General features: G+C 38.0%; 2 protein-coding genes and 1 long non-coding RNA gene across 3 annotated transcripts in view; 2 read left to right on the top strand and 1 right to left on the bottom strand.

Moving 5' to 3' along the window:
* The first annotated feature begins 2018 nt into the window (after positions 1–2018).
* Positions 2019–44806, top strand: il34 (interleukin 34). Its single transcript, XM_044125845.1, has 7 exons — positions 2019–2133; positions 30049–30152; positions 31525–31602; positions 31867–31944; positions 37822–37929; positions 40140–40323; positions 43519–44806. The coding sequence occupies exons 1-7, from the start codon at positions 2094–2096 to the stop codon at positions 43602–43604; spliced, it is 678 nt and encodes a 225-aa protein (XP_043981780.1). The 5' UTR covers positions 2019–2093; the 3' UTR covers positions 43605–44806.
* Positions 44807–52020: 7214 nt separating this feature from the next.
* Positions 52021–72089, top strand: part of lonp2 (lon peptidase 2, peroxisomal) — a 27355-nt gene continuing 7286 nt past the window's right edge. The window contains exons 1-9 of the mRNA XM_044125847.1: positions 52021–52349; positions 54686–54821; positions 56153–56266; positions 62340–62471; positions 62606–62728; positions 64012–64175; positions 65420–65514; positions 68071–68189; positions 70178–70317. Of these exons, the coding sequence (XP_043981782.1) occupies positions 52117–52349; positions 54686–54821; positions 56153–56266; positions 62340–62471; positions 62606–62728; positions 64012–64175; positions 65420–65514; positions 68071–68189; positions 70178–70317 (1256 nt within the window). The 5' untranslated portion in view covers positions 52021–52116. The remainder of the gene's footprint in view (positions 52350–54685; positions 54822–56152; positions 56267–62339; positions 62472–62605; positions 62729–64011; positions 64176–65419; positions 65515–68070; positions 68190–70177; positions 70318–72089) is intronic.
* LOC122836139 lies at positions 54815–58062 on the bottom strand. Its single transcript, XR_006371415.1, has 3 exons — positions 56776–58062; positions 55364–55473; positions 54815–54889 (listed from the first exon to the last, which is right to left on the bottom strand). It is a non-coding gene; the product is annotated as an uncharacterized LOC122836139 (long non-coding RNA).

Here is a 72089-nt window from a genome sequence, read left to right on the forward strand (position 1 = left end):
TTAAGTGTAATAAGGTATTTGCACTGGAAACTAGACCAAATATACTTGGTAAAATGTTGTTTGTGTAGTGAGTGTGATGAAACTGGATTCTGGGAAGCTCCTGGACCAGTTTGCCAAAATGTTTTGGGTCTCTGTCCTCCTGGGCCGTGAGGCTCTGTCCGATCCAATCAGCTCTCCTGGATATTTTTGTGAATCTGAGCAGGCCGGTTGTTGCTCTTTGCTCCTGAATTCATCCACCGTTTGGCTTCTGTCTCCGGTTTAAATTCTGAGCTGTAGCTCTGCTCCACCAGCCAGATTTATTATTATAAACATTTAGACACAAAAGGCTTTCCTGCACGTGCAGGATCTTCGTTTCCTGGTGTTAACATTACAGCCAGAGCCCATAGTTTGGCCTCTTTTAGGCAAAAAGTAGTTAAAATTAGATATGCATCAATTTGGGAACCGGAATGTAGTTTTGGAACATTTTTCTGAAAACTCTTGTTGGTGAAATACAGAAGCTGCTCCAAATATTCCTTTGGGATAATATAAAACAATTATTCTGTGATTACAATATTTTTGAGACACATGCAGCGCTAGCACTAATCAAGTCTTTAGAAGTGTTCGATATGGCGGAGGTGGGCAGAGTACGAAGTGTGCCAGTTAATGATTCCCCCTGGGCAACAATGTGACATGTGGAACAAAAGATAAGTTCCCCCTTACATCTTAATGTGTTTTAACCAAATAAATTAACTTTACCCACATGAATTTATATTTATTGCCCTTTCTAACCAAACGTTAAAATAATGAATTAAATATATTAGAGTTGCCTTGATGGCAGCTTCAGTTTTGGATACTGAAGTTGCTCCACTTTGTTGTGAAAATAAAAGGTTAGACAAGGATCCTGATCATGGTCGCAGGTTTTCTCCAGATCCAAAAAAACACATGTGAAGTAGACGACCCAAGTCTCATGACCCCAACAGCAGATCCACAAGGGTAAAGTTCCTGAAGACCGCTGATCCAGGGTAAACATTCCTCAGGAAGCTGAGAAGTGTGACCCTTTATAGTGAACACTCGCTTCTCATTCACCTTTATTAACGGGGACCTTTTATGCAAAATTCACATTTTGCACATTTTTGTTCTTCCATTTGGATTTCTACTGCTTCTGAAAACAGCCCAAGTTGTTAAAAAAAACCCGTAATATTTTGGAAATTAGTTTGTTTTTTTGTGTTTTGAAAATGAGCCGTTTCAAAACCTTCAGAATGTAACGTCACAAATCCTCAGGCACTGCCCGTTACCTAGCAACCCCAGCAGAGTTCCGCCCGTTTCCTAGCAACCCCAGCAGAGTTCCGCCCGTTTCCTAGCAACCCCAGCAGAGTTCCGCCCGTTTCCTAGCAACCCCAGCAGAGTTCCGCCCGTTACCTAGCAACCCCAGCAGAGTTCCGCCCGTTACCTAGCAACCCCAGCAGAGTTCCGCCCGTTACCTAGCAACCCCAGCAGAGTTCCGCCCGTTACCTAGCAACCCCAGCAGAGTTCCGCCCGTTACCTAGCAACCCCAGCAGAGTTCCGCCTGTTACCTAGCAACCCCAGCAGATTTCCACCCGTTACCTAGCAACCCATTATAATCTCCAGCATGTTTGGTCAGCTGGTTTTGCTGCTGTATTTGTTGTAACTTCATCATGTGATTAATTGATTGATTACTTTTCGCAAAAGGCTTAGACGTCGTCTCTATCTTTACGTACATTTGGTTTTGTTTCAGACCTGAATTTCCTTTTCTGCACTTGTGTATAAAAAAAAATCCAATAAACATTTTTGAGAACATTTCAAGTTTTAAATGAAAACATGTCAGGAAACTCACACAGCGCGTGTTTGTTCGCAGCTCAGTTTAGGACGTGGTCAGATTCCTGCAAACATTTGCTGGATTCTCCTCTCTTCTGCTTTCTCCTCCAGACTTTTGGCAGCAGAGTTTGGAGCTGTGAGCTGCCTCAGTCGGTCTGAGAGAGGCTCACCGGTGCCATGAAGAGCTGAGGCAGGCACGCCGCCCCATGTGCGTCCATCCGCAGACATCGCTGTCGTGTGTGTGCTGCGTTTGAAGCACCGTGGGAAAGCCGAACAGGATGGTGCAACCGTCGCTGTGCTTCCTGGGGGGCCTTTTGGGTAAGAGACGCACACCTCGCTTTTGCTGATGTTCAAGCTGATTCTCCATCTGAGCGCAATCTGCTGACGGCAGGAGGGCTCCCTGAAACATGTCAGTAATAAGTGAGGACTGTGTGATGGATTACCAGGGCTTCAGTTTACCACCTGCAGCTCAAAAATGTCTCAGTTCTGGAAGTTTTTAGTCTCATTTCGGGAACTTTTTGTTGCTGCAAAATAGCAAAACTGGACGAACCTTTTTCTGCTGAAGGTTCGTCCAATTTCCTGAATGTGATTGAAACGAAGGGTTTTTGATGGACAGTCGTTATTCACTTTAATTAATTCGTCCTTATGGAAATCCCAACAACAACACAGTTTGAGCAGATTTTACTCAAACAAGCCAGAATTTTACTGACGTTTGACTGCAGGGGAGAGTTTGGGGTTATTGGTGGACAAGTCAAGTCAGTCAGTATCTGACCTCTTATTTCTTTAATTCAGAAGAACAACTTTCTGGAATAGAGACTTAGGCCTCACCACCTGTCTAAACAAGTGACTGATATAGAAAATGTATCTGGATTGAAACATTTTGTAGATACAGGATTTAAAATCTGAGCCTCTGTGTTCATTAAAGTTGGAACAAAATCAGATGCAAATTGTCACACAAAACAAAATATCTGTGGTTAAACTTTACAACCATTTTAAAACTTTTATTTCCTGGATATAAAAAAGGTCTCAAACAGAGATGATCCTGTTGTCTAGTCGCTCTCTCTCCCCGGCTGAACCACTGGCCAGGGCTTGTTTGGTTTTTTGCTGTTGGTTTTTTTAGGCGAAATCTTTATCCTGCTGCTGGTTTGCAGAACCAGCTGTTTCTTTAGCTTGTTTTGTAGCATTTGTGTGAGATTTTGCTCACAGCAAAGCCAAATTGAGCCGAATATTCCTGATTACATTCTATGAGGTTAAATAATTAACCCATGTGGTTCTCTTGAGGCTTTGTTGACTGTTTTCTGCACGTAAACTAAAATTATTTGAGCAGCTTGACTGACAAAATCTTTCTTCTTGTTTAAATCCCCACATTGAATCCTTTAAATAATTAATCGTGTCACTCTTTCACTCGGCAGATATTTATTTTGTGCCTCAGTGGTATGAAACATGGAAGTACTTATGTGAAATTTACCATTTTACAAGAATAGCCGAGTCAGATCAGGTCATTCAAGAACAAATGCCAATATTTTTTTATTTTATTTTATTATTTTCTTTACATTTTTGTTGGTTTGTGCTTGTTTATGTCATTTAAGACCACTTCTGTGGAAGACAGGAAAACCCTGTAGGGACCAAACCTGGTCTTGATTTTTAGAGCAAAGGTGTGAGTTGAGTTCAGGTTAAGGCCAGAGTTAGGAATGTATCGGATCAGGTTGGGCACAAACGAATGAAATTCAATACAAATTCCTCATATGGTCTCAAATATAGATGTGTGTGTTTGTAATTTAAAGCAGCTGAGAGGTCGAGAGCTTTGTTGTGATTAAACAAGACCTCTGTGTGAAATGGAAATAAAACCAACCGATCAAGCGTGTTGCCGCGCTGTTAGAGGGAATCCGCAAAGGGAATAAATCAAAGTTTCTGATTTGATTGGAGAAAAAAGAGGTTTAGTATTCAGCCAAATATTAAAATGTGTCGACGGCGAGTCGGTTTTACAAGCCAACCTTGCCAACGTAACTCTGTGATACGTTGCGCTGCACACTGAATTAAAACAGAGTTTTAATAGATCATTAAAACTCTGTTTTAATAGATTGTGTTTCTATTAAAACACTGTTTTAATAGACTGTAAATTGTAAATAACTGCTAGATATGGACAACTTCAATTGTTATGGAGAAATGGGCAAATTTATTTACTCACAGGACATTTAAAGAGCTTCGTACAATTAAAATAGGCAAACATATCCAGGTGGAAACTTGAGACTTCGGCCTTAAAGGGTTAAAGATTTGGAATAAGTGCAAATAATTTCTATTCAGACAAAAGATGTCATTTTGCCAGATGGAGAGCAGAATCTCGGCCGGATTGTCCAGCAGAAACGACATTCAAACTTTAAACAATTTAATGAAAATTAAATTATTACCCGAATCATTTGGTGTTTTGATGCCTTGTACACAGTTTAATGTAGCGATTTGATATTTTCACACTGAATGTTCAGCTTAATGTGACGATACACACACACGCACACACACGCACACACACTACATATAGCTAATATAATATAAAGTAAATTGACTTAAAATATTTTTATTTTTTGCAGATTTACCTCCACATGTGCAGTTTAGACATAAAAATTAATTTTTTTAGAATTGCAACTAACGACTATTAATCATTGAATCTGATAATGACATTATCGCATCTGATTAAACTACTTCAGAAATTTTAAAAACACCCAAATTAACAAATAATTAAATTTCTTTCTTGGATAAGAATCTCTCCTGTAGTGAACGATCATCATTTGTAGCAAAAGATGAATCTTCTAACATCAACTTGTGAAATGTTCGTCCATTTTTGCTTTTCTAGCATCAATACAGAGTAGAGCTGATCGATTAATTGTTGGATTTCAAAAGGTGAAGACAGAAATGACTTATAAGTAACTTTTGAGTGAGATATTGGAGGTTGTTTTTAGTCAATAATTCCTTAATATTGATGAAAACGTTCTAGGAACACTGGAAATTATTTCACATATAACATGTGGAAAATGTCTCGTTATAATTGAAAATAATCTGCCAATGAAACAAACGTTTTCTTCTGCAGATTTAAGGAAGTATTGATTTAAAACAAGCTCCAATATCTTCCTGAAAAATTACTTGCAAGACAGTTTTGTTTAATTTACTGTGAACTAAGACATTTGCACCAGAAACTAAACCAGAATTACTTGTTAAGAGACAAGAGTTACATCTCAAACAAGCAGCCAGTGTGTAAAACAAAAATAAAAAATAAACGAAGCATTTTCCGTGAAGCAGAACCCGGCGATCAAACGGAGCGGTGATCCGTATCTGCTTCCTCAACGTGACAGCCCAGAGCAACGCCCTGATTGCTGAAGATGAAGCCCTCGTCTCTCTGTCCATCTCGCGGCTCCGGAGGGAATTGGTTTGTTTTCCTACATGGATCCAATGTTTTTGAGAAAAAGAAAACATGTTTTCAAAAAGACGGAGGTGCAGATTTCTGCAGAGCCTTTCCCCCCAGAGCTCCACGTTGGTCATTTATTTGAATATTTGTGGTGCTTGTTGGGCTCAAACCGCCGGTTCTGCCTGCTTTGGTCTGTGGTTACATGTAGAAATTATTTGGCTTTTATTTCCATGTTTTATTTTCAGACTTCTTGCGGTTTATAAATCATATTATTTTGATTATTTACAATTTCATGATTTTTTTAGTGGTTTAAATTGTGGTTGAGTTCATGTTCAACCTTCTTATTCTAGTTTCTTTCGGCTTTGATTTTTTTGTTGGTCCAGATTTTCCTCACCTGTCATCCTGTTTTTAAACATTTTTAATTTTAGCCACTCAGAGTGTAGAGGACCTGATATTTTCTTCATCTTGTCAGATTCTTGTCTCGGATACGTTCATTGTTTCTGTTTTGCAGAAAGTTTTTGAATTTAAATCTGGGCCTGTCTGTGTGGAGTTTGCGTGATTGGACCGACCTAACCGTCATATTAAATGAAACTGATGTCAAATGTTTGTACAGCAAAGCTTTTACTTTCATTTGTGCTGCTTTCATTTTAAAGATATTAATAAATGTTTCCAGAGGTCATCAACCGAGTCCTGCCTGCCACATTTTAAAAAATACACATTAAAAACAAAAAACAACATTTGGTATCAATCGACTTTTCCTACAAATATTTTAGCTCAATTTTTTGGCAACAGGTTAATGTTTTTATTGTCTGGTTTCAAAAACCTTCCAAGTGTAACATCACAAATCAGCCGGCAGTGCCTCGTTACCTAGCAACCCCAGCAGAGTTCCACCCGTCTCCTAGCAACACAAGCTGAGCTCCACCACATTTCGTCTGCTGGTTTGCTGTGTGCTCTGCACAATGGCTGCAAGAAAAGACCAGAGTTTTGTTGTGGACTTACCATCCAGAAACCACTTGCTGAATTTTTGTTGGTTGTGCAGGAGGTTCTACTATTGCTTTTCAAATTGTACAGTTGTATAATAGCGCATCTGTTTGCTGACATTTTCACATGTAAACGTTAAGTTGGGGGCATGACCAGCAGGACAAGACACCCTAAAACAGCAAACTGAGCAGACTAAAATCTCGTTATATAGGCATAATTTTGCATAAATAAAAATAAAAATGTAATGAACATCTTTTGTGCACCCCATAGTCTGATCCTAACCTGTTCATGAGAGACTAGTGGATCACCTTTAAAATAACAACCCTGTGTTGAGATTCACTACATGGTTACGCGAAACCCCAATCCTGCAGAAAACAGTTCATCCTCTTATTTACAGATTAAAAGAACGTATTATTTTTGACACTAACAGTTTGCCATACGGGCCTGCAACGACGTAGTTTCTGGTATTTTTTCTCCTTCAGCCATCTGAATGAGTGTGAAAGTTCACATTTAACGTTTGTAGCATCTAACCTCTGCGTTTGTATTTGGCGGTTGTTTGGAAAATGCTTGGACCGACTTCGTTTGTTTCTCTGCTCCAAGCTGATTGTGTGTTGGTGAAAACCAATCCGCTGCTGTCAGTTATTCCTCCTGACAGGAAGTTTTTCATGAATTTAACATCATATTTAACATCGCTGATGTGGAGTTTATGATTGGACCGACCTAACCGTCATATTAAATGAAACTGATGTCAAATGTTTTGACAGCAAAGCATCATTTTGCTGCTTTCATGTTAGATATTTAAATGTTTCCTGCGAGGTCATCAACTCGAGTCCTGCCTGCCACATGAAGGAAATTCCTGGTTGTCATGGTTTTCCTATCATATTTTGCTCAATTTTTTGGCAACAGGTTTTGCTATTGTCTGGTTTTACTTTTGTAAAGCTTTCATCTCCCCCCAACAAACATGTGAGTGTATTTGGAAAACCTGATGGAAGGAGAAGCATCACACGTGGTTTATATTTTTGAATCAGATGTTGGCTGTGACATCTGAACTGGGAATGCTTTTGCCCTGCCTAGTTGCAGTAAAATACCGGAGGTTTTAGGAGAAATTTAAATTTATAGTTTTTTTTGTTATTTTTATTCAATGCATAAAAAAATTCCTGAGTGCTGATGCACATTTATAGCTCAGCTATAAATGTCAACAAACGCCAATTTGATAATATCGTTCTATAAAGGCAGTGAGATGGACGACTTGCTTCTGAGAGGCATAAATAAAAACTTTCAGTTTCAGTGAAAATGCTTCTAAAAATGTGCATCAGTACCTGGAACGGACCGGCGCAGATCAGAGGGAAGCAAACCTGAAACAGCTGGAACGCCGAGTCCAATACCAGCGTTTTCTTCTGTTGGTCCAAGACTCGTAAAATACGAAGTGGATGAAATGTAACGAGATTTTCTGCCCAACATAGTGCAGCGGAAAAATAATAACATTTAAATCAGGCCTGCAGCTGACATTGGCAGAGTTGGGTAGTAACTAGTTACATTTACTTGAGTAACATTTTTTTATGTACTTTTAAGAGTATTTTTAACTACGCTGTACTTTCTAGTTTTACTTGAGTAATTTTATTTTGAAGTTTCTCTGCTCTTACTTGAGTAAAATTTCTGGATTTTCTACCCACTGAATGAAAAACAAACATGTTGCAGCCACAAATTCACCAGAAAGAGAGACACCTGCAGTTTTTGTTAGTGTAATATTGAAAGAAACTGATTTAGAACTATTTTAATTTGCCTGATTGTTATTTTTTGTTATTTATAAGAATTGTTGTCATTTTTGACCACAAAATACCAAAATTTCTGACGGTGTAATTTTTAAAATATTAAATGATTGATAATTTGATCAGTTACTCAGAACTTGAGTAGACTTTTTACCAAATACCTTTTTACCTGAGTACCTTCTTGGACGGATTCTTGTTTTGTGAACTTTTCCACATCGTCATGTTGCATCACCAACTTCTTTATTTTTTTTGGCCGTCTGAAGCCAGGGAGCGTGTCAGTTAAAACCCCGCTTCAAACCACGTGACTGACAACCAACGGCGCCTCCGTTGCATGGGTCACGTGACTGTTTCATTTTGCGTGTCGGTTTTCAAAATAAAAGCATGATGAGCTTCATGGGTTATTGTATTTGATCGTGATCAGAGGAGTATTTGTTTTCAGCAGAGGCAGAAATAAAAGGAACCTTTTATAGTTCATGTGTATTACTGAGTGATTTTGATGACGGCTCTCATCAAAATGTTACGTTTGTTACCGGTTTTCTCAATTGTAAAATCAGTCGATGACAAAAGAAAACAGCCAGTGTCAGTCAACATATACCAGGATTGACTACAAATAATTTTAATAACTAAAAAATATTAGTTAAATAGGATTTAATTGACTCTCCTGTTACTAAACCTGAGTTTGACAAAAACTCTGTGACACTATTGCATTTACTATTTTTTTAAATATGTCTGTCTGAACGACAAAGCTGCCACAGTTTGAACAGCAGATGTCACTAGTGAGAAATGAACCTTTGGGCAAAGCAACAGGCTGGGAAGCTTCATTGCTTCATTGCTTCATTTGGCCATCACCAGTTTCATGTATTAACTCGGTGCTTCTCAATTCCAGTCCTCAGGTCCCCCCTGCTCTGCATGTTTTAGATGTACCTTTACTCCAGAGCAGCTGATTCAAATGATTGCATGACCATCAAGTGCTGCAGAAGCCTGTTAATCACCTACAGATTCAATCCAGGTGTGTGGCAGAAGGGAAACGCCTAAAACATGCAGGGCAGGGGGGCCTGAGGACCGGAGTTGAGAAACACTGTAACACAAAGTAGCATGTAATTGTGAAGAGAAAGGAAAAAAATATATATTTATGGGTGTCAAAATAAAAAAAACGTATGCCTTGGTTTTGTATTTAGCTCCTTTATGTATTATCTAATAAGAAATGTGCTGCAGTGCAACAAATTGAGTCACCTAATTAGTAAATGGAGTCCATCTGTGGGTAATTTAATCGCAGCACAAAGACAGCAGTTCCTAAAAGGTCTGAGGTGTTTGAGGAGATTAGATCAGATAATGCTTCGAATTAAACCTGACTGTCCTTCCCAAAATGGTCCAAAGGAGAGCAGAGCTTCACCGTTGGCCATGTTCAAATCTCCACATCCCTGGTTTTACAAGCTGCTCTCGAGTGAAACATGGCTGAAAAATGGCAGGCGTTGGAAGAGTAAATCAATTCAATAGTCATCTGAATTTCTATGGTGAGCATCACTATTCAGCCCCTTAATAAGACCCACACCACCGGGAAGTACGATCCAGTGCCACCAATTGCAGTCATGTGATTAGTAAATGGAGACCAGCAGTTTGTAATTTGATCTCAGAATAAATCCAGCTGTTCTGTGAAGGAGTCAGAGGTTCGTTAGAGAACAAACAGCATGAAGAACGCAGCAGGAAGGTCAGGCAGAAAGCAGGGCTGGGTTCGAATCTGAAACAAAAACCTCAACCTTGAAAATGTTCTGAACATTTTCTGAACCGTAAACCCAAACCAGAACCAAACATGGAGAAGCAGCTTTCAGTTTTCTGGAACAAACTTCCAGAAAACGGCAAAACATACGAAACACTGAGTTCCTTTAAATCAGGCGCATCAAACTCATTTTCATTTTGGGCCACGTGAAAATCTGAATGTTCTTAAAGGGCCAGAATATATTGATTTAAAACTCATTAAACTGTTAAAGCATCAATAAGTAGCTGTGATTTTTTTATTTTTTATTTTTTTTATCAAAATCACAGATTTTGTGGTGCTAATTTAGAAATATTTGTGAGGAATATTTATTACATTTGCGCTATTTAAGTAACATTCATGATGATAAATGTGACTTTTTATTACTCACCGTATCGATCACGGACTTTAACTTGACACCAAGTAAGGTCAATTAAACTCAATTTTTTTCACCAACTTAGAGAAAAATCTGCAATAAAATCAGAAAAGGTTTGGAGGTTTGTTGGTTTTGTGTGAAATTTGCAGACTTGTGGACAAAATGGACGGACTTATTGATTTAATTTGGAGTTTAGAGGGCCACTTAGAAAGCTACGGCGGGCCAGATTTGGCCCCCGGGCCTTAAGTTTGACACGTGCTTTAAATGAAGGCTAAGAACTCCACCTGTTTAAAGCTGCCGTTGATTCCTAATAATAACAGTTGAAAAACTAGTAAACATTACAATCAATCAATACATTTCAGATATATGCTGGTCATTCTTCCATTTATTTTGGTTCAGAAGCAACAGGTGAGTTAAAAGAGCAACTTCTCCACAAAAGGTCGTTGCTATTAGTTGTTTCCTTTTTTCTGAGCTTAATTTATGTTGTCATGATCTTATGATGCTGCTGCCGCCTGCTGTTGCTGAACAAACGTATAAATCGATCCATAAACGGTGGCGTCCATTATTGATTCCTTAAACGAAGCGCTGCTGTGACATCATCTTTCTTCTCCTGCGTATCGACTCACTAGTATCGTTGCAGTTGGGTTTAATTTGTAGTATGAACAAGGCCCGTCACAATAATCAATAAATCAAATAATCGCACAATAAATTAAAACAAACTCAATAATTTCCATGTGCATGATTTATTATTTATCTCTTTTTTTCTCTCTATTTCTACCAAAAACTGGATGATGAAACTCTTCAGTTTGGCACTTTGGTCTCAACTTTCCCTTTTTATGAAGAATAATTTTGTTTACAAAGATTTCAGAACTCATTTTATTGATCGTTTTGTTTATTTATTTTGGATATTTAAAATGTCTTCCAGTTCCAGTGTTAAATGCTCATTAGAATGTAAAGTTTATTGTGAAAGGCCCAGTATGAACAACCACAAAGAAAAAAATCGGATTTCAGAAAAAAACAACAAAAAAAAAAAAACTGAATGAAGCATCAAGACCTGCCGTCCTAGTCAAAGTTCTCGAAGCCATTCTGCAAAAACCCTTGACTAAATACAAATATATGGCCAGAGCTACAGTGACCGAGTGATGTGATGGATATATGTTAGAATGGCCTAGTTAAAACCCAGACCTAAATCCAGCTGAGAATCATAAAATTTCAGTCTGTATAAAAGTTGTTTGTGGCATGAATTTTGTCTTCCTCCTCCATAAAACAACATTTCACTTTTCATATTTTTATTAGAAAAACTGGTAAAGTTTTATTTTTTTCATTCCAGTTGATTTTGTTTTGATATTTTCACGTAGAAATCACAAAAAATACATTTAACTTGAAGGTTTAAATACCTTATAGATTGAAAAATTCTGTTTTGTTTGAACTTAACGAGTCGCAGATCGGGCAGCAGGGGAATGGGGTCAAAGGTCGGTGCTTTGTAAAACAACTTTAATGCCTTCCTCTGTAAGAGCTGGAAGTGGAGCTCCATTGATCTCCATCTGGAAACAAAACTACAACAAAATGTAGCAGCAGCAACTAAATAAGTTTTGAAATGTTCCAGCTGGGACTTAAACCAACTGTTTAATTTTCCAACATGTTGACGGAATCATGAACGTCTCTTGTTTTTCACGTCTTTTTAACCTGAGTTGGCACGTAAACATTTAATCAGATCACAGAGGGTATTTTCGGTCAGTCGGAGGAGAACCGATAAATTTGACGTGTCGGAATGCTAAATATGCTGCTGTTTTCCAGCTGTGCGTGATTCTTTCATTGACTTAACAAAACAGTCTGGCTCTCTGGAACCCAGATCCAGCCGTCCTTTTGTCTTTAAACCATCCTGGTCAAAGTCCCTTGGTGCAAACTCAATCTACCCTCGCTCTATTTACGTATTTGGGGGTGGCGTTATCATGGCTCAAGCCTGGTTTGAGTCCCCTGAATGAGAATATTTAGGAAAAACTTGGTGATCCTGCGGCAGCCGCAGGGAAGCCATTCGTCACCTCAGGAATGTTTCAAGCAGGTCTCGTCCCTCCAATTGTTTTCGGGATTTAAGATGAGGATGACCCTGAAATTCCTCCGCTGAGGAATGCTGTGTCATGGTAACGCAGCAAACACAACGGGATGACTCAAGAGTTTTTGGAAATGTGGGAAAAAATAAATAAAATAAATAAATCCATCGAACTGATTGGTTTTAAATGAGATTCAGGCTCATTCGTACCACTTCTACTGGAATCCAAAATAAAATTACGCGTTTTATTTTTACAATTTCAACAAATCTCACACTGATTTATATAGGACGTCTTATAAAAAAATGTAACTTTTGTGCATGATTTTGTACTTCTATTTGGGTCTCAAATGAAAAACTCATCTGTCTTTTGGAAATAAGTTAATGTGTTTTGGTATTTCAAAAACCTCCCAATCATTTGATGGACTCTGTTCTGTTACCTAGCAACTCTGGCAGAGTTCCGCCCGTTACCGAGCAACCCACGCAGAACTCCAACACGCTTGGTCAGCTGGTTTTGCTGCTGCATAATGACTGCTGAAAAGGGCAATGCTTTTGTTGTCGACTTACCCACTTGCTACATTCTTGTTGGTTGTGCAGGAGGCTCCACTTCTGCTTTTTGAAGATGCACGGATGTAATAATTTCCCATCTGTTTGCAGCCATTTTCAAGTGCAAGTGTAAACATTGAGTTGGGAGGTGTGGCCAAAAGCAGCTTATTTGCATTTAAAGTGACAAGACACCCAGAAATGACAAAAAAGACTGAACTGAGCAGAATAAAATCTCAATTGCTAAGAATGATTACGTGTAATGAACATGTAGACGTATCTTAACCTGTGTAAGGAAGCATAATAATTCACCTTTAAATATTATTCTGAAGAATCATTAAACAAGCTACCTCATTTTGATGTTTTTTAAAGTTGAGTGTCAGTGTTAAAGCAGAGATCCCTGGTCTCAGGAAAACATTAACCTTTTCTTGTCTCCAATTATTGTTAATTAACCTCCTCTTTAACTGAATTAGCAGTAAAACGTTATGAAGAGGAATGTATTTTGGAAAGCATAAAGGTCCAGTGTTCGAAGCAGACCAGATTCAATCACCCAGATTTAATTTTTCTATCTTTAAGCAATCAGATTTATATTTTAACCAGATTATTGATGCATTTCCCGCAGCACCAGAGGTTAAAAATGATCAAATTAAAAAACACTAATCGTAAAAATGGTGTGAGGAGGGTAAAAAATAAACTGGAGAGAGCAGCTGCTGTTTGGCTGAGCTGCAGAACGGAAGGTCAACTGTGTGTTACCTCCTCTGAAGCTCCACTCATGGTCAAGTTCAACATTTAACAGTAACTTGGCAAATGCATGTTTTCAAAATATTGTGCCGTGGTTAGGCCTGTCACAATCGCAAATTTTGCTGAGCGATTAATTGTCTCAAAAAATTTTGCGATAGACGATAATATTGTTTGAAGACCTTTGTACACTGATTTAATGGAAATGACATAATGCATGTGATTTCCTACCAAAGATAGATACACTTTATTTTCAAAAGAACACTCAACACTGGAACTGATAAATTAACAAAAATAAAATGGATTCTCAGTTTCCATTAACAAAAATGTACTTGAATAAAAACACTAAAGTGTAAATAAATACTGGATTCAACCAAAAGAGTGCAGATTATAAAGTCTGTTTACCATACTGCCCTTCAGTAATCATTAGATTTAAATAGAGAAGATGGAACATCGATTACCTGATGCAATAGTTCACTACACGTTAGTTCACACCTACATTTTCCCCTTAAAACAATCTTAGAACTTTGATTGTTCTAAGATTGTGGCTTGTGATCATCCTGTAATGTGTTACGGTAGATCGTTGTGGCGCTCCGATCTAAATCCGGGGTAACCTGTTGAATGTGACAGGTAGCCAATCAGAAAGCCGGATTCTCCTCCGTACTTTCTGAGGGGAAATTACAGAGGGGAATCCCAAACAGCTGAAACGGCGCAACCCGAAGTCCAGCGGACATTGGAGATATGTGGAAACAACATTAACGGTTATAAAACATTTCCTGCGAAGAATATAGAAATGAGGAGGGGAGGAGTTGGAGCGAAATTGCTACGCAGTTGATGAACCCGGTAACTTTTCAGCTGTTCTTCGTTAACGTGACATAAAATAGGTTCTAATGATTTTTCATTCAGTCAGGACGTTACGCTGACACTAGAGCCACATGTACTGCAAGTAGATTGTAGTAAAGCATTGATTAATGCCTGGTTTTAAAATTAGTTAACTGGACTTGTAGCCATTATTTGGTGCCCATCGCTCGTGATGGTGCCCATCGCACCATCGCAAGACGATATTGATTAATTTAATAATTAATCAAAAATAATTATTAAATTACTAAATGGCACCCTCTGGTGCTTCACAGAAAACAACGGCCATGTTGTCATGGAAACAGCTAATAAACAAACTAACAAATTAGCAAACTATTAACAAACTGACAAACATAACTGACACATTAAATTATTGACATTTTTACCTGTAATGAGTGGTTGACAAAAACATCCAGTTAGCCTCCCTTACTGGTCCACCTGTCCTCTGTGTATCGCAACAACACTCCAATTGAGTCCCCGAACAAAATCACAAAAACAAGTCAGAGAAGAACCGGATTTGATGACTTACCACATCAGAGCGCAAAACAGTCTGTGTGGAATTTCCGGTTTCCCCTTTTATTTATAGGCAACCAGTATTTATAGGCAACTGCTTGGGGAGAAAGTGTAGGGGGCGCCAAACACCACTCATCACAAGGCAGTTATGAAATACATACAAAGATGTTTACCAAAACATATTTTAGCAAGAATTTCACTTGTATATCTAATATCCGTTACACTTGGACTAATTACCTCGTTCATTTGTGATTATACATCATTCACAACAATCAAATGGAACAAATAGATTTCATAAAATTTTAACAAACAAATGGCTTCTAACACGATAATTATGTGAAATTAAATTAATTATATCCCAACTTCAGAAGATTTGCCTTTACCTTAACAGAGCTCTTTGGTTCCTCCTATCAGTCTGTAGCTTCTCATATTGAGGTCAAAGTTCAGATCTACCATAACTGACTGACACCTGCTGGCCTCAGGTGTCAGTCAGGAGAAGGTGACTGAGAAACCAGTAACCTCCTCCCAGATGATGACATGAACTTGTTAGTTCCTCTGTCCATTCTAGTAGCTGATATATTGTGAAAATCCGGTAGAAATGATGCACTAACCAGTCATGTTTACATAGGAACAACGCGCCGCGAGGCTTTGTTTGAGAGATTTGCGGTCACGTGGGTCGGTTGTGGGCGGAGCTTGGTAAGGTCCGTGCAGCCTTCCTGGTTCGCTGATTCGGGTGTTCTGGAGCAGGGAATCATTTAAAACATGAAGGACAGCAGGTCCTGAGGCCCAGGATTGGAAACTACTGGTCTACTTTGTCTCCAATGTCTCCTCATTGTTGGAGATTCGGGCAGTAGGCTCACTGGCGCCTTCAAAGTTTCTCCTTCTACTTTTATTTTAACTAAATCAAATCCAGATATTTTGTGTTTGTTTAGATGAAGTTTTCAGCTGTCCATTTAAATTTTACAGTATTTTTTACTTTGATGAAAAGTTTATTGTTGTATGAAGTCAATCATGATGCCTGAAGACAGATGTCTGGTTGATTCTGCTTGGGGAGAAAGTGTCCCTGCACATAACAGGACAGATCCAGTCCTCCGTGACGCTCCTTCATCTGCCAGCCCCTCTGCGGTCAGGTTTGATCTTCTCCACGCAGCCCGGCCCGAGCAGACCTTTCCAGCGCTCAGATCATCTCTTTTCGCATTCACAAATGTGTCACATTTCAGCTCAGCGACTCACAGGCCAGGAAGCCTGTAATCTGCTTGTCGTGTGAGCGTGATTGTGAATGCGTTTGTCCGCTTCAGTTTGTTATCGCCGCGGTGCGCCAGAGGCCTTCTTTCAAAGTGTCTTCGTCTTGACGGATGCTGTAATGGGTTCCTGCTGCTCTGCAGCCATGTCATTATCGTCGGGAAGTGTTAACAAGACAGATGAAGACATCATCTGCAGACATGCATCGTTGCAAAACACTTTGGATTTAAGGCTTTGGCCTCCAGATCACTGTTTATATGACTCAGAAGACATTGTTAGCAGTCTGGAGGGAGGTTACACAATATTTATAATAAAACCGCAGAAAAACAACTTCTGTTTAAATCTGAACTTGCAAACTGAATGGGATCTTGCTGCTGATCGATGGATTGGGGTTTCAAGTCAGTCATGAAGGCGTTTCTCTGGACTGAAGGGTGTAAAACTCTCCTGACAGAAATTTTTAGGCTGTGTTTTTTTAAAGTGTTAACTTTTCTGACTCTTACAAAAAAGATTGTAGAAGAGGAGGGAAAAGACTTTGAACGTTGGGGCGTGCTGTGGTGGCGCAGTGGGTCAGCACGCCCCACGTTTGGAGGCCTTGGTCCTTGACGCGGACGTCACGGGTTCGACTCCCAGTCCCGACGACCTTTGCCTCATGTCTTCCTCGCCCTCCTTCCTGCCTGCCTACTGTTGCAAAAATACGAGCCACTAACGCTGCTAAAGCTCTTCTGAGAAAAAAAAAAAAGACTTTGAACGTTAAGTGGTGCTGATGGTTCCTATTAACATCTGCATGACTGGATGATACTGGGAGTTTCTCTCTGCAGCAAAAACATTTGTTTGCCAACAATTACAAGAACAGGAAAGTGAAGATTTAAGACGAAGAATTGTAGATTCCCACGTGCTTGGAAAATCTTTTGAATGTGTAACACTCACCATGTGTTTACAGTTAATAGGTTGCTGCTGGCCACGGCCCCCAACTCAACCTTTACACTTGCATGTGAAAATAGTTGCAAACAGATGCGCAATTTTACTAACATACAGCTTCAAAAAGCAGAAGTGAATCCTCCTGCACAACCAACAAGAATGTAGCAAGTGGTTTCTGGATGTTAAGTCAACAAGAAAAGACTTGTCTTTTCCAGCAGCTATTGCAGTAAAACCAGCTGACCAAACGTGCTGGAACTCGGGTTGCTAGGTAAAGGGCAGAACTTTGCTGGGGTTGCTAGGTAACATGCAGTGCCTGCTGATTGGTGATGTTACATTTGCAAAGGTTTTTGAAACCGACAAGCATTAAGGTATTTACAAAAAATGGCTTATTTGTTTTAAGAAGTACAAATATGTGCAAAATGTGAATTTAGCATAATGAAAAGGTTTTGAAAGTTTTATTACTTTATTTTTTAAATTATTATGTGAAACATAACCAATTTGCTTTGCTTTGTAGTTTTTTATTTATTACTTTTTGATTTAGATTTATTTCTCTGTTCATTGTGGGGACAAACAATGTAGCCCATGAGTGCAGATATCTGGCTTCTGCTGCGTTTATTTGTGTCTGCATGTGTAGCCTAATACATGCCTTGTGTGTGAGAGAGAGAAAATCCGTAATACATTAAAATCTGTTCTCCAAGTTTGTTTTTTTGCCATCACAGATGTATGTTTTAAAATTTTTCCTCCCTGGAAAAACAGAAACCCAGATAACCCAGTTTAATAACCCAAATCTCCTTGATGAGTTATCAGTGAACTTCTGACCCCGACTGTATGCTGAACAAATACAACCAGAGGGTTTCTGGTGTTTTTAACAGCTAAATGAGCAAAATGTCTTGAAATCCATGTTTTCCGAGGCAGTTTGACGGAGAATGTCGGCCTCACTCTCTGATTTCTGCTGCTAAGTCCATCAATGACCTGCTAAGAGACGGATGACTCCAACACACAGACACAGATGTCTCCAGGCAGAGTCGAACATATGGAAACTGTTTTTTTAAAAGAAAATTTACATTTGTGGGTTTCCCTACAGCTGAATATTAAGCAGTTTTTAAAATTAGTTTCAGAGAATGTAAAAAATGCAAGAGCTACAGGAGAAAGCTTTTGCTAAAAATGAGCTCTACTGGGGTGTAATTGCACAAATATTCACATCTCGCATTATCAGATGAGGTTCTTCATGAGAAAACATTACATCTGCAGATGAACGGCGAGGCTCTCTCTCAGTTTAAAGTTACTTGTAATTAAGTTTTCTCCTATTACAAGTCTAAAAAAATATTTGCACTAGAAACTAGAACAAAAATACTTGGTAAGATTTTGTGTTTTTGCAGTGTGGGAACTCATATCATCGGATCGGTAACTATGGTAACACAACAATAAAACAGAGATTATTATTTGTATGTATATAAAGTGAACTTGCTCTAAAATCTTAACTTAAATATTCTTTCCACCGTTTTCCCTTCAAAATATTTTTTGGCTGTGCTTATGATTTGGGCCGGCTCTGTACCAGCTGGAATTTGCTGACCAGGAGGTTTTGCTTTAGACGAGTGAGTGGGAGTTTACCGCTGCATTTTTATGTTGCTAGTGAATAAAAGCCGAACTCCTTCTGGAAGGTGGAAATATTTGACTTTCAATTTGGGCCTAATTAAAGACAACATTTGCAACAAAAACAGCAACTTAATTTCAGACTCTGCCTTGTAGAACAACATTTACTTTGACTCTGTTGACATTTATGCTGCATTCACATCAAACGCGACTGAAGCGTCAGATCTGTGTGGTTCAATGAACACATCATAAGACGGTCCACCTGGCTCTAATTGGTTGTTTCTGACCGGGAGTGGTCTGCAGGTGGCAGTAGGATCACACAGACTATCTGTCTCACCTTGTACTGTCACATAATAGTGACAGTTTTAATAAATATGTAGAAAGCATATTTATGAAAGTTACAGAGTGCAGCTTTAATCATTGATCAGTTTATCAATCATCAGCAGCACAATCCACTGCTTCTCTCTTACCTTTTTCTTGTATTTGTATCATAATGTTGTGAATAAAAGCTGCACTTCATGTGTTAGAGACTCTGTTTACCTCTGGTGAACTGACTGCATGGATAAAATCGGCCCTCTGGTTCTGCTGAGATGCTTGATGAAGGTAATCTTTCTGTGCTGGGCAGATGTTGCCCTCAGACAGATGAATTCTCTCCTTCATTTCTGACTTCGCTTCTCTTTATGCTGTTGACTTTAGTGTATGTTTTTCATCCCTGCTCCGTGATTCAGGCCTGTGCCATAGATCTCTGCAGATATTGAGTACTAATAAAGAGAAACTGATTTACTGTACATCATCCGTACCATCTTTTCTTTGAAATGGAGAATGATAAACGACGGTGTTACAGTCCTGTCAGAACTCCAGTGAGGTGGACTGGCCCCAGATTCATGTTTCACTGTATTTTCCTCTGACCTGAAAGAGGGAAAGTCTTTCCTTTCTGTGTAACGTGCTGGTGGAATACAAAACCGCTCAGCGGGGAGTAAAGTTTCCGCTTATTTTAGAATCGTTTTTGAAAACTTGCTGTCAGGTTAATATGAAAAAGGGGGGAACTTATTTTAATAAAGTTATTGAGAAGACGGAAAGCTAAAGGCTTTCATTAAAGGTCTGTTATTCTTTCTGATGGATGACATGGTGAGAAGAGAACATGGGTTGGGACACAAAGATGTTTGAATTGTCTCATATTTTAGATTAAAGAAGACTGGATCATTTTACAGACACCAAAAAACATTAAATTATTGCTAAAAACTGGAGGTGGGCAAAGAACCCAAAATGTATCATCAAGTAAGAGGAGCTCTACCTCAACATAGTTTTACTCAAGTAAAAGTAAAAAGTAGCCGTCCAAGAAATTACTCAAGTAAAAAAAGTAAAAAAGCATTTAGTAAAAAGTTTACTCAACTACTGAGTAACTAGTCAAATTATCAAACATTTGACATTTAAAATGACAAAATAAGATAAACCGAAATATAAAGTTAAGTGGAAATTTTGGTATTTTAATGACAAAAATGACAATAATTCACAAAAGTTACTACAAAAAAAATAAAAAAATAAAAAAATAAATCAGGCAAAATAAATGTTTCCAAATCAGTTTCTTTCAGTGAAAACTTTTCAAACTTTTTTTAACGTTATTTGTTACATTAAATAATAAATTAATAATAATAAAAATAAAACGTTTGAAACTTTATTCAAAACTGCAGGTGTGTGTCTGTCTGGTGAATTTTTTATTACAACATGATTCATTTTCATTCAGTGGGTAGAAAATCTTTAAATTTTATTCAAGTAAGAGTAAAAATACTTTATGATAAAATTACTAAAGTAAAATAAAAAGTACAGCATAGTAAAAATACTCAAAAAAGTACAATTTAAAAAAAAACAAACAAGTTACTTAAGTAAATGTAACTGCGTAAAAATATCGAGATACTTCCCACCTCTGCTAAAAACTGGCTGGTTGTTATTTTTTAGAAGCAGTAGAAACCAAACAGAAGTACAAAACATTCAAAATGTGAATATTGCATAACACATCCCCTTTAAAGTGATTTAAAGGGGATGTGTTACTTGATTTTTGTCTAACACCAGTCTGCTTGTAAATTTTGCAGTAAATTTTGGCAACGCTGGCAAAAACAACAATGTCAGTCGCTGTTCAATATCACAGGTCCGTCACTTCCAGCGTCCATTATGGCGCCTCGAATGATTAAGTGACGCAGTTGCAAAGGGTCGATACGGATCATGTTACCAAGCAATCCTGGCTTAAGATCCTTCTGCGTCATTTAAAAGTGGAGGCTGCAGTCGCTGTGACAGAGCAGTAAACATCCTGTTGAATGGATCATTTCACAAACCGCAACACTTCACATCATTCACATCTTTATGTTGGAGCGATAAAGAAGCTAAAAAGCTCAAGAATGCCAAAATAAAAAATGCAAAAGCGTAAAATTATTTACGAAATGCACATTATTGCCCTTTGAAAGTGATTGACTTGGAAGAAGTGGAAAAAGAAATGAAGTCTCAAACGGCTCCTTAAAAAGGAGCAACAGGACATCCTGAACTTAATGAGGTCATGGAGTTTTATGGAAAACAATGATTCAGTAAAGAGTTTTAAATTTCATGTTACATGAAGAACAAAATCCAGTCAATTTCCACTCATAACTTCCTGACTGTTGGAGGACAGTTTGTTCAGGAGTGGATGACACAACAGTGACCAGGTCTCTTCAAAACATGATTTCATTTAACTTCTAAAATAAAAGTTTTTTTTTTCCAACTATCACACTGTAAAAACAAAAAGAACATCTCTTTTTGTTTACTCAAGTACAAGTAAAAAGTAGCCATCCAAGAAATTACTCAAGTAAAAAGAGTAAAAAAGCGTTTAGTAAAAAGTATTTTACAGTAAATTAGCTTTTAGCTCTAATTCACTGTAAAATACCAGCAGCTCTGGTTGCCAGAATTTTGCCGTATAAATACGGTAAAATTTCATTGTTGCATGAAATCTAACAATGAAGTCACTTTTACACAAACCAGTAATTTACTACATTTTACCGGTAAAATGCGGCTAATTTTACCCAATTTACTATCTAAATACGGTAAAATGTTGTATTTACTGTATAAATATGGTTTTGCTGTATTTTATACTGTAAAATTCTGCCAGTATTTTACCATAAATTAGAGATGTGTTTTTTTTTTTACAGTGTACATATTGGGATTTTAATCTGTTGCTTCCTTTTTTCTCCTGTTTTGTTTTTATTTTATTCTCCTCCTTGGATTAGAAATATGTAAAGAGTTTAGTGAAGGAAACTGGCATCTCTGATTGGTTTAACTGTGTCTGAGTTGCCGTGACGACGGGGAACATTTTATTTCCCCAGATTATTGAATCTCCTGCGATGGAGACGTAGCAGCCACTAGTTTCGGTGTAGTTTGGTTGATCTTTGACGGTGTTGTGATTGTTTTCAGGTTACTCGTGTCGTCCTCTCATGTTTTCAAAACCTGCTACCATTTTGTGCTGCATGAGGTTCCTATGAATATAAATGGTTTGTCTTCATCTCCACATCCAGCCAAATTACACTGACTTGGAAGCATTCTTATATTTCAGTCACGGTAATCTGCTGCAGGTGTTTTTCAGTTCGACTCGTGACGGTTCGTTCTGAGAAAGTTCAGCAAATTTGTTTCATGTTACTTTGTTTTCTGGCCGATATATTTCCCTTAAATTTTTCCTCGTATTTTAAACTCACCCATCAGGATCTGGTCAGCTGGTTAACAGAAAAACACAATTTTAGCGCCTTTAACGACAAACAGAGGTGGGAATGTTTTCCTTTAAAGAAACAGAACGGTTTAGAGTTGGTTGTTGGTGAGTTGAGGTCTTTCTTTGAGGAGTTTCTTCAGTTTCTGCTTTTAGCTCAGCATATTTTACCAAGTGATGTGTTAAATTTACAATTTAAATGTACATAAATATTCTGCACTACAGTCCATTAAAGGATTGTTATTTGACCAGCTGTGGGTTCATTCAAAGAAGAGAGGAGAATCTCAACTTTTGTCAAAATAATGATTAATTATTCATTAACTTGGTTGGGATGGATGGATGGGTGGATGGATGGATGGATGGATGGGTGGATGGATGGATGGGTGGATGGATGGGTGGATGGGTGGATGGGTGGATGGATGGGTGGGTGGATGGATGGATGGTGGATGGGTGGGTGGGTGGATGGATGGATGGGTGGATGGATGGATGGATGGGTGGATGGGTGGGTGGATGGGTGGATGGATGGGTGGATGGGTGGATGGATGGGTGGGTGGGTGGATGGATGGGTGGGTGGATGGGTGGATGGATGGGTGGGTGGATGGATGGGTGGATGGATGGATGGGTGGATGGATGGGTGGATGGATGGATGGGTGGATGGATGGATGGGTGGATGGATGGATGGTGGGTGGGTGGGTGGATGGATGGGTGGGTGGGTGGGTGGATGGATGGATGGGTGGGTGGATGGGTGGGTGGGTGGATGGTGGATGGATGGGTGGATGGATGGGTGGATGGGTGGATGGATGGGTGGGTGGGTGGATGGATGGATGGGTGGATGGATGGGTGGATGGGTGGATGGGTGGATGGATGGGTGGGTGGGTGGGTGGATGGGTGGATGGATGGGTGGATGGATGGATGGGTGGATGGATGGATGGGTGGGTGGATGGGTGGATGGGTGGATGGGTGGATGGATGGGTGGATGGATGGGTGGATGGATGGATGGGTGGATGGGTGGGTGGATGGATGGGTGGATGGGTGGATGGATGGGTGGATGGATGGGTGGATGGATGGGTGGATGGATGGGTGGATGGGTGGATGGATGGTGGATGGATCTGTGATTGATCTGTGATTATTGACAGATGTGGAGACGTTACTGTGAGTCAGGCAGAAAGGCCATCAAGTGTCAGAACGTCAAGGTGGAGACCATTAAAAAAAGGCATCTCTTCGTTGCTGCGATCGGTTTCTCATGCATCTCCCAATTCATAAAGCAAAAACAAAGTAGACCTGCTTGGACTGAAGGCTGTTTGTGAGTTTTGATCCAAAGCAAAAGACTAAATGTTCTCCCTGCATTGGCAATGACGTGAACAGATGAAAATATCGTTTCCCTGTGCAAACCATCCCAGCTCTCGCTCACAAACATGTGTCAACCTGCAGAAACACGGCTTTCTGCATGGACTCAGTCTGACGCAAAATAATTAACTGTATCTGGAAAGAACTGATCAAACCGGCTGCAAAGTGACTGGAAATGTAACCATAAGGAACGGAGGTCTGGATTATCCAGAATCCATGCAGCTGTGACAATCCAACATTCCTGCCCTGGATTATGTTTGCTTCATCTTTTAAGAAGTTTTTGTTTTCCGTGTATTGTAAAGTTTCCAGATGGCGTCACAAGCCGCTTTCATCACAGGTTGAGAGCATTTCATGAACTCCTGAAAAATATCTGAGATGCTTCCGTCACGGGAATCCAACCTGGAGGAACCACGATGTCCTGATGTTGGCAGCAACGGAGGCTTAACTGGTTAAAGCTCAGACCAGTTAAACCTCTGAACCCTGCAGTGTGCAGGTAAAGATCATTCAACAATGACGACCAATAATGAGATTATCAACAAGTTACAACATTATCATAGATGGATGCACGGAAAATTATAAATTGTTACAAAGTTTAAAATAAATGGATCGTTCACCTTCAACTTTCTGACTGCAGGAGTGTGCTTTACTTAAACACCTTAGCACCTGCTCTGGGATGGTTCAGAAAGGTTCATGAATTGGACTTTTCCCTGCAGACGGGCTCTGGTTCATGCTGCTCAAGTTGTTTCTAAATGTTTTTTCTGATGTGGATCAATACATTTTCTCTATGGCATCGTTCAATGAACATGCTGCACTGATTTACAGCGCTATCGCTTTAAATTAGTTGTCAACAGGCGTAGATGCACAGCTAAAGGTGCACAAAACGCCCCCAAAAAAAATTAACAAAAGAAAAAAACAAAATGAAAAATAAACAGCAAATATGGAAAAAAACTAACAAGTAACATTTCATCAAGACAAAGGAGCTTATTTTAAGAAACAAATTCCTTAATATTGATAAAAAAATATTAGATTCACTGGCAGATTATTTTCACTGATAGCAGACATTTATTCAATATGAAATGATCAGCCAGTGGAAATCTAACTTTTTTTCAATATTAAGGAATTATTGACTTAAAATAAGCTCTTGTATATTTTTTGAAAAGTTAGTTGTAAGTTGTTTTGTGTTATTTCAGCCCTGCTAAGAGATTTGCACCAGTAGCCAGAGTAAAAATACTGGCTAGGATTTTGTTTTGTGCAGTGTCTTTAGCTTTCTTCTTAGTATAACTTACCAGATGTACGTGAATTCATGGCATTTAAATTTCCCTCTGCATTGTTACGAGGAGTTTTTAGAATAAATCTTACTCTGAAGTTTTTCCAGCAAACATCATTTAGTGAATATCAGTTAGGGCTGAACATTTGTGTTTGAAATTATCTCACCCTCATTTAGTTTTTGTTTTAGCGGATGCTGGCTTATGAAGAATGAACAAATAAAAGTGAAGTGGATATTATGGGCCATTCAGTTTAATCTCTGTTGAACTGAGTTTTAAAGTGAGACAGCCTGCTGCCTTTGGGACACACACGCTTAGCATCAGCGCTCTTGTTTTGATAAACGACCAAACTTTGGCTCTCGAGGTTGTTTTCATCCTGAGCAACACCAGCTATTAGCACAGATTTACATCTGGGGTTTTGTCTAAGTGACCCTCTGATCCAGCGGTGGTTCCAATCAGAGCCGCCTGACACAGTCCCAAAGTGTTAATAGGAAAAGAAACCCCCGAGGCTACGTTTGAGTGACAGTTTCCCAGTTTCTGACACAGTCGCCTGTGGAAATCGGCTCACAGATTAACTTAATAAAGCAGCGCGCCATCTGGAAGCCATCTTCTACGGATACAGTTTAGCAGATAAACAGACCTCCGACCGTTTCCAATTTACAAGTTCAGCATGAAGAAAAGACTCTTCATCACTGGGTTTTATTTCCTCCCCTCACGTCTGACTTGCAGTTGCTCAGACAGCGATTTTGTTTTCTCACAGCATTATAATACCAGAAAAGTAATTAAGCTGTTAATCAGAACAAAATGTGAAACACTTACTAAGTATTTTTTTTTCTTACTCGAGTAATTTCTTGGCTGGACACTTTTTACTTTTATTTCAGTAAAAGCACAACTTATACAGTACATACCAAAAGTTTGGACACAACTGTGTCATCTAATTCCTTAATTAAATACTTAGTAAGAGTTTCACATTTTGTTCTGATTAACAACTGTATGTTGAAGTATTGCTATTCTTACTTGATTACAACTCAGATATAAGCAGGATATACCTGTTGCAATAAGCAATAAAGCAGTTAATTGCATGACGAATTAAAAGAAGTTCAATAATTTCCATTTGCATGACATTTTTTCTCGTGTCTGTACCGTTTTTACTACCAAAAATCGAATGATAAAAGTCTTCAGTCTGGTGCTTTGGTCTCAACTGGCCCATTTTTTCAAGGAAAATTTTGCTTACAAAAAGGTAATTAATTGCATTTTTTTGTTTTTTGGTTGCTTAATTAATTTACTTTGGCTTTTTAACAGGTTTTCCAGTGTTAAAGGTTCTTTAGAAAAAGAAGTGTATTAATCTTTTAGAGTGTGCTTCCAATATTATACCATTACTGCAATATCACTGGAGAATGGTCTGAAAATATTATTTTATCAAATCAACAATTGTATCTTTATTGTACCAAATTACATTAACGGTGCAGTATGTAACTTACATAGTAAATATTTTTATTAAAACTGTCACCATAGTTTATGAAACAAATAATCTGTGGGGAAAAAAATCAATCTCTTCCATCTTCTTCCTGAGTTACTATTGCTGTTTGAAGAAATGCATCAAAAACAACCAATCAGAGTCAGGGGAGGATCGTAGCGCTGTCAATCAAGCTCATGAACGTGCTTCAAAATTTGCTAACGGTGAGGAAACAACTTACCGTTGCAGAAAAAACGCTTGCCGACCGTCATTGGTGGCTATAAGTAACTTTAGCATTCATGCAGCATAACAGAGAGCGAGGCAGGAAAGAGAAGGGTGATTGACAGCGATAAAACCCGCCTGCTGGCTCTGATTGGTTGTTTCCAGAAGGCAAAGGAGCTCAATTTTTTTCTAAAAATTATCTGTCAACAAATGAAAAAAAAAATTTTTTTTCTAAAAGTTACGTATCACTTGATTTCAGATGAAATCAAGTGAATGCAGAGAAAACCATTTATTCATAACTTAACAGTTTGTCATTTAGCAAAACTTTCTGCCACATTTCTGATCTTGATGTGGCTTAAAAAGAAAATTAGTCCAAAACAATCATCTGAGGAATCAAGAAAAGCTGCGATCACACTGATACTAAATAAAAGCAGGTGGACTGTTCTCATTAACTGGGTGATTTCTGAAGGAAACTGTGGATTTTGGAGGATAAATAGTGATGCACTGAGTCTACAAGCCCACATAATGTTGACTTGTGAGTCCTGCTTTTCATTGTGTGGCTGGAAAGTTGGGTTTAGTTTGTTTTCCTCTGCGTGATGAGCTGATCTGAAGAAATGCTTCTGTTGAATAATTGTTGCGTTGAAATAAAAAGACATCACACCACATCAGCAGAAAAGCAAATCAGTACAACTGATTTTGCATAAGTTGCAGAAACTCTATCAATAAGGAGACGGATGGAACGGAAATCGCCAAACTTATCAGAGCCGGAATGTCTGTTTCATAAATCATCTGGGAAAATTCAAAATATGAGAATCCTTGCAGCCAGTGAGGGTTGACGAGGCTCAGTGTCCCGGGTTGCCCTCAGTGTGAGCTCCAAGGTATGCAGGGTGCATTCACGTCTGCCAAGGTTTTTTCAGGTAGAGCTGCTCCAAGTTTCACACTAGTGGGCATTTGTTATCTTTGTTGTGAATATTTCTTATTTAATATTTGTTATTTAATCCTGATTGTACCTTTTACCGTTTTCTCCCCCTGCTGGCTCCACGAGAGAATCTATAAATATTGACAAAGTCCAATCATGACTGAATTCATTAATCTGTGATTTTTTTAAAAATCCCAGCTTCATGACTTCCTTCTCACTGACAGAGTTCGTCCAGTTTTTCCAACTTGCTAAAATGCAGGTTTTAGCAGGATGTTAAGTCATGAAAAGTGTGGCGGCGTCTCCGTCCAGACTGAGCAAGAATCGATTAAACGTTAACTGGAGTATAAAGAATTTTAAAAAGGCCATCTGCTGAAAAAACAGCATGTTCAGAGCCAAAACTGTTCCAAATATGAATGCATTTCACATTTATGAAGAAAAATTTAACCTTTTTCTGAAAATACCTCCTCAAAGTGAAACTTTTAGCTTCACCTGTTTCAAATTCTGCAGAAAATCTCCCATTAAGCATCTTTTGTTATCTAATTATTGATTACACTGTATTAAGTCAAGCAGAGATTATTATGTCAGAAGTATTTTTCACTTATGGAATGATATGTTGCTGTAATTTAGGCAATAAAATGTTTTTCTTGTTTAAATTTTTTTTTATTGTTTATTGGTATTTTTAATATTGTATAAAATAAATTTAATATTGTTAAATTTTAAAAAAATGCAAAATATAGTTGAATATATATGTAGGTGAAAAACCTATCACAGTGTTAGTGTTTCATATTAACCAATATCAATAATTGTCTATTGATAATTATTAGTTTGTTTTAAATGTTTAAAATTCTGCCAAACTTTTCCTGTTTCATCCAGTTTTCACTCCATGCCGTTTATTTCTAGAAAACCTTAAACTGCTGCTGCGCAAGTTACTCAACAAGTTATTGCTAGGTAACCAAAGAGTCAGTGAGTTGCTAGGTAACCAAAGTGTGAGTGAGTCAGTTAGTTGGTTCCAACCATTGATGTGTTTTATTTCAGTAATAGTTTTGTGTTGTTGTTTTTCCAGCATTGTGCATTTTATGTTTTTTGATTTGTGTATTTAGAGGTGGAGACAGAAAAGCTGGAGACAGAAAATATATCGCTGCTTGCTTTGCTAATGGATCTGGGAAACATAAGATCTGTAGAAAAGCTCAAAACAACCCAGAGGGACACTGAAGTTATGCTCAAGCAGAGATGGGTTTTTAGAAGTGGGGATGAGTGCAGATAATGATCAGGCAGTATCTTATCTGCAACAGACAGCAGTTAACTCCCTCTGAAAACAGTTTGAAATAATAAAAGAAAGTATTGTCTTTAGTTTTCATCCCCAAATTGAAGAGAATCGTCAAAAAGCCTGACCTGCTGGATGTCTGGATGTTTTATCACGTTTGAGGACGTTGCAGATGATGGAAATGTTGCTGAATATAGCAAGAAAGTTGCTGAGTTGACAACAGTGGGGTGATTAGCTCACCTGGTTCCCATCTTATTTTCCTCCCCGCCTCTGTATGTAATCAGTTTTTTTTATTGTTTTTTTTCTAGTGTTTTATTATTAAAGATGCTCCTCATTTCCATCACCAGCAGTTTCATGCATTTGGGTTTTTCTTCAAACCAAATTAGTCACAAACACTGAGACACTGCAGGCCATTACAGTAACTATAAGACACTGGGAAACATTATCAGAAACATATTTTTATTTTTAACAAATATAAAATGGGTCCTTCAAAAATATTTGTTTGACTTATTCAAACAAGTCCAGATTGTGTGAGTTGAAAAGTATAATCTCGAATGAAGAAAAGCAAACGGCACATTTAGGGCTGAAATTATTACTTGAACTAATTACTGAAATAATTATCAACTGACTTAATGATTTTATTAATTGTTAACTGCAGTATACAGACAGGGGAAAATGCAGTAGTAATTAGTCCAAAACTCTATAAAAAAATATATTAATTTTGCATTTAAGTTTTTAAAAAAAGCCTTTGTCTGTAAATATGTTTTACATAAAACTCCTCAAGAGGCAGTTTTGGCTTCACTCAGGTAAAAGCATGTTGGGCAATAAAATGTTTTTCTTGTTTAAAAAGGGGATCTACTTATTGGTTTATTTGCTTTTTTAATGTATTTCCAACATTGTATAAGAAAGTTCATGGTGTTGAATGAAAAATCTGTAAAATGTGCTATTTTTTATACAATTAATTGTCAGAATAATTGATTACTAAAATAATAATTAAGTTGCAGCTCTACTTCCTGGTTATCTTTCTCTCTCTGTGACGATTTCTGGACTTTAATCAAGTAAGAGTAAAAAAGTGTTTGGTAAAAATTCTACTCGTTCTGAGAAACTGATCAAATTATCAATCCTTTGCACTAACTGGTTCATCTCAAGGTCAGATGTACCAGAAACATCACAGCACCTCCTTTAACACCACATTGCACATGTCTAGATTAAATCGTAGTTGTGATTAAACTCCAGCCGTTAAATCGGGATGCTGGAGGCACGAGCTGCACATGTCGCACATTTAACCTCCATCTGCCCCGTCTCTTGTAGGCCTGTTTCTAATGGCTCCCGTTCTGATGGCTTCCACGCCCGCCAGCATGTGCACGCCCCTCAAGACGCTCAACGACAGCCTGAGCCACAGGCGACGGTACATGGTAAGACGAGGCGACGTAAAAATGGACCGCAACCGATCCTGAAGCGACGAGCGTGATCGAAATCCTTTATCTGTTAACAGTTTCCTCTAAAATGGTGTCGGGATGCAAAACAGTTCAAAACCCTCCAACTCTACTGCATGTGAGAACAGGTTCAAGTAGTTTAAAGGAGCAATAAAAAGGATTTAAAACATTAAAACAATTAGCAAGTTCACTGCGAAAACATAAAATCTTTAGTATTTTTGTCTAGCTTTTAGGAAAGATGGATAAAGTATCCAAAAATTGTACTTAGGTAAGAGTACTGTAGCACTACTTCAACATATTTTACTTAAGTAAGAAGTAGCCATCCAAGAAATTACTAAAGTTAGAGTAAAAAAATTATTTGGTAAAAAGTCTACTCAAGTACTGACTAGCTGATCAAATGATCAATCATTTAATATTTAAAAATTACATAATCAGATGGACCAAAGTGTAAAGTTAAGTGGAAATGTTGGTATTTTATGGACCAAAATAACAATAACTTATATAAGTAACAAAGAATAACAAAATCAGGCAAAAGAAAATGTTTCCAAATCAGTTTCTTTTAATAAAAAAAAAAAAACTTATAAAAGTTTAACAAAAGCTGCAGGAGAGTGTCTGTCTGGTGAATGTTTGGTTAAAACATGTTTGTTTTCCATTCATTTACTCAAGTAAGAGTAGAAATACTTCATAATAAAGTTACTGAAGAAAAAGTAAAAATTACAGCGTATTTAAAATACTCCTAAAAGTAAATTCTTCCCAAAAGGTTACTTAAGTAAATGTAATTGAGTAAATGTAACTAATCATACCCAACTCTGGTTTCTAGTGTTTTGTAAATTTAAAATACAACAAAATTAACTTTTAAGTAACTTTTCAGCAAGATATAGGAGCTTGATTTAAGTGAATAATAAAATTAATAGTTCCGCTTGAAGATTTTTTCACTTATAAAAGACATTTTTCTACAAGTGAAATAATCTGCCAGTAGAACTAATATTTCTTATCAATATTCAAGAATTACTGACTTAAAATAAGCTCCTGCATCTTGCCAAAAAGTTCCTTGTGAGTTTTGTATTAATTCAAGAGCAATAAGACATTTGAACTGGAAACTAAACAAAAAATACTTGGTGTTCACACAGAGAGCAGGTTGCAAGATGCTCCAGGTGTTTCCAGCAGCCGAAAACTCGAAGCTTTAGGTCAAACAGCACCATAATCTGAAGTGGCAGTTTGCTAAACATCTACGTTTCTGAAACTTTTCTCCTCTTGATTTAGTGAACTATATATTTTAAAGGGAGTTTAAAGGATTCTGTCTGAACTTGTGCTTAGTTTTTATGCATCTCTCTCCGTTTCTCTGTTACAGAAGCACAACTTTCCCATCAACTATGCCATCCGAGTTCATCATGAGGAAATTTTTAAGCTGTCAAATATCAGCAAAATGGTATGAATCAAGATTTTTATAGTTTAACCACAGAGTTCAGTTTGGTGCAGAGTGTGGTTGTATCGGAGCACACGCAGGACATTCAGTTCTACAAATTTACTGCCTTGTTCAAATGTCTGGACTTTGCTCCAAAGATAAGTCTTATAAATGATTGTTGTGCTGGGGGTCTGGTTTCATACCTCTCATTTTGAGATTTCTAAATTAAATATTAGTGGAAATGTATTGTTTTAATGTTTTAATATGCCCACTGTATCCTGTTCTCAGAAATTAAAGGTGGAAGGACTGGATGAGCTGGTTCTCCAGAGGCTGTGGTTTCAAGTGAACCAAGGCGTCTTAAAAAAGGTGCGTTTCCATTTATACACACAGAATGTTTATATAGGCCCTGAAAAACTTTGAACGTTTAGCAAATATCTGCCAATGCTAATAGGACAGAGACTGTTAGGGTCTGTTTCTGTCCCTCTGTTTTCCACAAAGACAAAGTCAAGGCAGGTAAAGTTTATTTTTCTGGAAGATTTTAGAAACAAGTCAGTTCAAAGTGCTTCACATGACAAAAACAACACAGTAACCAGTGATGTTGGGAACAGCAAACAAGCAAAAACATCACATTCTGTCAAATTTCATCACCAACATTATCAACAGTAATCCTCATCAAGTATTGAAGACTAGAATTAACCAATGTTCCAGTTGTTATGAACCAAAGTTAACTCTAAACAGATGGGTGTTTAGTGGAGTTTTAAAGGAACTCAGTGTTTCGACTGTTTTGAAGTTTCCTGGAAGTTTGTTCCAGATTTGTGGTGCATAGAAGCTGAATACTTTTTCTCCTTGTTTGGTTCTGGTTCTGGGGATGCAAAGCAGAACCAGACCCAGTGAGGTCAGAAAGGTTGATACAACAACAGCACATCTTTAAGACGTTCAGTGATTTATAAACCAACAGCAGTATTTTAAAGTCTATTCTCTGAGTGGAAGGAGTTCCTCTAGACCAGTGGTCCTCAACCTTTTTTGTACAGCGGACAGGTCAACCGTTGGGAAATTTTCTGCGGACCAGGAGGGGGGGTGTTCTAAGGATCGAGACCAATGCTGTTCATCCTTACGATGGATGAGGGGGGGGGCGACGGGATTGTTAGGATCGAGACCGACGCTGTTTGACACCTGTGCTCTAAATCTGGTATAGAAATTAGTCCTCCAATCCTGGAAATGTTCTTCAGGTGCTAGAAGGCCAGCTTTGTAACCGTCTTTATGTGATTCTTAATGTTCAGGTCTAAGTCCATCACTACACTCAGATTTCCGACCTGATCTCCAGTTTCCAGCTGTAATAATGACTCTTTTCTCTGACTCCAGATCGTTTCTTTTTAAGTCCAACAGTAATAACTTCAGTTTTGTTTCTGTTCCTTTGAAGAAAGTTATTCTACATCACACATTTATTTGTTTAACCATCTGTTCAGTGATTGAATGGGTTCAGAGTCACCAGGTGATATTGTAATGAAGAGCAGTGTATCATCTGCGTAGAATGGAATCTTATAACAATCTTATTGTTATAATCTGAGCTAATATGGGTGTGTAGATATTATATTATTCACACGCTTTGTTATTTATTGTTGTCAAAATGAAAAAAGGTGTGACTGAAAAGAGGAAGGTCCATCCTTGCTGCTCCCAAAGTGTCTAAAAAGGGGGGAAATGGCAGGCAGTAAATAGTGTGAACACTTCCATAAAAGCAAGAGTTTTGGTGGTTTTCTGCTCTGGAGTAAACAGAAAAACATCAGCAAGAAGCTCAATGTGGGAAGCATTATAAGACTACTGCTTCAACAATTCAAAGTTCATCATTCTGCAGAGAGGGAGATTATTCACCACAGCAGTATTTAAAACATCTGCCAGTCTTCCCTGGAATGGATGACCCAGTTAAATTACAGGAAACCCAGAGAACTCCATCTCAGAACCCACATGCCTCCGTTAGCAGGTTGAATGTTAAAGTTCATGACAGGTCAACTAGGAAAAGACTAAACAAGTACAAGTACAGGGGAGAATTTAACAGGGTCTTATGGCATCACATTCCTGCCAAAAATACAGAGGTGCTTAGCAACCAATCGCATCACCACTTTTATTTATTGAGAAAGCACATAAATCCAATTGCAGGTATTCTCGTTCTCACTAATCTAAAACAAACTTCCAGAAAACTGCAAAACAGCTGAAATACTGATTCACTTTGAATTAAGGCTGTTTAGCCTTTGATTCTTTCTAATTGGAAAATTTATCAAAATATTTGAAGTGTATTTGCTTGGCGATTTTGATTATGGTATTTGACAATAAGTAACGCTTACCGTTTCATAAATTATGCCTGTATTTAAACCTCTTTAAACTGCCTTGTTGCTGAAAAGTGCTACACAAATAAACTTGACTCATTTATTCACCAGTTCATGAACTTACTGATTTGATGAACTGCGTTCATGAACTGACAATAAAACGTAGTTCATGAACAGCTGGAAAATTGTGGTTGCTCTCAGTGTTTAATGGGCGCATCTGAGTAACACTTCTGATTAATCTGATTTTGGCCTAAAATTAAGAAAAAAAGAGGAATCAGAGGAAATAATGGGGGCGGGGGGTTCCTTTCCAGATGTTTTTTTTCTTGTTTGTACTCCTCTGCTTCCTCTTTGTTTTCTTTTTCTATGCTTTAAATCCATGACACATCAATAAGAAGAGCTGCTGCTCTCTTACTGATTTGATTCTAAAAGGAATTTGAATTAATATGAGGCACAAGAGCATTTATTTTCCCTTGGGGATCAATAAAGTATCTCTGAATTTTTATTTGAAATACACCGGCTGGAGGGGCCATGTTTTATTACTTGCAGTGGTAAATGAATAAATGGAAGTGTTATGCACTCATTTAAAAAATGCACTGTTGTGGTCCCTTATTCAGCTCCTCAAGATTTTTGGCAGGATTGTGATACCATAGTGACTTCTCTCTAAAATAAAACGTATTAAAAGAGAGGTGGCAGTTTTTTTTTTGTTTTTTTTTTTTTCTTTCCAAAATCACTTTTGTCAAAAAGTGTCTTCAGCTATTATTTTAAGAGAGTGACACTCTTGTTGCTTGACGATCTCAAGCAACGAGATATCACCATAGCTGGTGATATTAGCACTGTAATTGGTGCTGATATCAGCACCAACTATGAAGCACGGTGGTGGCGGTTGTAATGTTTAATGGTTTGCCTTTTTTTTGTGCACATTGTTGGCATTGAGTCGAAAAGTTTGAGGACTTTTATTTGACGGTGAAGTTTGGCTCAAACAGGACGATGACGCCAAACAACAGATTGAAGCAGAAAAACATCCAAGTGGTCCAGTCAAAGTACAGACCACTTTCTGATTAAAATGTTGTGTAAAACCAAAATCTAACTTTTGATGAAAGGATGGCAGTAAAAGATGTTATTAAACAGACACACCAGCCGAACTGGTAGAACCAGACACATTCAGAAAAAAATTATTTATTCTTTCGTGGGTTTAACCCATCCGATAAATCTTTATCTGTCTCTGCATGCCAGCACACGCAGCTCACACCAGCTATCCCACCTTTGCAGAATCAACAAAGGCTTTTTCCTTTTCCAAAGTACTTTAAGTGATTTGTCAAATCTGGTCTAAATGTTCCAGATTTCTGCGATAAACCGGTGTGACTCTTTGTTCTGGCAGCCTCTCTGACTCACTCTTGAGAATCACACGTCAGGAATTACCGGCATAGATTCAGACCACTTATGAAAAATAACTTCCCCTAAATGCATTTGACTGTCGCGTAACCTAATAGTGGCTGGTATTTGGAGCTAAGTGAGTTGATCACTTATTTCAGTCAGCTGCAGCGCATCAGTTCAGTGCAGTCTTGAATATCTGAAGGATTTATTATTCCTCTTTGCTTTTGGAAACATGGAAACTCATGTTGGGCTCCAGTGGTTCCAGTTGCATAAGTAAACATCGTGGGAACATTTTGACTCTGTATCATGCAATTTGCCAAACTACAGGAGAGTAACTTCCTGTTTTCTGACGAGGAATTCACCATTTTTATTTTGTTTTTAAATGCTGTTTAAAACGCCAATCAATCCGTCCACTAATTTCTTTCATTTTGCACCATTCATAGCGATTCATTTATCAGGCTCTTTAGCACAGTTAAAATAAACGGAATGTGTAAAAACTGAGAAACCCGTCATGATTACTGCATGAGGATGAGTTTATCTTCTCCAGAGTCGATCCCCCGTCTGGTTTTCTGTCACGCGGTTTGTATTTGAAACGGCCGACGCTGCTGCTGGCGTGACTCCAGGTTAAATCTTTGTCCTAAAACTAACAGTTGGTTTCTCAAGCACATGATATGATCACACCTTTTTCTTTGGAAAAAAAATTAACAAATAAAACGAGTTCCTATCTATGTAAGGTTCTAAAAGGTCAAGAGAACCTTTTAGAACAATAAATGTGGGTTTTCTTTCAGCTTTTTTTTATGTAAAATGCATATTAACAGTATCAAAGTGTCATAAATGCATATTTCCTATTTCTTTGTATTTATTAATGAAAACTTAATGCAACTGCTCCTCAAATATACATTCAAACTACATTTTTGGAGGTGATAGAATCAATTTTTTTGACAATGCCCTCTTAAATAAGAGGTAAAAATACAATCCCTACCGTTTACCTATTGGCTTCTGGTTTGCTCCTCCCCCTAAAAAGAGTTTAGAAAGGTCCAAAAAACATCTTTCGGACTGACTTTAATGAGACTTTAAAACCGTGCACTTTTTGAAGCTCAAGAGTTCGGCTTCACTTTCCAGCAGAAACAGTTTGATATTTAAACAGTTCAAAGAAAATTGGACTTTTATGAACCACATTGTCATTTCAATACCTTTTTATGGTTTTACAAAATCACAAGTTTAAGTTTGATGATTTTTCCCACTTGTTCAGTTTAGAGTATGATGATGTCACACTCCAGATTCTGCCCCTGTGAAATATGAAGTTCATTAAACTTAAAACTATTTTAATGCTCAGAGTTTCATCTCCATATGTACAGTTTATACATCAGAATCCAGGCATTTCTGTCTGCTCTCATTCAGTGCGTCTCTCACTGATGTGGGTCTTACACTTTTCTGACAAATTGGTCCAGAGTGCAGATAGCTCACACACAGACTCTGATTCACTCCTATTAGATTTCAGATCTTTTTTTTTTTTTTTTTTTTTTTACCAAACTGGAATTGGAGGGACTTTTTATCATGTCATATCTAAAAAAAAAAAAACTTAGATAGAAATCTACCTGTGAAGCCACCAGAACGTTCACACACACGCTTGGTTCAAACTATTTACCCCCCTGTATTGAGGGGAATCACCATAGTAACCAGTGACTCAGCATTTTTCTGACTCTCTGGTTCTTACATTACTCAGCAGCTTTTTGTTTCTCACAGTAATCCATCATCAGCATCAGAAGACGGTATATACTGGATTTTCAAACAGTAAAATTTGACATTTTTGTTCTGTACACACTCAAAAGACTTTATGGTGACTGAATAAACCAGAGGTTTTTCCATTTATGCCTTTAGTGCGAGTACCAATATAAAGTGGTAAACAATGTCGATTACAGCATAAAAGAACATCGTATGGATAGAGAAATGTGGATATTTGTCTATATTTAGTCTCTCAGGACTTAAAGTCCTGAGCAGTTTGGAGCTGTGGAGGAGTTGAGCAATTAGACAAAAATAATGACTGTAGCAACCATTAATTATTATGGAGAACTACAGGAGAATAAGCTTTTTTATTATTTGCATGTTGAAATCCCAGTGGAACATTTCCATCTGACAGCAAATACTTGTTTCTCATCTGACGTCACACTTCTGCGAACTTTGTAGCTGACAGCCATCTTGGTAGGTATCACAGGTAAATGTGACGACAGTTGCTATGACAACAGTAAACAAGCCACAAGTTTAGAACTAGCTCTCTATTTCCATCTAACTTATAAACAACATAAATACATCACAGCTATCATTTGATTACAGTTTTTGGGTACTCTACTTCCTTTTTGTTGGTCTGGAAGCCGTGGTTTATGTATGCCTTGTCCCGCGCTTGCTTACCAAGATGGCAGATCGCTTCCGGTTCAGACTTGTGGGAACTATGTATTAACAGGTTTTCTTGAGTTTTATGCTTCTTCCATCACTAAGTGATCATGCCAAATTAAAGGAGCTATAAACTGAAAATGGGTTCCAATTTCAGATCATCCGGGTTTTGCCGGAGAGGCATCCTTCGCGTCCTTACACAGCGGAGTTGGAGAGACGGTTCAGGGATGCTGAGGGAGTCTTTGTTCAGTCGCATCCTGCTGAGGTAAGACCAAGTTCACATGTTTGCTCTGCAGCTGCGCTCACATTCTCCCAAAATTAACCACTAACTAATGTCACATTGATGTAATCTGTTTAATATCGGGAACTAATTCTCTTATTGATGGAAACATAAGTGTAGCTTCTGTTTATGATTGAAAACAAGAGTTCAGGGGAGGTGAATGTACAAGATGCAGCACCTGATTATTCAGTAAAGTGCAGATGAGGGAATAAATACCAGTTCTGTCTGCAGGTTTTCCTTTTATAACCACCTATCTGTGCTGGGATTTGTTTTTAAATCCAATATTTTAATCCAGTTTAGACTATTTTCCAAAAGCAGGGCGTGCATTAATCACCACAGTCACCCTGAACCAGCATGAGGCAGCAGGCAAGTGAGGTAAAGACGGCAGACAGAGTCTGGAGCAAAGCTGATCACATCTCTGATGGTGGATTCATATCTCTCTCATCCTCTCGTGATTTGTAGTTTAAAGTATTTCTTCTGTTCATGTCTTTAATGAATGATTTGTTTAACAGACAAATATAGCATTGCAAAATAGAGGCTCTTTTGTTGGTCCTGAATGTTTTCCTGTCGATGACCCCAGGTACTTTTATCTCCCTCAAACATTAGGATCTCAGACTGCCTGGGTCACAATGCTGAAATATTTTATTTGTTCGTCATGAGCAGTACTAGTAATGACCTGAAATCAGATTAAACGTTGGGTTTTTTAATCTTCTAGTTATTTTAGATTACATTTCTGTAAGAACCGTGGAGTCCTCCTTAAAATTAAATTCACTTCATTTATTTAGCACCAATTCACAATAAACCTCATCCTGGGGCTCCTTAAAAGTCTTTTTGTATGAAATCATTCTGAGTGTGGAGCCCAAACTGGTTTGTTTTGTGCACAGAAAAGCAAAACATATTACAGACAAGTGTGTTAAAACTAACTTCAGCTGCAGATAAAAAGAATAAAAATTTTAAGGAGCTAATCTCAGGAATGTTTTTATGCAGTTGGTCCCAAAGTTCAGGAGTAAAAAATACTTTGAGTTTATGCACATCAAAGATCACCCAGAAGATATACAATTACGCTTCTGTGAACAGGTTAGGATAAGTCTGTGGGCTACCAAAACATGTTTGTTAAATTTTTTACACTAAATCATTCTTAATGAGATTTTAGTTTGTCCAATAATGCCTAATTTGGGCTCCTTTCAGAATGAGCTCTTATAGGGCATCTTGTTACTTTAAATCAATAAGCTGCTGCTGGCCACGCCCCCAACTCAATGTTTACATTCACAAGGGAAAATGCCTTCGAAAAGATGCGCAATTATACAACCATGCATTTTTTTAAAGACTTAGAGTGTCCCCCACAACCATTAAGAATACAGCAAGTTGTTTCTGGAAGGCAAGTCAATAAAAACAACAAGACACTTGTCTTTTCCAGCAGCCATTATACAGAAGTAAAACCCATTGACCAAATGTTCTGGAACTCCTGTTGTGGGGATTTATTATATTGTTTACCATTTGTTGTGAAATGTTCTTGTCATGTTAAGAATTTTGTTGACACAATAAATCAATGTTAAACTGACAAAAATTTAATTTTGGGACTATTTAACCATTTGTTTTTCCACGAGAGCATCAATAAATATCAGTAAATTTAAAAATATGATTACATAAAATTTTTTTGTGCAGTTTAGTGATAGAAAGCACACTTAATTTAATTACGTTACGTCAAATAAATGTTTTTCAAGAGTAGCATTTATGTTTTACAAAATATTGTGATAAAACTCTAAGCTCATATCGCCCATCCCAGTTAAGTGACAGATGGAGGTCCGCTGGGGTTGCTAGGTAACGGCCTGGGCTCTGCTGGGGTTGCTTGGTAACAGCAAAGTGCCCATGGAATGTGACTCACGTACAGATTTTTCAAACGGCTCACCAAAAAACTTTAACTTATAACCATAAAACGGATAGGTGTTTTTTTTTAAAGTGATTAGGTTGTTTTTAGAAGCAGTTGAGACTCAAATGGGAGAATAAAAATGTGCAAAAGGTCAAATTAAGGTCCAGAAAGACATTTTGAAAAGATATCTGTTTACAAACAGGCAGCTATTGTTGGGATTTAATGGCTGCTGTAATATAACTTTATTTTCCTGGTGTCTGTCAGGTGATTTGTGGTTTTAAAGCCTACCTATCAGCTGTGTGTGTGTTTGTTTTGGTGTGTCCAGGTGTTCCAGCAGGAGCTTCCAGAGACGATCCAAGACATTTGGGATCAGTTAACAGAGGAGCCTGAGAGAGTGCCGGTGTCCAGCTGGAGGTTCGCGTCTCCAAAATCTCTGGTGGATAACTTGTGCCACACCATGTGCTGCCTTTTCTGGGAGTGCTTTTCCAGCACAGTGTCTTCTCTGGACTGTGAGTTAAACACAGAAGATGTTTAAACCCGGGTTGCAAAGCCGCTCCCGCCGGCACATAAAAGACACATCAACATTTATCCGATTTCTTACATGAACATGTATGTTTGCATCCTGATCTGTTCCATGTGGGGTTATGGTTGAACATTGAAGATGACGAAAGGCGGGTTTTTCTGTCAATTTGCCATGTAGGAAGCCATCTGCATCCTTTGTTTTGTTCCCCCCCCCAAGCTCTCCAGTGTTGTGCAATTGTCTCTTCAGCTCGGGATCAAAGATGATCCGATGCTTTGATGCTCCAGGTTGGGCCACAGACTCTGCCAGGCCATCTGGACAGATTTTTTGCCTGCAGGTTCCCAGGAAGCCATGTTAATGTGTAACCTGATGTCCTGAACGTTGCCTTACACAGAAACATCTGGACAGCTGCCCCTGGAAAGTGTTTGGAAAAGAGGTGCATTCGCTTTTCAAAAAATCCTCAGCAGGTGTTCCAGTAAGCCATCCATCTTTATCAATCGTCACCCAACCACATGCAATCACCGCAAACCAGATTTTCAATCATGACACGAAACACCAGTTCCACTGAAGGATATCAGGTGAAGGAGACAGTAGAGCTGAGGTCTTTTTCATTTTCACATTTTGGAGGCCCCCCAACATGTGGCGACTGACCATTTGTGATCAAGAAGTCCTGCTTCTCGGTTTCGTGCCTCATATGGCTTTTAATCTGTGCAGGCCGAACCCTGAAGGAAGGATTTAAAAAGGAAGAACAGGAATATCCCTGGGTCCTGTTGCAATATTACATTTCAGCTGAATTCACCATATTACTATTTATTGTCTAATTTCACACACAATGGGTGGTATCCAATTTTTTTAAAAAGCCAGGGTGTTCAAAGTGGGGCCCCTGTACTAATTTTTGGAGGGTTTTTTTACAGGTTTTTCTTGGTTTCCTTTTGTTGTCACGGTAACCAGAATCACATCTATTCATTGACTTGTGCTCTAAAATACACTTTTGTGCAGCCAAAACTCGTCCAAGTACACCAAGTGTTTTCAAATGAAGACTGACCCGGATCCTGTTTTTATTGACGCGAACAGACAAATAATTTTTTCAGCTTTTCAGGCCCAAAATAATATACAAACTGGATGCCTTTCATTAAGAAGGAAAACGATCACAAACCATTTGAAATTTTTTATCTGCAATCCCGTTTTTACAAAAAAGTGCTTAATTAAAATAGTCCAAGCTTTACAATTTACAATTTAACAGTTATAAAAAAAATCCTCAACATTTTTGGCAATTTTCACTTTTATAAATTCTAATTTGTTTTGCCTTGACGATTTAGGCCCACATGACAAAAAGCTTGGACACCCCTGATCTACAGGGTTAATGTTGGCCTATTCAAAATATTGTCCCAATTTATTGATTCTGAACGCATTTTTATTCTTTGTTGTTGCTGGACTTGTTGAGTCGTCCCTGAATATCCCCGATACGAGTCGCTGATCCATTTGAGCGTTTTAAATCTCAATCAGAACTGATCCCATCAGGAGTCTCCTGTCAGAGCCCATCCTCAATCTGAACGTAAAAGATTCAAGTCCTGACATGAATGTCACCCAACACCTGCAGGAGACACATGTTGATGTAACTGTGTGCATGAAAAATGCTGCAGCTTTATGTGCTCCAGATTTTCAGGTCCCACAGATGCTGCGCAGCATTGCCTCACTTTCAGATGGATGGATAGTGTGCAGAAATTTGCTTGGGAAGATTTTTGGCATGTCTCAGGAAGTGGAGCTCATCTCTGATGATGCCACAGCACTTTTATCTTGACTGCTATGCTGTTTTAAAACATCCATATATCCAGGGAACTGTTCAAGTTTGTTTTCTGGGAAACATCAGAGGGATTTATTCCTGGTTTTCTCTCCTATATGCATTCAGAAACCATCCTAATTTGTTGTTCTCACCCTAAAATATTCCTACCAGCCTCATCTGTCACACCAGCCTTCTTCTGTGGCCTCCTTCTTCCTTACAGATCCAAATCCATCATCCGCTCGCCAGAAATCCTCAACTTCGCCATCCCTGCCTCATGAGACACGCAGCAGCAGTTTTTGTTAAAGTTTTATAAGTTTCACATTGAACAAAACTGATTTGGAAAATTTCTCTTTAGTTATTTTTTGTTACTTATATCCTTAAAATACAAACATTTCTACTTAACTTCATACTTTGGTCCATCTGATTATGTAATTTTTAAATAATAAATGGTTGATAATTTGATTAGTTACTCAGTACTTCAGTAGACTTTATACCAAATACCTTTTTTACTCTAACTTGAGTCATTTGTTGGATGGCTACTTTTTACTTTAACTTGAGTAAAAATATGTTGAAGTATCACTACTCGAGTACAATTTTTAGGAACTCTTCCCATCTCTGGCTGTGATAAACATAAATATGTACAAGCCTTATTCATGTAAAAAGAAAAAAAAAAAAGACAATGGCGGGTAACCATGGCAACCGTTGGCAGGTCAAATCATGGTATTAAACTCATTTTCATTTTGAGCCATATCAAATATATGGGTGTTCTTAAAGGGCAGGTTGTGCCAGAATATGTTGATAAAACCAATTAAGCTGTTAAAGTATCAATAAACTGCTGTTCCTCCAGGATTTTGATTACTTTATTTTTTGCAATCAAAATCACAGATTTTGTGGTGCCAATTTTAAAATGTTTGGAGTTTTTATATTTGCATTAATGTACGATGTGAAATGTGTCTTTTTATTACTCATCGTATCAATTACGGACTATAACTCGACATCACGTAAGGCTGATTTGGAAATATTTTCTTTTGCCCGATTTAGTTGTTTTTTGTTACTTATATGATTTATTGTAATTTTCATCCTTAAAATACCAAAATTTGGTCCATAGGAGTCACTTAAACTCAATGTTTTTGATCAATTTTGAGAATTTTTACTATAAAATCAAAGAAAAATGTGAAGATTTGCTTATTTCGTGTGAATTTCACAGATTTGTAAAAAAAACTTAAAGGACTTAATGATGTAATTTGGCCACATAAAAAGCTACGGTGGGCCAGATTTAGTTGAGTTTGACACGTGGTTTAAAAGCAGACCGACTCTTTCTGCAGTCAGGTTGCACAAAGAATGCTTTGATTTATTGTAATTAATGATAACATGGATCTGTTTATTTTTTCTGCTTTTAAGACTGTGCAGTCTCCCATTCAAAGAAGGGCAGAAAAACGCAGAGCCCAGAATTGGAGACGGCGCCCACGGAGCCTGCAGAGTGGTGACTTCCACGTTGATGCCGCCCAGAGACTCCAGTGATTCACAGGAAAAACCCATTTCAACAAGTCATTTCCACAAAGAGCCAAGATCATTGTACAGACTGAAAACCTTGGCACCAAGCAGCGGTGAGACCCGACAGAACATGTTGGTATAGCGACGCCACCTGTGCTTCATTTAGTAGCGTACGGACTTTCCATGTAGCCGAAATGCGGCTCAGCTTTGAGAGGAACCTTCAGGATTTCAGCTGGGACGCTGGATCTTTTCCTTGAAGATCTTTCCTGCTTCTGGTAACTCATCTGTCAGATGTGTTTATGTTTCATATGTTAATAACGATGATGAATGCATTGTTTTCTGAGATGAATTCTTTGGGAAGAAACTTCTCAACAAAAGGCTAACAGAAAGAGACAGACTTTGTACCACAGCCAAGCATCCCGATATATCATGTTATTTAAAAACAAATGTTTTACAGCTGTGCTACAGGCTTGGATTGCATAATCGAAGAGCTATCCAAAAAAGTATGTTCATTTTCATTTGCTGCTCCGTGGATTTATGTTGTTTTTTTTCATCTGTTAAAAAAAAAGGAAGAAAAACAAACTTGGTCAACTGACAACATATTTACCTTCCTTTTTACCGAACTCTGTGTTCAGCATAAATCTGTTTCAGTTTGTTTTTACCAGAAAGGCCATGAATTCAAAGGCAAGTTTATGGAAAACGATGAATTGAATGAATGAATTGGCACTTGAGTTTTATTTGAGTTTCCTGAGTTTTGAAAGGAATCTGGAGAGAAACCAAACTGGTGCCTTCGCAAAACATGACAAGCATCGAGTTTGGTCTTGATGCAAAAATTAGAGTCTTCTGACTGAAATTTTAATAAAAAAACCCGTCAGAGTTCCTAAAATCTTCGGCTGAAGTTTCAAGATGTGACAGGAAAGAGCATGATGCCATAAGAATTAGGATTGTATAATTATATAGATTCTTCGATATCTATTGTTTTACACCCTTGAAAGGTATTGATTTTTCACCAGCGAGTATTGATACATTAAACCCTAGGGGTACATTGGCTTATACAGTCTTTTTAACATGTCTGGTTTGTGATAGCCAGCAAGACTCCGCCTCCCCAAGTTTCACTTTCATCCATCCATCCATCCATTTTCTGTTCACCCTTGTCCCTAATGGGGTCGGGAGGGTTGCTGGTTCCTCTCCAGCTTCGTTCCGGGCGAGAGGCGGGTTCACCCTGGACAGGTCGCCAGTCTGTCGCTGGGCAACACACAGGACACACAACCATTCACACACACACTCACACCTAGGGAGAATTTAGAGACCAATTAACCTGACAGTCATGTTTTTGGACTGTGGGAGGAAGCCGGAGAACCCGGAGAGAACCCACCATGCACAGGGAGAACATGCAAACTCCATGCAGAAAGACCCCGGGCTGGGAATCGAACCCAGGACCTTCTTGCTGCAAGGCAACAGCTCTACCAACTGCACCACTGTGCAGCCCAGTTTGACTTTCAACTTGTACTTAAAGTGCACATTATAAACTAAACACCAGTTTTTAAATTGTGTTAATAGGCCAAGTAAAACTGGAGTTATGCTAAGATAAGTAAACTATATTTAAGTAAGTAAGTAAACTGCCTCACCCCGTAGTCGATCATTACGGGGTGAGGCAGAGCCGCTCCCTCAGCAGCTAGTAGTAAACAGCTTCCAGCCACGGCAAACTCCGGGAGCCAAGGTTTTTCCTATAGTCCAAAAGACTTTTCTTAGTCCAAAACGCAGCTGCAGTATGACTAAGAGAAAAACTTAAGTGCAATCATTTGCATGTTGAGAGTCTACAGAGGCTGATAATCTCCCCACTCAGCTCCTGGATCACTGTGGAAACTTTGAGTTTTATGTCAAATCCACATGAATTAAATGACAGAAACTAATTTTCTCACTGCATCTTTGATTCATTTTGTCCAGCTCTAGACTGTTAAACTTTGTCTAATCAGAGTCAGGTATTGTGTAGTTGGTGCTTTTAATCAGTTTTCAGTTAATTAAATTCAAGTGTATGGAACACAAAATGTCACTAAAATCACTCTGTCCTTCTAAAATCTTTCAGAAAATCGTAAAAACGCATCGAATCGTATCGAATTGTACCGTTTGCCAAATATTGTGATACATGTTATATTATGATCAGAATATCGTATCGTGAAATTATTGTACACCCCTAATAAGAATAGAGCTATCAGCAAGTAAAGTGACTGATTTTTCAATATAGTGACCTATAGAAAAGCTTTGGTTCCTGAGCAGAATGAGAAATTCCATAAATTATCCAGGACTAATTGATTTGCTCTCAACTTCTCAGGATTGGACACCACAGGGAACAAATTGGAGGTCATAAATGTAAGTCAAATGTGTGAAAACAGTCTGTAACTGCCTTTAAAGTCATAAAAAGACTTTTAAAGCTGTCATGATGCTAAGACGCAAATAATTAAATTGCAAAAGGTGCTTGATCGGATAATTTTTTTACACACTTTGTACTTGGTGAGGATAAAACCGTCACTTTAACAGTTCTGTGTACAACATTTGAAGACAAAGAATGTTTTTTTTTTATTTTAAATCCAAAATATTTTGTGCAGTTTTTCTTGAATTACTGCTCTGAATGTGTTCTTTAAGCAAAATTGCCTTTTTTGAGCCAGTATGCTCCAAATACAGTTTATTCAATTACTAAATAACTTGACAATTAATCGATTAATCGTTTCAACCCAAAAGTTATCAGTGGATTTTTAAAGTTTTGACTGTGAAGTTTTAATATATACTGGTTGTTGTTTAGATCTTTATGTCTGCAGACTCTCCCATGACTCTTTTAGAGGCTGAGAGTACGAAAGATGCTCCCATCATGCATATAAAAGCTGTCATTTTTAGCAATAAAGCTATAATCGATAGTTTCGTCACAGTGATTATACTTTATTACCTAAATAAAGTCAGGACAAACTCCATGGACTCAACAAATTTTAAACAGATTTTGATGACATGGACATCTTCGCAGGCAAAAAAATTTAACTTCTCAGGATTTAAACCCCAAATTCTAGCCAGAAATTTGTCATAATTTCACAGCGTTCACACTGTGAAACTGATTTATAATCTCTTCATAATCAGAATTTTTTTCAAATTCACATATATTAAATGGATGGGCACCAAAGGAACATGAAAGCAGAAGCAGCAGCACCTTGATTTGTTAATGATCCACAGGATTTACAGATTTACTTTGAATGAAGGATTTACTGTTAAATCAGACGTCCCATTTTTTAATTCCGTCCAGCATCAGGTGATGCTAATCCGGCCATTTTTTTGTGACATTCCAGTACGCCGTCCTCAGTTATAATTTCTGTAATCTCTTCCGTTTTTTTGAGATTCACTGCAACTTAGTAGAGAAATATTAGTCTACTTTCGAGTGCAAATATCTTTACACTTGCAATAAGAAGACTTTTTAGAAAGATATAGAGCTTGCTTTAAGTCAATAATTATTTAATGTTGATGAAAAAGTTCTTGTTCCACTGGCAGATTAATTTATAACACATGGGAAATGTCTTGTGAAATAACATACCAATGGAACTAGTACTTTTTTATCTATATTAAAGAATTATTGACTTAATCTAGCTGAGAAGTTACTTGAAAGTTAGTTTTATCTCATTTCAAGTGTACTAAGATATTTGCACTAGAAACTAGACCAGGAATACTTGGTAAGATTTAGTTTTTCCAATGTAGACCCACAAGCACAAATACCGCTCTTGAAAAATATTTGTCAATTCGCTTTTTCAGGCCACAAGTCACATAACGAAGTGTGATTTGTAACACTAAATTTCTTAGAGTAACTGCATCTAATAAAATTTTCCAATTTATTGATGCTCTCATTGAACAAATAGTGGAGAAAATACTAAAAATAACAATCCAGACAGGAATTGTCATTAATTGGATGATTCCTGTCATAAGAAATTTGTCAAATTAAACTATTTTATATATTTTGATGTATAATCTCACAGGTAAAAACAATCTGAAATCACGCTTCATAAACCCCCATCAGAAGTAGCTCTAAGCAAAAAAATTAAATATAAGACCTATTAAACTTATTAATTAAACCTTTTTTTCTATTGGAAAACTCCTAAAAGACATAACAGAGTTCAGAGATCAAATATCTCCTTAGTTAATACAAAAGAACTTCTTAACCACTGTTAATCTTTGGCACCCTTAACAGAGCCTCAGTTTTACTGCAGCAATATTTCTGCACAACCTCATGGATATAATTGGCTTTCTTGAATTTGTGTTATTATAAATGTTCTGATCACAGCTGGCAGTTTGCTCATTGTTTATTTCACACCCGGAGTGCCGAGCCAGCCCAATGGTATAGGTTATGACTTAATGTGCAAAAGGTTAATCTTTACAAGGAACCAGTAAATTTGTAACATCTGAGCTGAGAAAACTGGGCAGTCTGGTTCTGGCAGGACTGATTTGACAACATAAAGAGCTGAGAATAAATACATAATGGTTTCTAATCCAGCTGTACATCTCTGTGGTGTTTTATTTAACCGCTCTGGAGCACAATACACCCAGTGGTTGTGTGGATCGGATCGTAATCTTTGATCTTGACTCTTCAGCTGTAGACAGGGAACAATTTAAAGAAAATCCATAACTGTCATGGCATTCCTGAATGCCTATGGCATGATAAATTTGGTGTAAACAAAGTTTGCTCATCATGGTTGGGTTTTCTGCTTACAGATGAACTAAAAGAAAATCCAGGCTTCTGTCCACCTGTCATGCATGAATGTTATTAATTTTGAAGCTTTTAATTATTTATTTATTTTTATATTTCAATGTATGGAGCCTTTGTAACTACGTCACAAATCATCCAGGCGCCATGATGGACGTCGGAAGTGAAGGATGGGAGCATTGAACAGAGCAACTAAAATAGTTTTCTATAGTTGTTTTTGTCAGTTTACTCACGGCTTCTACTTGTTCGAGTCGAGCTAATTTGTCTGTAAACGTAACAAACCCGGTTGGGGGTCATATAAACAGCGGCATTAAGCTAGGAATAGCTAGCTTAAAACTGAGCCATACCTCCTCCCTCCTGACATTGATCAGGAGGGAATCTGAATTCACACCACAAGATTTATATCACTGTCAAATACAGCGTTTCCCTTTACACCAGAGCAGCATTAAAAACTAGTTTTTTCCATATATGCCAGGCTACATGAAGGTGCGGCATTGTCTCTATTGTTACCAATCGTTAAATGCACCTACTCCATAAAGCGATATTTGACATCTTTCTAATCATACTTATAAAGTACATGAACGTCAGTTTTCTTACCTTTAAAAAGTGTTCCCCGCAAATCCACGATTACACCGAGGGCTGACAATCATATAGACAGCTGCCAGTCATTATGATTGACAGCTGCTGTCCGTCACCACCGTATCTTTCCTCATTAAAAGTTATAAAATAAAATGGCAAGTTTGATCTGCATCCTTATCTGTGCAGCTGACCGCGCAGCACCACCCTATGACTATACTTTGAGCAAACTCAACTAAATAGAAGTACTTTGAGCAAACTCAAATAGAAGTGATATTAGGTTACAGACGTCTGTTTTTTAGTTTTGACGTCCATCATGGCGGAGTGGGCGGAGTTCTGGACAGCGTGACGTCACGTGCCAAAGGTCAATATCAGCAATGATTTTTAAAACCAAGAACTTGGTGCACAAGACAAAATTCACTGTGTATTTTTCTCTTTTTTGATGTTATTTCATATTTGTGATGTATAACAAATTCACCCTGCAAAAAGAAAAGTATAAAAACATCTTTAAAAGAACAAAAATGATATTAACGTCCATGTGAACCACATCATGTGCAATAAAACAAGCCCACTCCACAATACAGTCACCACTGTGTTACACAGATTTTATTTTTTGTTCTTGGTTTCAGTCTCCATTAGCTTATACCTCAAACTCATCTCCCTTTACTTGCTTTCAACTATAGTTATGTGGCATAATAATTAACTACAAATTTAAAAATTTCTAACTTACATTGGATAAAAATCTTTTCTTGGGTTATACTTGCAGAAATTTAATGCAAGACAGAAGTAATTTCAGGATGCTTTAGGATAAATAAATGAGTTTGTTTTACATCATCTTTAATTTTATTATTCTACACTTTCTTCACAACATTTCGGAAAATGACCTGAGTCCTGTTTCTCTGTTTCCGTTTATTCCAAATAAATAATTTCTTTTATTAAAATGTAAAGTGAATACAGAAGCACTCGAGTATGACACACCTACTGATAAAAACAGTTTTATACCATGTTAAGCACTCTAAAGGTAGTGTTTGTCCACATGCAGAGGAGAAATTGGGGATTTTCATCACCATGGTTACAGGCAGTAACAGGAGCATCCAACGTTGATTGTGATTGCTCACTTTTGCCCTCTACTGTCCATTTTAGACATCAGCTCCATGTAAATCATCTCCATCCGAATTGTCTTCTGCATGTGAGCCACTATCACAAAGAGGATTCATTTGAACAACTAAAGTTTATATTTATGTTTTGTCTGCAGCAGATTCAGACTTTAGTTTCAACCTCATACCACCTGGAGTCTAAACTCTTAAACCATGTTGTTTTTGGATGTCTTGCAGTGGCACAGACTTTAACTTAAGACATGTGGTTAATTTCCTGTAACTCCTGTCAAGCTGGTTTTGTGGTTTTTATTGTAGGATTCACTTACCCCTGTGTTGCTCTTTGGTTTACTTTGTTCACTATTTCTCAGAGTTTGAAGCAGAGCTGGTTTTTAAACAACCCACAAGCTATCACCGGCTTTAAAAATGAAAAAAAAATCCTGCACACACACACACACACACACAAAAAAAAACAGTTCATGTTTCAAGACAGCAGTGAGGAATAATATTTGCTCATGCATGTTGGGTTAAATCAGAATAAAGAGATGGAGCTGAGTAGAAATGTTTATTGCAGAATTTAAGTTATTAAAACACCGTGCCAGCTTCACATTTCTCATTGAGTTTCGTTTAAATTTTCATCTGTGACATGGTTCTGTTTGCATAAGTTACAACTTCAGTCTGCATTTAGTCTTGAAATGTAACTAAATTCAGGTCCAATTTTAAGCTGGTTCACATATGCAACAAGCTATATGCACGAAGAACAATGTTTGTATATTTTTTCTAAATAAAACTGTCCGAGTGCTTTTCTCTCCTGCTTCAGAAACCAGATTTAAGTGCTTTTACTTGTGTAATGACAAGAGGAGCTTGATTCAGATATAACAGAGAAAAAAACCTGCAAAAACATGAATGTTTGCGGTCTCACAGATTATTGTTTTATACACAAGATATTGAACTTTTGTTGTTTTTGGAAGTGTGTAACACTTTGACAGTACTTTTATGAAATAAATCAATATTTTTTATCAACTAACTCTGTGTCTTGATTCAATACATTTAATTAATAATCAATTTATTGTTTGTATGAGAAAAATAATTGTTTATCTCCAAAAAAAATGGATACCCATTTTTGAATGAACCAGAAAAAGTACCTCCAGGTGACTGTGGTCAGGACGAGAGTAGCACTGTTACTAACTTAGTGACAGGAGCTGCGTTTCCATTGCATATGTTCGTAAAACTTTGTCGACATTTCATGCTTTTTCTAATGTCAAAAAAGCACAATTTTACAATTGTGTTGTTTCCACTGAATTGTGTTGTTTCACACGCGAATAGGTTTATTTATGCCTTAAGTCATTAAAAAATATGATCCTCCACAATCCTTCAACTACTTCCTGTTGTCTTCTTTGTGGTTTGCTCCATATTGAGAAAAGTCTAGATTTCTGAACCTTGCCTTATTTTTGGGAGACATCAAGCCTCACTCATGAGGAAAAAAAAAAATAAAGTTTCTTTTTTTTTTTTTACATTTAAGTCTACAATGGGTATAAACTGCTACCCTAGTAGTAGGTGATTTTGCTTACTTTTAATCAGTGTGTCCTCTAATTATAATTTTTTTAATCAGTAGTAAAGCACACAACCAGGCACATTATTAGCTGTAACCTTGTATTTCTAAGGGGTGAGGTAATCTGTTATGTCACCCATATAAAAAGAAACAAAAAAAGGATGCTGAAGTTGGAGCATAACGGTGGTCTGTTTCCTAAAGAGAGCACACTAATAGTATATTTTAAATTTGATTTGTTTTAATAACTATTAAACATTTAGTAATTAATAATAATTTATTACTTCAAACAATTTTAAATGATTTTTAAATAAAGTCCCTTTGCTGTAAAAATATATAGTGTATGAGGGAACGGTCAAAAAGCTCAACACGAGATGTTGTAATTTCTCGTTACGCAGCATTATGTCCCTCCGCGCTGGCCGTACACTAGAATTTTCACACAGCTGTAAGTTGTCGAAGCTTTTGTTTTGAAAGTTCTAACCCGGAAGTGGCGACTGTTCAGGACCTTGTGTTGTAAACAGAGACCTGTTTTTCGGTCAAGCTCCTCAGAAATGGCCTCAGCCGGGGGGATTCAGATACCGAACCGTCTGCCGCTGCTGCTGACCCACGAAGGAGTGCTTCTGCCGGGCTCTACGGTTCGGTTTAGCGTGGACTCGCCGCGGAACATGCAGCTAGTGGGCCAACGGCTGCTGAAGGGGACCTCCCTGAAGAGCACCATCATCGGAGTGATCCCCAACACCAGAGACCCCGAACTGGACTCCGACCCACTGCCGCCGCTTCACCAGTAAGAACCAGTCCGCTGCTCAGCCGGAGACACTGGTGGGGTTCCTAGTCAGATTGGCCTGGGGTTCGTCAGGTCTGAGACTGTGACGTAACAGGTCATCGGGTCAATGACCAAAAATTAATGAAGTGACTTTCATCATAGACCTAATAAAGACGTTAAAGTATAGGTTGTAAAACCCCCAAGTCAAATAAATGACTAAAATGAAAAGAAAAGTATAATAAACCAAAAATTTATAATTCTGTTAAAAAGACAGTCATATCAAATGAAAAAATAGATCATAAACCACTTAAAAAAATTATTTTAAAAATCATCGTAAAAATAGCAATGCCTATCTTCAAAAACTCAATATAAATAAGAGTCATGAATGAATAAAACAAAGGGCATCATAAGTAGAGTCATAAATCAAATGAAAAAAAAAACCCCTTAAAAATCAGCCTAAAAATAAAAATACATATCTACAGAACTAAATAGAGGGGTAATAAATAAATTAAATAGCCATAACCATCCAAAAGATAAATGTAGAGTATCATATAACAAATGTAAATAAATTAATTAAGAAAAACAGAGATGAATAAAAATGGATAAAAAAAAAACAAAGTAAGTCATAAACTATACAAATAAATTACAAAATGTGGCTCATTAGAAAACAAATAACCAAAGCAAAAACCCCATAAAAGTTGACACGAACAAAAAACAGAATCCATTATAAAGCGTTTCATAGCCCAATCTGAGAGGATTTAATGCCTCGTGTTTCATAATGATCCTAAATCTTCTCAGAAGAGTGTGAAGTAACCAAAGGGTAATTTAACTATTTTCTTTTCATCTGCTCAACTACATTGGACCCAGTCAAGGTCAGAAACCACAAGTCATAAACTGGTTACATCTGGACTGGATTGTGCAACTTTTAGAGAGAAAGTCGTATTAAAGGCAGTTTGGGACTCGTTAAACCCGAGTTATGATGTTTAAAGATCCAAAACTGCAATAAAAGTTTCAGAATTCACAGAAAGTTCACTCTCCTGTCCAGGATAGGCAACTTTTTATTACAAATAAAAAGTTGTCAGTGACAGGTTATATCCTGACACTGAGCTACACTGGAAGCTTCTAATTGACTTGTTTTTTGCTGTGGGAAGCGATTTATTCCAGAAATTTCCAGAGTACAGCTGTAGCATTTTCATTCAAGGTCACCACAGAGGAATGGACTTTAAGCTTTTTATCAGCTGCGTCTCGCTCTGTTTGGTTACTTAGTAGCAGCTGAAGCTCCTGTTGGTTTATCCTTTCACCACCAACACCAACCATCTTCATCCACGGCTGCAACTAACGACCATTTCAGCAAACTATTATTCTATTAATTATTCAGATGATTAATCAATTAATCAGATTCAAAAAGCCTTTTATTAAACAATATTTGAAATAGATTAAAAGAAAAAAATAAATTCTTAAATGCAACAACATATCCTTCCTGTGGTGCTCTGTTGATTACTCAGATGATTAATCAGATAAAAAAAATTTCACATTCTGTAGACTTTTCTTTTAATCAGTCCATTCATTCATTCATTCATTCATTCATTCATTCATTCATTCATTCATTCATTCATTCATTCATTCATTCATTCATTCATTCATTTGTTCATCCATCTATTCTTCCAGTTGCATTTTGAGATCTAAACACTCTTTTAAAATGATTATTATTTGCTGTCTTTTTGTGGAGGTATTTATGTTTTTCTGTGGTTTTCCTGCTCAGTTTGTCTTCAGCTTTGCTGTCAGATTCAGTCCAACATTTCTTGTCTTATAAAGTGATTTTAGGAACATTTGGAGTTGATCAGACTGAGGAGCCCCTCTGCTCTGAACCGTCTGGGAGATTCCTTCAGTCACTTCCTTCATTCCTTCCTATACTTCATTCCTTCCTTCCTCACTTCCTTCTGACTTTCCTTACTTACTTACTTACTTCTTCTCACCCTTCCTTCTCTCTCCTTTTCATCCTTTCCTTTATGCCCTACCTTCCTTTTATTCTTCCTTCTTTCCTTCATTTCATCCTTTTTTCCTTCTTTCCTCCCTTCCTTCCTTCGGTTTTCTTCCTTACATTTCTCCCCTTCCTTCATTCTCTCCTTCACTTTTTGTGCTCTTTTCTTCCTTCCTTTTCCTCCCTTCTTTCATTCCTTCATCTGCCCTTCATCCATTCATTCATTACATTGTTCTATGCTTTCTTACATTTCTTTCCTTTCCTTCCTTCTTTCCTTCACTTTCTGTGCTTTTGCCTTCCTTCCTTCCTTCTGCTTTTTCTTCTCTCCATCCTCTGTTTAAAATCTCTCTCTCTCTCTCTCTCTCTCTATCTGTAGGATCGGTACAGCAGGAATCGCCGTTCAGGTTGTCGGTAGTAACTGGCCAAAGCCTCACTACACGCTCCTCATCACCGGTCTCTGTCGTTTCCGGGTTTCCAGTCTGCTGAAGGAGCGGCCATTTGTCCTGGCGGAGGTAAAACCTTCGCTTTCATCAATACCGATTGCTTATATTTATTTTACTGTTCAGCTTTTTCTTCCTCACTGTTGAGGAAAACAAAACTTGTGTTAAAATAAAAACGTTATAAAAAATACTAAATAGTTTTTCAGAATGTTTTTGTCAGCATTTTTTAATAAAACCCAATGAAATCCCTGGCTACCACATCGTTGGGTTGAACGCAAGAAAAGAAATGTTTCCATTCTTTTCCCCGTTCATCAGCGGGTTGAAGAGACCGCGCGGCTATATTGCTTCGTATAAACTCTTAAGTGGAAGTGCAACCCAAATGAGCCGATGAAACCACAAATCGGGCCACGGCAGCGCTGTGGTTCTGTCTGTGTTTGCATTCTTTGAACCGTGTCTGTTAAACACCTTTTTCTGCCAAGACGAGCAGTTTTATCTCTCTGTGGTTGTAAATAACCCTCTCTGGCTGCGATTTCTGGCCTTTTAGCTTTCTGTAGAGGCAGAAAATGTGCTACGATTAAGGCCTTATAGGAGATGGGAACAAAAGTTCAACAAACCTGATGTTGTTCAGGGTGTGAATTTATCCTGCATGGGGATCGCAGTTCAGTGGGATCACGTCTGAAGGTTCACGATGCCTTCAGGTGTCAATGGAGTTCATACAGCTGGACTGACATATTAAATCAAAACACACAGGAAGTTCAAAGGTCACATGAACCCAAAGGGATACATAAAACTCCTGCAGAGCTGCAAGATGACGTTTTCTGCAACCTTAACCCAATTTCAACCTTAACCCTACGTATTGTAGGGTTGTGTACAATACGTGCAATATTGTAAATGTAGTGGATTTAGCAAAATGATCATTTCCATCAGTAGTCTCAACAAACAGACACAACATTCAAACATTCATACAATAATTGGAAATTTCTGACTTTTTCTTAGTTAAAAAAGTAGAAGATTTTAAACAATTCAAACTCAGATATTTCCATGTTTTTTTTCTCTCAAAACTATTCAGAGATTATTTTCAACATTTCTCAGTTTGACTCAAAACCATACATTTTAAGAGACAGTAATCCCAGACACTGACCAACTGTATGTTAACTTTTGCAACAAAAAAAAACATATTTATAGAATGTTCTCGCTACATTTTCTGGCATTTGGCAAATAAAAACAATTTTGTTCATTCTAACTAAGCTTTAACAAGAAAAAATTGGTTTGATTTACCTTCAGACAGAGAGAAGAAAACTTTGTTTGTCTTTTTATTCGGGTTATGTAAATTCGGGGTATGTCAACTGTAACAATACTCAAATGTCTGGGGGTCTTCTGTCTTATTTTGTGATGAAATGCAGGTGGAGCAGCTGGATAAACTGGAGCAGTACACAACGACAACAGCAGAGGGCGCTACAGCAGAAGATGGAGAACTGGGAGAGCTTTCTCAGAGGTTCTACCAGGCTGCTGTTCAGGTGTGTTTTATTTACTTCATTAACACCTGATGTGGGTTTTTAAACAGCAGGGGGGAGACAAAGTGACTCACATAGTGTTCTGGTACTCTGTGTCATTGTTTGTTTAGCTGAAAATAAACCAAACGCCTGCTGCAGCTGGGTGCGGTTAGCATCGTTGCCTTGCAGCATGAAGAGTTTGCTTGTTCTCCATACCTTCCTGAATTTCCCTCCAATCTCTACACTTTAAAAAAAAAATGTGCGTCTTACTGTGTGGATGTTTTTTGTCCTGTGTGTCCCTGTGTTAACCTGTCTCCACTCTCTACGGGATCACATCTCTTATCTATGTCCTGATAGAGAAGTACATGACCTTTATGTCCTTTAAACTTTGTTTATTCATATAAACTGAACGTGGAAAGACTCCAGGGATTGGGAGATTTTGGAAAATAAATTAAAAGGTCAGATGGCTCTTAACCACAACTGTAAAATCCAGTCAATCAGACTGTGTGTGTGACTATCAGGTGTTTTCACACCTGATAGTCCAGTAGACTTGGTTCGATTGGGGAATTTTCCTCTCTTGCTCTCCGTGAAGGCAGACACTTTTTCCTCTGCTCCCTTCCTGCCCTGCTTGCTCTGTTTTTGTCCTGAATGTGTCTATATTTTTGGAGCCTGTTTTTGCACATCCTCCAAATCTGCAAATTATGGATCTGGTCAACCTCAATGCAATTGATCAAATTTTCTTGAAGGGAAGACTGGACACAGGAGAGCCTTCTTGTCCTGCCGGGACACACCCGGCGGGATTCACTTGGATTTGTTCATGATAACAGGATTTCTGCTGTTTGGAACTTGTGGCTACCTGGTTTATCGACGGACTTGACCGAACACTCAGACTGTTGTTGTGGACAGAGACTCAAGTCGGATGCGAGTCTTGCTGAGACTTGAAGCCCAGCTGAGGACTCAAAACTCACTAACGGGATGGAATCGATCTTGGAGAAGTTGCTAGTTTCGGTTCAGTGGAACGAGCAAACTTATTTGGATAACTGGGAACTGAGATGTATCAGTGAGAGTTTGGGGAAGATTGAAATTTATAATCTACCCGACCTAAAACATTGTGTATCTGAATTGGACACAAAAACTGCAGAAGACTCTGAGCGCATCTTCCTTCCTCACCAAACTTAAACAAAAATGGGGTAGATTTTACCTGTTGAAGGATTTCTCTTTTGTATTTGGTAAAAACCACGGGTCATTTCTCCTGCTAACGCTTGGCTTTTGGTTTGTTTTGGTTGTATTTAACCAGCATTTCCTGCGCTGCAGTCCGTTAGAGTTCAAACCGTGTTAGAGTTCACTTCACCCAAACCGAGACCGAGGTTGGTAGAGGGATTTCGATTGCACATTCCCATGAACCGGACTTTCTACACAAACGAAGCAGAGTTGAAGTTACACGCCTGAGGCTAACATTAGCGAGAGAAATGGCTCATTGTCTTTTACAAAAGAGAAACTGCTTTCAACTGCTAAAATTTGACGGCACTCCATTCTTGTTTACATTTTGTGAAGAAGAAAGATGCACTCATTGCATTCTTTGGAGGTTTTTGTATCGTTTTCTTCAGAGGTTCTTAAAGCAGCGCCCCCACAGGTGAGGAGGGGAACAGGTTTTTCAAAGAGAATAGTGTTTGACAGCAAATTTCCACAGTGCTGAAAGGTAACAAATGTTTCAATTTAGGTCAACTGCACTGTGTGTGTGTTTCTTTCACACACAGTGCAGTTTGAAAGAAAACCACAGAAGCTGGATATGAAACAAATGTCGCCATTTTGGTGTCCAATAAAACCAAGTCTACCGGACTATCAGGTTGAAAGGCAACCTAAAACTGACTTGCAGTTGGAGCTTCTTTTTATGACTGTATATAGAAGTATCAGTAAATCATGTTTTAACTGGGCAGAGGGAAACTGGTTTGAAGCCCAGGTTGGAAGATTTTTTTCCTCAGTGTTTTCTCTCCCGTCCTGCAGCCTCTGTCTGACTCTGTTTGAAGATTTGAGCACCATTCGCCCGTGTCTGCAGCGGCCTGTCCACATGTGGCCGATAAAACATCAAGATTACTTCAAGCTTTCCCCTGATCTTCCCTCATCAGAACGGCCCTGCAGAGTATCAGTCCTTCTGGAGCACATTTCTTTTTGTCTTCCTGCCCAGCAGATGCGTCGATTTAGCAAAGATTTGACAGGTTTTCTGAAATCTTCTTCCATCCCGCTGTGTTTCCATCAGCTGCCATTCTGTAAAGATTTCTCAGAGGATGCAGAGTGCAAGAAAGAAGACTTTGATAAGCTTTACAGATGGAAAGATTTCACTCTATCACAGCTGACTCGGCCTGTTTTAGCTACTGGAATCATTTGATTTACTGCAAAACTTCTGCAGGGAAACAAGCTTTAAAAGTTCTCAAGATTGTATGTTTTTCATAGTTTGTATGCACTAATCTCCTCCTCGTTTCCATGAAATGATTGTGTAATTCATGTTGACGAGCTGCGTCCTTAACGAGACTCGATGATGTCATTGCTCTGAGACAAGAGGTGTGTCTTATGGCTTTTGAAACGTTTCCAGTCGTCTTTGATTAATGAGTGTGAAAGAAACCTGAGTGAGGAGGAGAGCAGAGGATAAATAAGCTTCATACATATCCTGCAAAAACTGAATAACGTAATTTTCCTCTTACCTGCTAGCAGGTGTAAGATACGTCATAATAAAATTTCTGAAGTAAAAGTAAAAAGTACAGCATCATAAAAATTACTCCTAAAAGTACATTTATTCATAAAAGTTACTCCATTAGATGTAATTGAGTAGTAGTTTGGACGTATGTACTTCATGTGAAGTGTGATTGTCGTTGCAGCCTCAGGGAAAATAACTACTTTCTGTTTTCCTTGTCTAGGAGGCATCGGCTTTCCATCCCTCAGTTTACTGAGGTTTTCCCAAGAGACGGACGCAATTGAGTGTAAATCTGATCAGGAAAACGACAAAGATATTATTTTCTGAAGACCTTTTTCAAGTTTTCAGGACAAAAATTAAAAAGAAACAAATTTTGACTCCAGTATTTCACTTTAAAAAAAAAAGTAAACATTGACATTTTCTTCAGTCAAACTCAGTTTTTTACATGAAATTGGAAAAAATTTACAACCAACCTTCAGACCATCCATCTGTTTATGCTTTCTTCTTTCCTTCCTTCCTTCCTTCCTTGTTTATGTTCTTTCCTTCCATTCTCCCTTCTTCCCTCCCTCCTTGTTTCCTTTCTTCCTTCCTTTCATCCTTTCTTTCATCCCTTCTCCTTTCTTTCTGTCTTTCTTTCCTCTCATCCTTCTTTGTTTCTCTCCTTCTTTCATTCCTTCTTCCTTCTATCCTCCCTTCTTTCATTCATTCTCTACTTCTTTCCTTCCTTCAAACCTTTCTTCCTTTTTACCTCCTTTCCTCCCTTCCTTGCTTTATTATAATTCATTGGGTTGTAATATTTCATAATATAATATTATTATAATGATAATATAATAATATTATTGTTATGAATAATAAAATTTTATTAATTTACCGTCATGAAGTTTTATAATCCAGTTGATTTGTGCGATCACCCAGGATTCTCAGCTCCACTTTGTGTGAAACATAAAGTTTGGAAACATTTCTGGCTGTTGGGATTATTTTGCTTTTATTTGAAGGGAGGGATAATAAATCCACGGCCAAATGGAGAACACAAGAGCTGAAGTAATTCGTCCTTTCGTACAGTTTATATTCCTAGGCTGCTGATTTTTATTCAACTCTGTGATTAGTTCCAGTTTCTTCTTCGACCTCATGATGTACGCATGCAGTCAGATCGGATCTGAATCATTCCTCCACTTCGCGTCTCCATCTTCCATCTCGCAGATGTCCTTTTGAACATGCGTTCACATATGGACGCACCGATGGATATTTTTTTTGTTAGGGCACAGCTTTTCCCTCAGAATGAATTAAGTTCTCCGTCGAATTACGTTGTCATGCGAAGACCTGCGGCCAGCAGATGTGCAGCACTAAATTTTTGAAATCATAAGCCGCCCCGTCCATCTCTGCTCCCACAATTCACGTAAAGATCCGCTCTGACTATCTGCAGGTAAAAAAAAAAAAAGGACATTACTGCTGGAATGTAGAACTTTATCAGCATGGGACGAAACAGACAGAATCTGTTTTCTCCAGTTTATAAACGGCTGCAGGTTTCTGATGACTACAAGCTCTGGTGGGTTTGATCAGAGCTTGTAGTCTGATCAAACCCATTTGATCAGACAAACAGAACATTTGAACAGAACAAAAAATTTCTCCTTTTTGTTCTGTGATCCCAACTGACCTGGTCCGGATCCAAAGTTCTCCAGCCTTACTGCCGGACTTTCAGAGTTTGCCTTTGGATTTTACAATAATTTGGTTCATTTCAGCCCAATCAGTCATCAGGGTTTCCATACAATCCTTAAAAGTTAAGAAATGTTTGGAAGTAGCTTTGAGTGTTATCAGTTGGATCAAAGAAAAGAAACATAATGAGATATTTTGTTCATCCATCCATTGACCCTCCAATGATTTGATATTTAAAGCCAGACGACTACTAAGTTCATTGTAAACCTCAGTAGTCATAAGTGACCTATTAGACTTAAAACAAAAAAGTGTTCATGACGGATTTTGACAGACTTATTCTCAGATTTTGAATTTTCACCTAAAGTGAGCTTAGTTCAGAATGAGCTGTTTTAGGGCGACTTGTCACTTTAAATCCCAATCAGCCGCTGTTGGCCACACCCCGTTCAATTCATTGCTTACCCTCACATGTGAAAATGGCCGCAAGCAGTTGCACAATTATACAACAGCACATCTTTGAAAAGCAGAAGTGGAGCCTCCTACACAATCTACAAGAATGCTGCAAGTGGTTTCTGAATGTTAAGTCAACAAGAAAACAGTCGTCTTTTCCAGCAGCCGTTGTACAGCAAATACAGTGGTAGAACCAGCTGACCAAACATGCTGGGATTGACTGGGGTTGCCAGGTTACAGGTGGAACTCTGGTGGGGTTGCTAGGTTACGGTCAGAACTCTTCTGAAGTTGCTGGGTAACGGGGCAGTGCCTGCTGATTTGTAACATTACCTTCCGGAGGTTTTTGAAACGTCTCATAAAGATAAACTTATGGCCAAAAAATGTTTTTTAAAGTTGTTTTTAGAAGCAGTTGAAACCCAAAGGGAAGTACGAAAATGTGCAAAAATCTGTTTTGACACTTGGAAATTCGTCAACTGGAAATTACCACTTGACAAAAAAACTAATTGTTTTAAATGAATATTTTTTTTTCTTCTTGATTAACAATAAACACTTTGTATTTTATTGAAAATGAGAAAGTTGAGTATTTGTTGATTTTTTTTTATTTTTTTTTTTTTCAACTGGGAGTACTATTAACATTTTAGAGTCCCGACTTAAATCTGATTTAGAATCTGTGGAGGGAAATAAAGATTATTCTTCCAACCTCAGAGTTGGACTTCTTCGCCAAAGATCAAGTGGAAACATGAAGAAAATTTGGTCTGTGACTATTAACAGGACATGGTAGTTTGTTTCTTAAAATGAAACCTCTCATATGATTGTTGCATAAAGATGATTTAAACTCCAAATCTGGCCAGGGAATCAATCATTCGGGTTTCAGCTTTCATGGCTTAATGTAGCCGATTATTAAAGTATGTGAATAAAAATGGTTGTAAACTTCAGAGATTATTTCTTAAAAGCTGCTGGCTGAAAACTTGGCACGCCGTGTTGTTGCTGACTGAAATATTACTGTTATTTGACCAGACATCATTCAGGTTTCTGAGTAATTCAGCTTGTTGACTAATCGCATCACTCCAAAGCCTCGTCCTCCAACGTCTCTGGGGTTCTACGGATCAGCTCCGTGTAAACCCACCATGAATATTCTCCCCGGTGGAAATATTGGAGCGTGATGAAAGCGAGCTGTAGTTTCAAAATATCTTATCGTAGCAACGCACAGTTGATGGGATATGACAACAAACGTTTACTTAGATGTGGAAACATGCTTTAATTGTTTCAATCGGATCCAAATGCTTCTCGTTGTGTGTGTGTGTGCAGTTATTAGGAATGTTGGACATGTCGGTCCCGGTGGTGGCCAAGTTCAGGCGCCTGTTGGACAATCTGCCCAGGGAAACTCTGCCAGATGTGGTTGCCTCCATGATCCGCACCTCCAACAAGGAGAAACTCCAGGTGGGACCTCAGATTACAGGAAAGCTTGAATGTGACAGCCTAGGAAGAAGCTGACACTTTGATGTTACTGCATGACAAGTAAAAACCATTTGGCTGAATTGGTAGGAACGTCCGTCTGTTTGTGGTTCATTAAGGTGCTGGATGCAGTCAGCCTGGAGGAGCGCTTCAGGAAGGCTCTGCCCATGCTGTCCAGGCAGATCGAGGGACTGAAGCTGCTGCAGAAAACCAGGAAAATGAGTCCTGACACCGACAAGAGGGTGAGTTTTCATGCATCGTTAACGTTTTTGTCTCAAAGCTTAGGATTTTATGTGACAGAACAGCACAAACTAGAAAACAGAGGAATTTTATCTTGGCATAAATACAGCTGTAATATGTAAATCGCAAAGTTCAAAGTGTTTCATTTGGATTTTATATGGTAGACATAAGAAGGTGCATAATTATAAAGTGGAAAGAAAATTATCAACCTAAGAGCCAAAAAAGAGGCAACTGGACTTCCAATAACAAGCTAATAAGGTTTAGTCAGAGCAATCTCACTGAGAGGGCCACACAGGTCTCCAATAAGGTCACTATTAAGGTCATGAAGGTGAGAAAAGGGGCTGTTAAGGTCACAAAAAGGGCGGTTCAGACCAGGGATAGGGCCATTAAGATCACTAATAAGTCCATTAAGGACTAATGGAGCTATGAAGGTAACAGATAGTCATAATGATCACTAAAAAGGCCATGAAAGTGACTAATAGGGCCATTAAGATCACTAACAGGAGCATTAAGGTCACAGATGAGGCTGTTAAGGTCATTTATAGGGCCAGCAAAGTCACAACTAGGGCAGTGAAGGTCACTAAGAGGGTTGTTAAGGTAACAAATAGTTATTACAGTAACTAATAGGATGTCTCTAATAGTGCCATTAAGGTCACTAATAAGGCCGTTAGGATCAACAATAGAGCCATGAATGTAACAAGTAATCGTAACGGTCACTAAAAAGGTCATGAGGGTCACTAATAGGAGTGTTAAGGTCTCAGATTAGGCAGTTTAGGTCATTTATAGGGCCAAGTATTTTATTAATAGGGCAGTGAAGGTCACTAATAATGCTGTTATGGTCTTACATCATCTTATATTCCTGCTTGGATTGCCAAGCGACAAACATTTGACTGAATCAGACCAGTTACTCACATCTCCTTTATTGACCTTAACGGCCCTTTAACTCTGAATGTTCTGACAATAAATGACATTTTGGTTTCTTCCAACCATGAAGAATCCTTTACTGAATCATCCAGAGACAAAGTCCTGGATATAAAAACACGGTCTACTCATTTCCCAAATGACAATCTGAAATGTTTCTCTGCCTTTTTATTCCCCTCCTCTGAGTTGATGCTTTAGGGCCAATGTTTCCGCGAAATCCTTCTTCAACAATTGCTTCTTTTTTGTTGCCAAATTGGTGGAGCTCACAGCCACAAACTGTGAAAAAGTCAAATGAGTGGGAATATTTTTGCAATGCACATGTTTCTGAGTGGAACCACCAATCAGCCCTTTGTCATCTGCTCAGGTGTTATCGGTGCGTAAAGGCGGAGTGTTCCCAGGGCGGCAGTTCAATCTAGACGAGGATGATGAGGGTGAGGATGGCGACGACACGGCGGCTCTGGAGAGGAAGATCCACGGAGCCAGCATGCCGGAAGCAGCACTCAGAGTTTGTCTGAAAGAACTAAAAAGGTAAAAACAAAACGTTTAAGTTACAGCAGCTGAAAGAGCATCTTCAACCGTCGTTTATTTATCCCATCAACACAGATGTAGGACTTTTTAAAACCATTGTCAATAACATTTAAAACCTGGATCACGACAGAAATCTACAGAAAAATGAGTATTTTATATCAGGGCTGTCAAACTCATTTTCATTTTGGGTCAAATCGAGATCATGAATGCTTTTAAAGGGACGGTTGTTCCAGAATGTATTGATGAAACCTGTTCACAAACTGTTATAGTATTAATGAATCCTTAAAATTAATAATATAATGTAACATCTTTTCAGTCCCTCCAGGATTTTGAGATTCTTTTTGTGATTTTTTTGCAATAAAACTCAAACTGTTTGTGGCACTAATTTGGAAATATTTGCGATATCTGAGCTGATTTATGACAGTAAAGGCCACTTTTTGTTACTTGCTGTACAGATCAAGGACTATAATCTGACACCATTTACGTCTCAGGCAGCTGTTTAGTACAAGCTAGAAAGTTTTTGACAATTTTTGAGAAAAACCAACAGAAACGGAGAAGCAGTATTCAGCTTCTAGGCACCACAAATCTGGAACAAACTTCCTGAAAACTGCAAAACAGCTGAAACGCTGAGTTCCTTTAAATCTAGACTAAAAGCATATCTGTTTAGATTTTATTTGACGTATAAAAATGTAACATTGACCAACATGCAACTTGACAAAACATAATTTTTACTGTTTATGTTTATGATATAAAGCACTTTGAAGTGGCTTGTTGCTGAAATGTGCTACATAAATAAACTTAATTGATTGATTGATTTAAGTGAGCCAGTAGTTAAGACGGATGTCATCCTGCCAAAAGGTGATAATATGCACCTTACCTGTGGTATACGTATAACAGCTAACTAGCTAGCTGGGGTACATTAGCAGCTCGTTAGCGGTAGCCGCAGAAGTCTTGAGAACGTAATGAAGATGTTTGTTTGATTCAAATGTTTGCCTGACAGAAAAGTCCAGTGGAAAAAAAAAATACATTGAATATACAATAATAAGTTATTCTGCCACAAAATTTAAGATCTATGGTTGACGTATTTAAAGCTAACTTGTATTTTAATGACTTTTTAAGGATGTGTATTGACTGTGGAAAGCGTCCCTCATCAGTGATGTGTTGTTGAGCTGCGTTTTATTCTTTTTTGTTCGTTCTGCTCACCTGGTAACGGGTCAGATCTGATTGTGTTTGTGTGTTTTCAGGTTGAAGAAGATGCCTCAGTCCATGCCTGAGTATGCACTGACCAGAAACTACTTGGAGCTGATGGTGGAGCTGCCGTGGAGCAAAAGCACCAAAGGTAGACAGAGTTTGGCCCTTTAGTTTCAGTCAGCTGGTCATTATTTATTTATTTATTTATTTATGTTTTACTTTTTATTTCCTCAAAATACACAGAGAGGACATTAACTTGTAGCAACGTTTAAGCTAATAAGGAGATTACATTTTCTTATTTATTTCAAATAAAAATGGATTTACTTTTTCTGGTATATTTCTTTTAGTGTTTAACAAAAGTTTCCATCTGAAGAGTCTCAGAAAATTTATTTTCTGTAAATATATAACTGTTTATATATTTGATTGTATATAAATGCTTATATATAATCGTTTATATGTAATGGTTTTATTATTCTGTAAATAACCATTTACAGAATAGACCTCATCAGTCACTGCATGTACTGTTCATTTTTTGTTATTATTGTTTCCGTCTCTGATGCCAAAACTATTTTTCTACAGACATTCATCTATCCCTTTAAATTATGGAGATGCTTTGTTTTAAGGTCAATGGGAGTTTTGAAAAGTAGTTGCACGGTTAGCTGGTTATTCATTTTATGCATATTTTCATTTGCATCAAACAGATTTTTTTTATTTTTTAAGAGGTCTGACTTGCTGATAAAAGACAAGAATTTAACAAATTCTCCCTATTTATGTATAAAATAATTTGTATGTAATTTTAATTAATGTTTGCAGACCAAAAATTGTAGGAGTTTTCAGTTGTGATGCAATTAACAGATTAGTGCAACTCTTAATTGCAAAGGCAATAAATAATAAGCAGTGATAGCATAAAGTGACATTAAGTGGAAATCAGCGTGTTTGGCTCTCAGTGTCAGTATTATCTTCTCTTAGTCAAATGGAGCCAATTCTTTCATGATGCAAAAATTTTCTCAAGTGCAAAGATAGCTGGATAACAAATTATTCCCACTTTGTGTGCCAGGAATGTTAAATGACTCAGATAGCGTAAATAATCCTTTACAAGTAATCAGCTCCGTCCAAACAGTCAAATGTCACGATTCATCTGAAAAGCCAATTTTTTTCCTGGAGGCCTCCTGGTCTTGGTGCAGCGGCAGAGCTGGCCATCAGCCAGCGAACATGTTGGAGCATTTATCATCTGAGGAGATAAACAGCATATCTCCCGGAGGCGTGTGGGGAAAGCAAAGCTACAGCTCCAATCAGGACAACTTTGGAAAATACAAATAAGAGTAGACGCTCCCACATGTATGTATGCATGAGCGGTTTCACTCAAGGCATCTGTTGGTGGTTGTGGTCAGGAGGATCAGCGTTCCAGGGCTTTTGTTGCAAGAAACAGAGCAAAGAGGAATGAAGCGTCCATCCAGGATGCAGCCGGTCCCTGCAGCAGCCGGGGGGTTTATCCGGCCACCAGTGCAGGACAGTTTTGTTCCGTGTCCAGCTCACTTCCCAGTAAGCCCAGAACTAAAGAGCTGCATCTCTTCTTCCATTGGCAGTGCATGTTTTTATCCCAACATGCAGCCAGAGCAGAAATTGTTCAGAACAGACAGAATAACTGACATAACACTGTCATAAACATGAAGGATTCTTCATAAATGTTTAGGACTGTTGTCATGCAGAGTTACTCGATAAATAACTACACCTTTAATGTAAACATGACACTCTTAATGGACTTTTAATGCAAGTTTTGATGGAACTTTGCATTAAAAGTGTCATTATTTACCCAATGATATTTCATCACATCAGTCCTAAACATTTATGAACTGCTTCATGGTCAAACACATGCTATGCTATCTCAGTTTTGTGCTCACCCCACAAATAAACAGTTACTATTTTTTTTTTTCAAATATAAATTGTACAATATAGTCAAAATATTAGGAGAATAAAGTTGTAATTTTATGAGAACGTGAATAACAATAAAAACCTAAAATGAGGACTGTTGGGGGAGCTTGTAAAGTTAAACTTTGATGAGAAGGAAGTGCTTCATCTGTTAACACGTCATCTTCAAATTATTATCAGTAACCAAACAAACCAATTGAGCAAATGACATTTTGTTAAAAAAAAAAACACCACACCGACTGAGCTGGTCACATCACTACGACGGCGCTTTAGAGACATTGTAGATAGAAAAAAGGAGTGAATTTATACTGGAAAACTCAAAAATAAAAAAGAAAGATACAGAAATTTCAAATTTTGAAATGTCAAAAAAGAAAAAAAAATTTTTTGGTTCTTCAGAATTTAAAAAATTACTGAGTAATCTCAAAATTTCTGGGGGACTTTCTATCAAGTTTTCAACTTTTAGAGCTCAGAAATTTTAGATTTTTTTTCTAGATGAACAGAGATGTGTTCAGTCCAATTCAATGTCCAAAAGAATAGAAGCTGTAAAACACGCTCCTCAAACAAGATGGCGGCTGTGTGCTGACATCACTCTGAACTGTGGAGATCCAAGCAGCGCATTGGTGAAAAAATCCTGATTTTATAAAAATGAAATCTTCAAAAGCCAAAAAAATCGATTTATCGTCTGGCTCTTGGTGGAAGAATTTCTTATCCTACAGATGTAGATTCTTTAAATCTGGTCTAACTTCACAGTTTTTTCTGTTTTCAACGTGTTCAGACTGCCTGGACATCCGAGCCGCTCGGACGCTGCTGGACAACGACCACTACGCCATGGACAAGCTGAAGAGGCGTGTGCTGGAGTACCTCGCCGTCAGACAGCTGAAGACCTCACTGAAGGTGATTTAACCCGATCGAAGCCTTCACACAGTCCGTCCCACTGCAAACCAAGAGGAAGGGTTGATCCAGAGTTCAAGATTCAGACATCTGTGTGATCAATATGAATCGATTATACATCTGATGGGATATTCAATACTCAAAGGCTCTGGCTGCTTAACCTCACATGACCAGCTAAGAAATGTTGGTGGAATCGACTAACTCACTCACTCTTTGGTTACCTAGCAACTCACTCACTCTTTGGTTACCTAGCAACAACCAAGTGAGTAACTTGAACAGCATTAGTTTCAGGTTTTTATTTAAAAAAAAACAAAAAACAATGCCACAAAGTGAAAACTGTGGATAAAACAGGAAAGTTACGCCACCAGTTTGGCAATATTTCAGACATTTAAAACAAAAAAATCACAAAAATCAACAATTATCCATATCGACTGATATGAAATGTTTATGTTGCGATAAGTTTTTCAGCCGTATTTTCCGGTCCTAATCCCTACAGAGAAAGCTTAGATTGAAATAACATTTAAATATCATCAGACTAAAGAATTGAATACTGTCGTGTGAGCAAATTAAAAGATCTTGTTTGATATTAGAAAAATATTCAACTAAAATGCAAAGAGGTTCAAGGGAGCGGCTAGCTACTGATCCAATAAAGTGTGCGCTAGTTTCCTTCTCTTAGCCTCAATAGAAAATAAAGCTTACTTCATGATGAATGTAGGAAAAAAGTATCTACTGAGTGATATAAAAACCAGAGTCAGATTTTTATTTTTTTTTCTGGGTTGCTATGGTGATGATTGACTTCTTTTTTGGAGGAGCAGAAAAGGCGGGAAAAATACAAGAGCTTAAACAAAAAACTCTGTGTGTGAAAAGCTAAAAGTGATATCTAAACAGATCTTGAACCACAAATGTCAGAACCTTCTGGTGGCCACTTGTTACCATTTTTATGTCTCTACGTTGTTTTATTTGGGAGATACGAGGGGTTTAAAAAACTTGCCTGGTTTCAGGTTAGCATGAAAAGTTCAGGGCTTGAAATGTAATTGGAGTGGGTGAGAGGTCAGGTGTCCGTTCGCTGCATTCGGGGATCATTTAGTAGAAAACTGTAAGTCCTGCAGCAATGGGAGACACATTGGGTGAGAAGAATACCTACGATTTGATGTATAAACTGTGGGCACAAAAGTAACTTAAAAAGTTTCTGAATACTTAACTGGGTCAAATGTGACAAAATAACTCTTAGCTGAACTTTCTGTGGAAAAATTGTAAAAAGACAATAAAAGTCATAAAACTTCAATTAGGATTGTGTAAAACCTGTAAAACGTATCGAAATACCAGTTGAGTCACATCACAGATCTCCAACCATCTGTGATGCGTTTAAACTTTAAATCTTTCTTCTGCTGGACGGTGTGGCAGAGCTGTGTCCATTTCTGCACGTTTTGAAAAAAATTGTCTTGATTTATTACAACAGTGTATTAGGGCCATTATAGATGAAAAAAAAAAAAAAAGAGTACATTACTGCCAAAAACCTAAAAGCATTTTGAGATTCATGTCAGAAATTTTCTTTAAAAAATTTTTAATTTTCTGAGTTTTATATTTGAAAGAAGTTTTTTTTTTTTGGAGATGATATAGTTTCAGAAATAATTTTGGGGAAAAAAAACAAAGTCAAACATTTGCAAGAAAATACAAAATTTTTCAGATTAATTTTGTACTAAAAAAACATAAAATTTTCTGAGATGAATTTCAAAATTTCAGAGTAAATTGGTGAAATTTATACCTTATTTTTCTGTCTAATACTTCAACATAAATCATAGCTTCCACAATTCCCAGTTGATGTTATTTGCTTCGTCTGTGTTCTTCTAAGGCCCTCAGAGAAGTGCCAAATGAAACTGAGGAGTAATGTGAAAAAACTGGCACTGAATAGTTTTAATAAAACAGACTGGTTTCCTCTTAATCCTGCTTGTTAAGAACATCCTCCCATGTTTTCCTGGATGTTTTCCCAGGGCCCCATCTTGTGTTTTGTTGGACCTCCAGGGGTCGGAAAGACGAGCGTGGGACGCTCCATCGCACGGACTCTTGGCAGGGAGTTTCATCGAATCGCTTTGGGAGGCGTCTGCGACCAGTCGGACATCAGAGGACACAGGTACGAGTTACAAGACTTAGACTTAGACTTAGACAGACTTTATTGTCATTTTGTATACATAACGAAATTTCGTTGCATACGGCTCAGGACAATGTTTTGAGGTTTCAATGAGGTTACTCAGAATAAATAAGATACACAATAAAATATAAATATTAAATATAAAGTGCAGGAATGACAGTAAAATAGAAGTTATTTAGCTATGTACATGAAGTGGAGACCAGTTATTTCGAGTGCAGTCCAGTTAAGAGTTCAGCAGTCTGATGGCAAGTGGGAAAAAGCTGTTTCTGAATCTGGTGGACCTGCACCGGATGCTGCGGAACCTCTTTCCAGAGGGCAGCAGGGAGAACAGTCTATGGTGGGGGTGTGAAGGGTCACTGACAATGTTTCGGCCTCGGGACACGCAGCGCTGGGATGAAATTTCCTGAATGGAGGGAAGGGGAGCCCCGATGATCCTCTCTGCCGTCCGCACCACTCTCCTCACGTTCTTCCAGTCGGAGGCGCTGCAGCCTACAAAGTCTGAGCTTGGCGGCCCTTAGCAACCCAACGGTGACCTGAAGCTTCTCTGGAAAATCAGAATTTATGAGAATTGATCTTTAATCCTACGCAGAATGTAACATCACTGCCGTGTTTCAGGACAGATAAATTGCTGATGTTATCAATCATTTTCACGCAGAGTGTTTCAACAAAGAAGGTTTCGCTTTTATGCTGAGTTTTTCCCAGAAGTGCACCTGCTGGGGAGGAGCGATCAGACCATCTTTTTTCTACTTGAGTAATTTTTAGTCATCGGATCACAAATCACGTAGAGCTGCATGGACCCTGCAGAATCATCACCTGCGTTTGATTTTATAGGCTGATGAAGAGATGAAGCATTCCAGGAGCGATCACGATCCCAACAGAACCTCCACTGTCAGACCTGCTTGGCTCGGTCCGACCCACTTTTCTCATGACACCATCAGGAAAAGCGATGTTGAAATCACTCAAAGCCATTTGACACTGATGCTCATAAATATCGATTACATAAGCTGCCGCTCGCCATCCAACACTAAAGAGGACCCACATGCAGAACAACTAATGGGTTTTCTTTTACCATAAATAATCAGGGCGGTTCTGGTTCTGAGTCTGGCTGCGACAAACATCTATAACGTGAGAGTTCATGGAAAAGCAGCAGGAATCCTGACTGCAGTGATGGAAAGCTGATGGATAACAGCGATGAAAGCACGAGGACACCTACTGGACAAGGTGGAGAACTACAGGATAAACATCATCATGACGGCTTTGTCCTCCGAATATTTACATCAGATTACAAGAACGTTTGCATCAAAACAAAATAAAAATGATCTGATCCTCCCGCTTAAACATTTAATTTGAAATAAAACATCCCAAGGAAAGTGAGTCCATCCTTTCGGCTCCCACAGGATTGAGGAGGGATTTCTTTATAAAGTCCTTTAGATTCAAACTCTTCAGCTTTCTAATAAACGTCAGTCTAACGTTTGATTGAAAGCCTAAATTTGGAAAACTTTACGGTTGAAACCAAATATTTTCATACATGTAATAAAAAGACACAACCACATTTTTCCTCACTGTCTGACCTTAAATCAGATTAATCTTTTCTTGTTTTAGGTTAGTTAGAATCACCAAAACTATTTCTGTTTACTAAACAGCAGAAACATTAGTGGGAACATTTTTTAGAGATTTTTTTATGAAGTGTCTGAGCATTTAATATAAGCAGGAAGGTCACTTACCTTAACAAGAATTGTTTGGATTGTTTCTAT

Source organism: Gambusia affinis, linkage group LG08 (assembly GCF_019740435.1).
Source record: "Gambusia affinis linkage group LG08, SWU_Gaff_1.0, whole genome shotgun sequence".
Lineage (NCBI taxonomy): Eukaryota > Metazoa > Chordata > Actinopteri > Cyprinodontiformes > Poeciliidae > Gambusia > Gambusia affinis.

What these genes read in the sequence shown, in the direction of transcription:
- il34 (XM_044125845.1), top strand. Translation starts at nt 2,094, where the DNA reads ATGGTGCAACCGTCGCTGTGCTTCCTGGGGGGCCTTTTGG. An exon ending in GCCACAGGCGACGGTACATG is followed by an intron (nt 30,153 to 31,524) that starts GTAAGACGAGGC and finishes TCTCTGTTACAG; the next exon opens with AAGCACAACTTTCCCATCAA. An exon ending in TTCAGTCGCATCCTGCTGAG is followed by an intron (nt 37,930 to 40,139) that starts GTAAGACCAAGT and finishes TGGTGTGTCCAG; the next exon opens with GTGTTCCAGCAGGAGCTTCC.